Raw genomic sequence first — 72,089 nt, forward strand, 5'->3', positions numbered from 1 at the left:
TTAAACACTGCAGATATTTTTGGAAGAAAATTGTCAATTTCATGGGTAATTATAACACATGTAGGTAACGCTTTCTAATCTCAATGTAATTATATTTCATGCTTCAGAGAAAAACTTAATCATTGTAGATGTAAAATAAAGACTAACTTTTCACCCTCAGCAAGCACAATGCAGTACCTGAGGGATCATAGTAGATGTGTTTATCTTTGTGCAAGACCTTCAAAGTTCAAAAATGTCAAATCTGTGGTCAAAGAGATAGTTATTTAATATGTTTTTGTGAGAATAAAATATTGCCAGATTGAGTAGCTACTAAACAGCAACAAGAAAATGTTGCAGCCTATGAACAATTCTACCCACCCCTGAACACTCTCACCGACCCTTTTTTTAACCTTTTCTCCTGAATGTGGTTGGTTAAAGTTCTGCTTCATCTATTTACTCTCAAAGACCCCCAGTGGCACAGTGGTTGATAAATCTCGACTAGTAACCGAAATGTTGGTAGTTGGAACCCACCAGCAGCCCAACAGGAAAAGGATGTGACAGCCTGCTTCCATAAAGATTACAGCCTTGGAAACCCTACAGGGCAGTTCTTCTCTGTCCTAAAGGGTCACTCTGAGTCAGAGTCCACTCTGTGGCAATAGGTTTTGTTTTGTTGTTTTTATTTCCTCTCATGTGAGAATATTCCTTAGTCAACAGGAATGGCTGTGGAAAATGTGAGCAAAATTTTTCGTAACCGAATCATTTCTTTAAATTTCTATCATGTAATTTTCTTCTACCCTTCTTCATTATTTTTTCTCGTTTCCTTAAGCAGTAAGCAAACTAACTGTACGTGCTAGAGACCTGAAGGTATCTGCTTTAGCTGAGGAGGAATCTGTTAAATTTATTGGTGTTAATATGAAAATCGACAACAGCTATTGGTGATGATTTCAAAACATGATTGATATAATTGTTGTCACTGAACTATACACACATGTGAAAAATGTTGAAATGGCAAAAGTTATGTTACATATACATATACCTGCATATATATGTATATATATGCATATATTTACAACAATGAGGAATTTAAAAATGAACAAAAAGAATTAGAGTTAGGAAGGACACAAAGAAATAGAAGGTCTAAGTTTGGCAAACTAATAAGTAAAAGAGAATATTAAACATGTGACTATTGCCACATGCTGTCATTTGTTCAATAATAATTACAATTTTTGAGTAACAACTTAGTATCTGAAACATTATTCTAGGATTCTATTATTTATTGTCCTATTATCTGATTTTCTGAAGGTCACTGTTTATTAAATAACTATAATGCTGTCAGAAAGTGCTATTGGAACGCAAAGGTTGGAAACAAAGAGGAAGGGTCAAATATTTGGAAAACATGGCTTTGATGATAGAAATAATGCCAGAGATCACATGACAGATTTTTGCAAGAACAATGATTTATTCATTCAAATACCTTCTTTCAACAACATATGTGGATCTCGCCAGATGGAATACACAGGAATCATATCAACTACATCTGTGGAAAGAGATGATGGAAAAGCCCAATATCATCAGTTAAAACAAGACCAGAGACTGACTGCAGAACAGACCATCAATAGCTCATATGCTAGTTTAAGTTGAAGCTGAAGAAAATAAGAACAAGTCCACGAGAGCCAGAGTACAAACTTGAGTATATCTCACTTGAATTTAGAGTCCATCCTAAGAATAGATTTGACACAATGAATGCTAATGACCAAAGACCAGAAGAGTTGTGAAAGGACATCATATGTGAAGAAAGCAAGAGGTCATTAAAAAGACAAGAAAATAGAAAAGGCCAAAATGGATGTCAGAAGAGACTCTGAAAGTTGCTCTTGAAACTCAGATAGCTAAAACCAACAGAAGAAATGATGAAGTAAAAGAGCTGAATAAATTTCAAAGGGCTGCTGAAGAAGACAAAGTAAGGTACTATAATGATATGTGCAAAGACCTGGAGTTAGAAAACTGAAAGAGAAGAACATATTTGGCATTTCTCAAGCTGAAAGAATTCAAGAAAAAACTCAAGCCTTGGGTTGCAATATTGAAGGATTCTATGGGCAAAATACTGAATTATGCAGGAAGCATCAAAAGAAGATGGAAGGAATACACAGTGACAGTAGCAAAAAGAATTAGTTCATGTTCAGCCATTTCAGGAGACAGCAGATGATCAAGAACCTACAGTACTGAAGGAAGAAGTCCAAGCTGCAGTGCAGACATTGGCAAAAAGTCAGGCTCCAGGAATTGATGGAACATCAATTAAGATATTTCAACGAACAGATGCAGCACTGGAAGTGCTCATTCATCTATGTCAAGAAATTTGGAAGAGAGCTACCTGGCCAATAGACTAGAAGAGAACCATACTTGTGCCTATTCCAAGGAAAGGTGATCCAACCATTTAGAAATTATCTAACAATATCATTAATATCAGACACAAGCAAAATTTTCCTGAAGATCATTCAAAAGCAGTTGCAGCAATACAACAACAGGGAACTGCAAGAAATTCAAGTCAGATTCAGAAAAGTACATCAAAAGAGGGATATCGTTCCTGATGTCAGATGGATCCTGGCTGAAAGCAGAAAATATCAGAAAGATGTTTAATGACTATGGAAAGGCATTCAGCTGTGCAGATTGTAACAAATTATGGATATTCCAGAATACTTAGCTGTGCTCATGAGGAAAGTGTGCATAGATCAAGATGCAGTTGTTTTAACAGAACAAGAGGATACTGCATGCTTTAAAATCAGGAAAGGTGTGTCCAGTTTGTATCCCTCACCATACTTCTTCAATCTGTATATGCTGAGCAAATAATCCAAGAAGCTGGACTTGAGGAAGAATGTGGCATCAGGATTAGAGGAAAACTCATTAACAACCTGCGTTATACAGATAGCACAACCTTGCTTGCTGAAAGTGAAGAGGACTTGAAGCCCTTACCGATGAAGATCAAAGACCGCACCCTTTCAGTATGGATTACAACTCAACAAAATGAAAACAAAAGTCCTCACTACTGGACCAGTAAGCAACATCGTGATAAATGGAGAAAAGATTGAAGTTGTCAGGGATTTCATTTTACTTGGACCCACAATCAACATGGAAGCAGCATCAAGAAATCAAATGACATGTTGCAATGGGCAAGTCTGCTGCAAAAGAACTCTTTAAAGTGTTAAAAAGCAAAGATGTCACTTTAGGTACTAAGGTGCGCCTAACCCAAGTGATGATGTTTTCAAATGCCTCATATGCATGTGAAAACTGGACAATGAGTAAGGAAGAGGGAAGAAGAACTGATGCATTTGAATTATGATGCTGGCAAAGAATACTGAATATACCATGGGCTGCCAAAAGAACAAACAAATCTATCTTGGAAGATGTACAGCCAGAATGCTCCTTAGAAGCAAGAATGGAGAAACTATGTCTCACATATTTTGGACATGTTATCAGGAGAGACTATTCCCTGGAGAAGGACGTTATGCTTGGTAGAGGGTCAGCAAAAAAGGGGAAGACCCTCAACAAGATTAATTCACACAGTGGCTGCAACAATTGGCTCAAGCATAGCAATTTACTTGAGGATGGTGCAGGACCGGTCAGTGTTTCATTCTGTTATACACTGGATTGCTATGTGTTGGAAGTTATTTGACAGCACCTAATACAACAACAGGTTTGGCAAAGGAAAAGAGAAAGAGTTCCTCCTTTATGCTTCAAGCTTTTTTCTGTGAAGCTAACAGACAAAAGAGAATATGCTACTGTTACCACATGCAGTCATTTGTGTGATAATAATTACAACTTTTGAGGAAAAATATAATATTTGGAACATGCAACTAGGATCTTACTGTTATTGTCCCATTATCTGATTTTCTTAAGTTCACTGTTTATTAAATCAGTGTATAATGCTGTCAGTAAAGTCATATGATAACCTCCTCTGACAGTGTGTAAAATGTAGTGCTCAAGGACTTTGACGACAAGGCAAAGTATTTCTGCCTACACTTGGGACCCTACTTAGATAAGTCAGTTCTAAGCAATAAGGTTTTATTTTATTTTATTTTTTTATGTGAAACCGTGCTAATATTTCCATCAGGAGGTTGTGGGGAATTAAGTAGTTTATTAAAGCTTATAACTGAGTGTCTGAGATGTAATAAGGACACAATGTTGGCTTCTTATACATCAACTTCTGTCCCTGTTTTGATATAAGTATCTGACTTTTTTTAAATCTGTGTATTTAATTTTTATTCATTAATTTTTTTAATTGCAAAATGTACAAGGTATATTTAATACCAATAAGTCTGAGACCTTATCAGTATTCTCCTAATCATTAATCCTGAGACTTTGAATATTCACACATTTCTGAAACTAATTTGTCATTTCACTTCCTATTTCATTAAATAGCAATTACAGTAATAAAAAGACTTCAAATGCTGTATTGAGAAGACAAAGTAAAGTATTATAATGACATATGCAAAGATCTGGAGTTAGAAAACCAAAAGGGAAGAACATGCTTGGCATTTCTCAGACTGAAAAAAAAAAAAAAAAAATTCAAGCCTCAAGTTGTAATATTGAAGGGTTCTGTCTTAGTCGTATAGTGCTGCTATAACAGAAATACCACAAGTGGATGGCTTTAACAAAGAGAAATTCATTTAATCACAGTAAAGGAGGCTGAAAGTCAAAATTCAGGGCATGAGCTCCAGGAGAAGTCTTTCTCTCTTTGTTAGCCTTCTCATCAATCTTCCCCTGTACTAGGAGCTTCTCCACACAGGGACCCCAGGTCCAAAGGACGCCCTCTGGTCCCAACATTGTTTTCTTGGTGGTGTGAGGTCCCCTCTCTGCTCATTACCTTCTCTTTTTATCTCTTGACAGATAAAAGGTGTTGCAGGCCACTCCCCAGGGAAACTTCCTTTACACTGGCTCAGGGATGTGACCTGGGTACGAGTGTTACAATTCCACCCAAATCCTCTTCAACATAAAATTACAATCACAAAATGGAGAACAACCACACAATACTGGGAATCATGGCCTAACCAAGTTGACACATATTTATGGAGGACACAATTCAATGCATGACAGTTTCTATAGGGAAAATATTAAACAACACAGGAAGAATTAAAAAAAAAAAAATGCAAGGAATATGCAGAGTCACTGTACCACAAAGAATTGGATGATATTCATCCACTTCAGGAGGCAGCATATGATCAGGAAGCAATGGTACTGAAGGAAGAGGTCCAAGCTGCCCTGGAGGCACTGGTGAAAACCAAGGCTGCAGGAATCGACAGAACATCAATTGAGATATTTCAACAAATGGATGCAGTTGTAAAAGTGCTCACTCACCTATGCCAAGAAATTTGGACGACAGCCACCTGGCCAACCAACTGTAAGAGATCCATATTTGTGCCTATTCCTAAGAAAGGTGATCCAACCAAATACAGAAGTTATCAAACAATATCATTAATATCACACACAAGTAAAATATTGCTGAAGATTATTCAAAAGGAGCTGCAGCAGTACATCAACAGGGAACAGCCAGAAATTCAAGACAGATTCAGAACAGACATCATTGCTGATGTCAGATGCGTCCTGGCTGAAAGCAGAGAATGCCAGAAAGATGTTTACCTGTGTTTAATTGACTATGTGAAGGCATTTAACTGTATGGATCATAACAAATTATGGATAAAATTTTGACGAATGGAAATTCCAGAACACTTAATTGTGCTCGTGAGGAACCTGTACATAGATCAAGAGACAGTCCGTGGAATAGAACAAGGGGATACTGTGTGGTTTAAAGTCAGGAAAGGTTTGTGTTGGGGTTGTATCCTTTCACCATTCTTATTCAGTCTGTATGCAGAACAAATAATCTGAGAAGCCAGACTCTATGAAGAATGTGGTATCAGGATTGGAGGGAGACTCGTTAACAACCTGCATTATACAGATGACACAACCTTGCTCACTGAAAGTGAAGAGGAATGGAAGCACTTACTGATGAAGACTAAAGACCATATCCTTCACTATGAATTACACCTCAACATAAAGAAAACAAAAATCCCCATAACTGGACCAATAATCAACATCATGATAAACGGAGAAAAGATTAAAGTTATCAAGGATTTCATTTTACTTGGATCCACAATCAACAGCCATGTAAGCAGCAGTCAAGACGTCAAATGATGCATTGTATTGGGCAAATCTGCTGCAAAAGACATCCTTATTTAAAGTGTTAAAAACCAAAGATGTCACCTTGGAGACTAACGTGGCTTGACCCAAGCCATGGTATTTCCAATTGCCTAATATGCATGCCAAAGCTGGACATAGAATAAGGAAGATTGAAGAATTGATGCCTTTGAATTGTGGTGCTGGAGAAGAATATTGAATGTACCATGTACTGCCAAAAAATGAACAAATCTGTCTTGGAAAAAGTACACCAGAATGTTCTTTAGAAGCAAGGATGGAGAGACTATGTCTCACATATTTTGGACATATTATCAGGAGGAATCAGTCCCTGAAGAAGGATATCATGCTTAGTATATTAGAGGATTAGCAAAAAAAGAGGAAGACCCTCAAGGAGATGGATTGACACAGTGGCTCGAACAATGGACTCAAGCATAAAAAAATTGTGAGAATGTAGCAGGACTAGAAAGTATCTTGTTCTGTTGTACATAGGGTTGCTATGGGTTAGGACTGACTTGACAGCACCTGACAACAACAAGAGTAATAGTAATAACAATAAGCCATTGATGCTAAGTTGATTCTGACTCATAGTGACCCTATAGAACAATGTAGAATTGCCCTATAATAGGTGGTAAGTAAAATGGATATCAAGAAGAATTGTGCAGGGTATTGTTTATTACTTGCCTCCTAGAAAGGTACAAAGAAAATGATCAGCAGAATGCTACATCATCTATTTTATTTTATGTACATTTAACTACTGCAGCATCTCCAGAGAGTATTATATAAGGAGAGGTTTGTTAAAATAGCCTAGAAAGAGTGAACAAGATGATCTGACGAGTGTGATATTACCATTAGAAATAAATAATTTGGAATAATAAGGTAAAAAATGAAGTCTAACTGTTGGTACTTGTGTATTGGTCTTTGTTTAAAATATGGAAAGCTCTGAAGAGTTTCCCAGTAGTTCTTTTTTTTTAAAGAATTTAAATGATTATAAATTAGTTTAAATAGATAAAAGATAAAGACTTTTAGAGGTGAGAGGAGTTACAATATATTCCTTGTTTCCTGAAATGCTCTACAAATCGAGATGAAGAATAGAATTGGAAAAGAAAAAGCACATACCCTCGGTAGCAAAAATTAGTCTAGTGTCCCAGGTGGTGTACGTCTGAGTCCTGCAAAGGTCCTGTGTCAATGCATAAAAATTGAAAAAACAAACCCGTTGTCATTGATTCAATCCTGACTCATAGTGACCCCATAGGACAGAGTAGAAATTCACTGTGCAGTTTCTGAGGAATGGCTGGTGGGTTCAAACTGCTGACCTTTTGGTCAGCTGCCAAGCTCTTAACCACTGCACCACCAAGGCTCTGGGTCACTGTGTAGTTAACTCAAAATAGTGCTCCTCTGTTTTTTTTTTTTTTTTTGGATAGGTTTCTTGAAATAATAATGTATTTCTAATAACTCAATTGTACATCTACATACCTGCAAATTGTGTTCCGCAACTTCTAATTTATTACCGATTGATTCTTCATACTATTAATGAAAATGATTAAATATAAAAAAAAGTCATTAATAATTACGATTTTGTATTTCATCTCAAAATTTTTGTTAAGAATCAGTGAAAAGGGAGTGGAGCAAGATGGCGAAGTGAGTGAATGCTCCCATTTACGACCCCAGCAAATAATCCACTGAACAATTAATAAAAACAAGAACAAACTGAGGTCACAGAACTCTGGACAGCAGCTGAGGTGCCGGAGAGTCGAGGTGATTCCAGAAGTGGGAGAGAGGAGGAACAGAGAAGGCACAGAAGCAGGGAGAAACTATCTACTCTAATTGGGAGCACTAGCCCATTGCAGCTATTTTTGGATGTGGCTGGGCAACGCCTCAAACAAGAAACACAGAAAGGGAACTAATATGAGAAAGTTGTAGCTGAATTTTTTTAAGGCAATGCAAATTGGCCTTGGGAGTTTGCAGGCCACGCAGTTTGGAGGGGGTGAAAGGAAACCATGGTGCCACAGAAGAGTGATGTTGAATCTTGCTGAGGTCCAAGAATACAGGTGTTAGGACCAGAAAGAACTGCAAGAGCAACAGGGCAAGAGGAATATTTCAGACTGACAGGTGACACAAAGGGAAATAACTGTCTCCCTGCCCACAGTGGGACACCATGGGAGAGCTTGTGGAGGGGTGCCCGTGAGGGAAAGATATAGACAGCGCCCCCCTTCACCACAGGAAAGTAAAGCCCCACTACTATGTTAACATCTGAGAAGAACTGAATTCCCTCCTCTTTTGCACGTGTATTGAGTTCCAGAGATGCAGAACTCCTGAATCAGCACTGAAAAAAAACCTAAGGCTAAGAGTGCCCTCTAGTGCTTCTCAGGAGAAGATACCAAGCCTGCCACCACTGGGTTGATTCTGACTCATACTAACCCTGTGGCGTAGAGTGGAGCTGCCCTTTAGGGTTTCCAAGGCTGTGAGTCTTTGCAGAGGCAGGCTGCTGCATCTTCCTCCCATACAGCAGATGGTGAGTGGCAGACAGGCGCTTGGCTGCTGCACCACTAATGTGCCCAATCAGAAAGTTTTCCCACAAAAACCAGAATACAAAATTTAAAGAAAAAATAATAAAATAACAAAACAGCCCAAGTCCAACAACAACAACAAAAAAATAGCAAAAGACAAAATCCCAAGAGGACTAGTCAAAAGCAAAATATGAAGAGGAAATTTCTCCTACATAAATAAGCCAGCCTAATGCCAAGAATTGATAATTTTCAGACTATAGTGCTAAAAATGTTTAAAAAACCAAAAAGCACAAACTAGTAGAGATCAGGAAACAAACGGAGGAAAAAAACAAGAGACTAGACAAGGAAACTGAAAACATCAAAAAAGAAAATTACTGGAACTCAAGAATAAAGCAACTGAATTAGAAAAAGCAAGAGAAACACTCAACAATAATAATAAACAGACAGAAGATAGAATAAATGAACTAGAAGACAAAATACCTGAATTTATCAAGTCGAAAGGGAAACAAAAGACAAGAAGAAAGAAAAGTGAACAGGTCAGTGAGGAAATATGGAATTCAACTAAGAAATCTAACATTAGAATTATTGGAATCCAGAGAGCCATGACAACCATAAAGGCATAGAAGCAATTTTCCAAGAGAAAATCGGAGAGAAGTTCCCAAATTTGAACAGAGAACCAAGCCTGCAAATACATGAAGCTACATGAACTCTAATCAGAAGAGATACAAAAAGATCAACTCCACATACATCCTAATGAAATTCTTGAAAATCAAGGACAAAGAATTCTGAAAGCAGCCAGAGAAAAAAGCATTATAATATACCAAGGATCTTTCATAAAAATCAGTGCAGATTTTCCCCCAGAAACTATATAGGCCAGAAGACAATGGAGCAACATATATAAAACACTGAATGAAAATAATTGCCAACCAAGAATTCTTTACCCTGCAAAGTTGTTATTCAAAAACAAGGAGGAAAACAAAACATTCCAGAATAAACAGAAGCTTTATTGGAATTTTCCATGACCAGAACAGCTTTGCAGGTATTACTCAAGGGAGTCCTCCAAATGGAAAGGCAAGAGAATTATATAAATACTCATCTCTATACCCAAGGCAAAAAATAAATAAATAAGAGAGAAAGAGATCTTCAAAAGACTCAACAACATGGGCAATCATAAGGATCAAGAATATATTTTAAGGGAATAAACTGAATAATTAAATCCTGCAAATAATACAACTTTAAGATTGTAGGAAATAAGCACAAAGTAAACTTGTCAAATATATGCTGCATATTGATGTTAATGGAGACACAAAAACAGAAATGGGGGAGGAAGGATCATACCAGAAATAAATTTATTATGTTTAGGTTGTATGTTAACTGTTGTTCATATGTTAAACATTTTTTTCAATTGTAAGTTGCGTAATGTAATATATGTGGTAACCACTAAGAAATCACCAGGAAAAAAAAAATTTTTTTTCTGAAGAAAAAAAAGAAGAAAGCAAAAAGGCTCATCACAAGAAGGCAGCCAAATAAAAACAAAAACAGAAAAGTCAGAATAAAAAAAAATGCATAAAACACTCAAAAAACAAAAAGCAAAATGAGTGAGGTAGATACTTCGCTTTCTGTAAGAATGTTAAATGTAAATGGTATTAAAAACCCCATGGAAAAGTCAGAGAGTGGCAGGTTGGATTTATTAAAAAAAAAAAAAAAAAGATTCACCCTTTTGCTGTCTACATGAAACTCAACTTACAAACAGGGGTAAAAACAATCTGAAAATAAAAGGATGGAAAAAAATATCACATATAACCAGTAAGCAAAAAACAGGAGGAGTGGCCATACTGGTATCAGATAAATTAGATTTTTAATTAAAACCTATTACAAGATATAAAGAAGGATATTCCATAGTAACAAAAGGGTCAATTCAGCAAGAAGAAATAACAATGATAAATATATATGCACCTAATGGAAATGCACTAAAATATATGAAATAAAAAAAATTCATAAATACTGGTTAATATGAAAGCAGAGTCCTGGTGGAGGAGTAGTTATGAGCTTAGGCTGCTAACCAGAAGGCTGACAGTTCAAAGCCACCAGCTGCTCCTTGGAAACCATATGAGGCAGTTTTGCCCTGTAGGGTCACTATGAGTTGGAATTAACTTGACAGCAGCAGGTTTGAGGTTTTTGTTGTTGTTGTTAATTTGAAAGGAGAAATAGACAACAACAAAATAATATTAGGGGACTTCAACACATCATTTTTAATTTAGACTGGACATCTAAAGAGAAGATTACTGAGGACATTGAGAAATTAAATAAAACCATAAGCCAGCTGGACCTAATGGACACATATAGAACACTCCACCAAGCATCAGAACAATATACATTCTTCTGCAGCACACATGGATCATTTTCCATAATAGAATATATGCTAGGACACAAAATAAACCTTGACAAATTAAAACACTGAAATCATATAAACCATCTTCTCTGACCATAATGGTATGAATCTAGAAATTAAAAACAGGAAAAAATTGGAAAAATAAATAAATACACAGAAACCAAGTAATACTACTAAAAGATTGTTAGGTCATACAAGAAATCAAAAGTGATACAAAAAAATTCCTAGAATCAAACAAAAATGACAACACAACACATCAAACCTTTTTTTGTTGTCAGGTACCATCCAGTGGGGACCGACTCATAGAGACCCTATATACAACAGAATGGAACACTTCCAGTCCTGTGCCATTCTCACAATCATTGTTATTCTTGAGCCCATTGTTGCTGCTACTGTGTCAATACTTCTCTTTGAGAGTCTTCCTATTTTGCTGACCCTCTACTTTACAAGGATGATGTCCTTCTCCAGGGACTGACTGCTCCTCCTGATAACATGTCCAAAGTATATGAGACCAAGTGTCACCATCCTTGCTTCTGAGGAGCATTCTAGCTATACTTCTTCCAAGACAGATTTGTTCATTCTTTTGGCAATCCATCTTATATTCTGTATTCTTTGTCAACACTGCAACTCAAAGGCGTCAATTCTTTGGTCTTCCATATTCATTGCCCAGCTTTCACATACACATGAGGTGATTAAAAATGCCATGGCTTCGTTCAGGCACACTTTAGTCTTCAAGGTGACATCTTTACTTTTTAACGCTTTAAAGAGGTTTTTTGCCCAGTGCAATGTGTCCTTTGATTTCTGTTACTTCCATGGGTATTGATTGTGGATTCAAGTAAAATGAAATCCATGATGACTTCAGTCTTTTCTCCATTTATCATGTCGTTGCTTATTGATCGAGTTATGAGGATTTTTGTTTTCTTTATGTTGAGATATAATCGATACTGAAGGCTGTAGTTTTTGACCTTCATCAGTAAGTGCTTCAAGCCCTCTTCACTTTCAGCAAGCAAGGTTCTGTTGTCTACATAAGACAGGTTGTTAACGAGTCTTCCTCCAATCCTGATGCCCTGTTCTTCTTCATATAGATAGCCTAGCGTCTCAGATTATTTTCTCAGCATACAAATTGAATAAGTATAGTGAAAGGATACAACCGTGATGCACACCTTTCCTGAATTAAAACTTGCAGTATCCCACTGTTCTGTTCTAATGGCTGCTTCTTGATCTATGTACAGTTTCTTCATGAGTGCAATTAAGTGTTCTGGAATTTCCATTATTCACAAGGTTATCCACAAATTGTTATGACCCACACAATTGAATGCCTTTGCGTAGTCAGTAAAACACAAGTAAGCATCTGCCTGGTATTTTCTGCTTTCAGCCAGGATCCACATGACATCAGCAATGAAAACCCTGGTTCCACATCCTGTTCTGAATCCAGTTTCAATTTCTGGCAGTTCCCAGTCAATGAACTGCTGCTGCTGCTTTTGAATGATCTTCAGTAAATTTACTTGCATGTGATATTAATGATATTGTTTGATAATTTCCACATTGAGTTGGCTCTCCTTTCTTTGGAATAGGTGTAAATATGGATCTCTTCTTTTTGGTTGGTTAGGTGGCTGTCTTCCAAATTTCTTGGCAAGGGTGAGTGGGCACTTCTAGTGCTGTATCTGTTTGTTGAAACATCTCAGTTGATACTCTGTCAGTTCCCAGAGTCTTGTTTTTTTGCCAATGCATCAAGTGTGGCTTGGACCTCTTCCTTCAGTACCATTGGTTCCTGATCATATGCTATTTCCTGAAATGGATGAATGTCAACCAATTCTTTTTGGTACAGTGACTCTGTGTATTCCTTCCATCTTCTTTTGATGCTTTCTGTATCATTTGATATTTTTTTCCATAGAATCTTTCAATACTGCAACTTGAGGCTTGAATTTTCAGTTCTTTCAGCTTGAGAAATGCCAAACGTATTCTTCCCTTTTGGTTTTCTAATTCCAGATCTTTGCACATGTCATTCTATTACTTTATCTTTTCTTCTCAAGTCATCCTTTGAAATCTTCTGTTCAGCTCTTTTACTTCATCATTTCTTCCTTCTTCTTTGGCTCCTTGGCTTTCAAGAGCAAGTTTCAGAGCTTCTTCTGACATCCGTTTTGGTGTTTTCTTTCTTTCTTGTCTTTTTAATGACTTCTTGCTTTCTTCAGATATGATGTCCTTACACAACTAGTCTGGTCTTCAGTCATTACTGTTCAAAGAGCCAAATCTATTCTTGAGATGGTCTCTAAATTCAAATGGGATATACTCGAGGTCCTACTTTGGCTCTAAGGGACACAACAAAAGCAATACAGAGAGAGAAATTTGTAGCAAATATCCCTGCATTAAAAAAGAATAAATATCTAAATATACTAACTTCAACTGACAATTTGAACAAGTAGAAAAGGTAGAGAAAAAGAAGCCAAAAGCTACCAGAAAAAAAAAGGAAATATAAAGATCAGGAAAGAAATAAATGAAAGAGAAAAAAAAAATAGAAAGAATAAAAAAAAAACTAGAAGCTGATTTGTTCTTTGAAAGGATCAATTAAATAGATAAGCAGCTGACTAGACTGACAAATGAAAAAAAATATGAGAGCAGGCAATAACCAAATTAAGAAATGAAATTGTGACATTACAATAGGTCCAAAAGAAATAAAGAAGATCATAACTTATTACTATGAAAAAATTTTACTTCAACAACTTGAAAACCCAGTTGAAATGGACAAATTCCTAGAAACACACTACCTACCCAAACTAACACAAAGAGGTAAAAAATTTAAACACACCCATTACAAAAGAAGAGATTCAAGATGTCATCAAAAAACTGCAAACAACAACACCAACAAAAATAAAGTCCAGAAACAGATGGCTATAGTGGAGAATTCTACCAAACTTTCAGAGAAGAGTTGACACCAATCCTACTTAATCTTATCGAAAACATCGATGAGGGAGGAACACTACCAAACTCTTTCTATGAAGCCAGCATAACCCTGATACCTAAACCAGGGAAAGACAACATACAAGAAAAGAAAATACAGATCAATATCCCTTATGAACATAGATGTAGAAATTTTCAATAAAATTCTATTAACAGACTAAGCAACATATCAAAAAAATCAGGTACTGTGATTAAGTGGGATTGATACCAGGATTACAAGGATGGTTCAACGTTAGAAAATCAACCAAAGTAATCCACCCTATGAATAAAAGAAAGGAAAAGAACCACATGATCATATCAATTGATGCAGAAAAAGCATTCAACACAATTCAACACCTCTTCCTGATAAAAATTCTCAGCAAAATAGTAAGAGAAGAGAAATTTCTCAACATAAGCAGGACACACTTGCAAAAACAGCAGCTAACATTATATGCAACAGAGAAAGGCTCAGGGCCTTCCCCTTGAGAATGGGAATAAGGCAAAAATACCCATTATCTCTACTCTTATTCAACTTTATACTGGAAGTCCTAGCCAGAGTAATGAGACAAGAAAGAGAAATAAAAGATAACCCAAATCAGAAAGAAAGAAGTAAAACTATTTCTATTTGTAGATGACAAGATTCTATACACAGAAGCCCCTAAAGATTTCACAAGAAAAATATAACTAATAAAATAATTTAGCAACATTGCAGGATACAAGATCAACACACACATGAAAAAGTCAGTTTAGTCCCTTTATTTCTTTTTCAGAGTAGTCTTTGTTAGCGTAAAGAAAATAGTACCATTTATAATGCCCACCAAACCAACAAAATAACTAGGGATTAACCTAACCAGGAACATAAAAGACTTATACAATGAAAAGTATAAAGCACTACTACAAGAATCTAAAAGATACCTAAAAAAATGGAAAGACATTCTGTGCTCATGAACTAGAATTCTTAATTGCAGTAAAAATATCAATTATACCTAAAGACATCTACAGATACAATGCAATCCCAGTACAAGCACCAACAACATTCCTTACTGAAATGGAAAAAGTAATGACAACTATCTATGGAAAGGAAGGAAACCCTGAATACAGCAAAGCGATATTGAAGAAAAACAACACAGCAGGAGCCTCACACAAAGAGATATCAAAATATACTATACAGTCACTGTAATCAAAACAGCCACATATTGGTTCAGTGAGAGACACACAGACCAGTGAAACAGAATTGAGAACTCAGAAATAAACCTAGCCAGGGATGAAGCCAACATGGTGCTATAGACAGAAGCACCACACCAACCCTCCACAGCAAAGACCTGAAAAACTAAGTAAATCAGAGACAAACATCAATCCTTAAACCCTAAGAGTGAAATGAAGGGATAAAGAACCCAACCAAGTACCAAATGGAATAAGAAACTGACAGAGTACAGAGAACAAGGACAGATATGGAGTAGAGGTCCCCCATCAACTACCTAGGCTTGAATTAGCCACCTTGAACTCCTCAGCCACCAAGAACAGCAAACAGGGAGTACAGGAATGCAGATTCACGGAGCTCTCTGCATGAGACAGAACACCCAGTAACCAGCAATACACACTTTCCCACCCCTCACCCTTCTTCCCCTTGCATGACCACCACGGCTTTATGGTGGACTACGTGATCACTCCACCAGGGAGAGGCCGGTTCCTTGCCGCTCGGATTAGCCCCACCCCCACTGGCCAGCTCCTTCAGTGCCATTTTTTTCGTTGCTGTTTTTTGCTTTTTTTTCAGCTTCTTTTGGCTTTTTCTGTCTCTCTCACCTCTTTCCTTTGCTTTCTCTTGAACTCCTGGCTCCGTGTACAATCTTAGCTCCTTCTTGACAGATTGTGAAGTGCTGCTCATCTGGGGGACCACTTCCTGGGTCTGAGCCACCAGGCCAGTGGGTTCTCTGGCGGCATTTATTTGTTTCCTTTTTGTTTTTCTTTGTTTCTCAGTTTCTTAACTCTATCTACTTGCCTTCTTTTCCTGTCTCCTGAATATCTGGTGCTGTGTGCCATCACTGCTCCTTTCAGAAGTGCTGTGCAGCACCATTCAGCTTGGGAGCTACTTCCCCCAGTCCACACTGCCAAGCCAGTGGGCTTCCTGGAGGACTTTTTTTTTTCTTCTTTGGTTTCTTATATCTCTCTCTCATTCTTCCCTTCTTTTCTCCTGAACACCTGGCACTGTGTGCCATCTCTGCTACTCCTAGCAGGGCTGTGCAGTGCCACATGACTGGGGAGTCACTTCCTCTGTTTAATGCCAGCACACCAGTGGGCTCCCTCTGGACATTTTTTTTCTCTTCTTATCTCAGTTTCTTGTCTCCTCTACCTTCCTTCCTTACCCTTCTCCTGAACACCTGGCACTGTGTGCCATCTCTGCTTCTTCTTGATGGGCTGTGCAGTGCTGCTCACCTGGGGACCCACATGCAATTGGCTCCCTTGGGCATTTTTTTCCTTCTTTTTTTTTTTTTTTTCCTCAGTTGCTTGGTTTTTGCCTCTCTCTACCTCTCTTCCTTTCCTTCCTTCCATCCATCTGGCACTTCCCCCCCCCCTCAGTTTCTTTTCTCTCTCTATATTCCTTCCATTCCTTTCTCCCAACCACCTGGCCATGTGTGCCTTTCTCTCTCTCTGACTCTCCATCTGTTTTTTAAATCTAGTTTCTTATCTCTCTCTCTCATTTTTTCCTTTCTCCCACCCACCTAGTTGCATGTGCTGTGTCTTTTCCTTCTTGATGGGCTGTGCCTCACTGCCCATCTAAAAAAATCACTGGCACATAGCTTCTCCGGGACTATGCCACTTCAGTGGCTGTCTCCCTCAGTGCCTTTTTTTCTTTTGCTCCTCTTTCTCTTCTTTCCCACACCCATTTAGCTCACATATCACAACCTCCCCATCCCTCCTACCTATGTGCACTGTATGTTGAGCATCACACCTCTGACCAGCACAGGCATGGTCTACTGGAACCTGCCCTGCACTGACCCCAGGCACCACCCTTTTGGCCCCAGTAAATACCACAAATGACCAATTCCAGCCCCTCCCCCTCAGCTGTACTTACCCAGTTGCACCATAGCTGATTGACTCGCCCTGCCCATGGGACTAAGTGGTGAGAAGTATCATGCCCACAGAGGAGCAAACAACAAAGATTGCACAGCCTATCTGCTCAAAAAAACATTACCAAATAAAACAAAAAGAAGGACAAAACAAAACAAAAAATATATACTATCAGTAAATGAAGAAAATAATTCCTGAATGTCCTGAAGACAGCAGAAAATATCAAAACATAAAAAAAAAAAGGATGGTTCCAGTAGATACCCCAAATAAAACACCAGATAAACTTTCAGTAGAAGGAAATGCACTAGAACTACCTGACATGGAGTTCAAATCTCTAATATTTAGAGCTCTCCAGGAGCTGAAGCAAAAGTGAAAAAGAGGAAAAAATAGACAAAATCATGGAAAAGACAGACAAAACAATTTTAAAAATTCAGGAACATAATACAGGAACAAAATGTCAAAATAAATTCACAATTAGAAATCCAAAAGATGAACAATAAGATTTCAGAAATGGTCAGTGTCATAGAAGTTTTGAGGAGGAAGTTTGAAACAATGGAAGATGAGATCAGAGAAATTGAAGACAAATCCTTGGATACCATTTTGTTTGAGGAAAAATCAGAGAAAATAATGAAGAAAAATGAAGAAACCCTGAGAACTATGTGAGATACAATCAAATGCAAAGATTTGTGAGTAACTGGAGTTCCAGAACAGTGGGAGAAAACAGAAAACACAAGAGAATCACTGAAGAATTGCTGACAGAAAACTTTACTAATATCATGAAAGATGAAAAGTTGACCATCCAAGAAGCTGAACAAACATCATATAGGATAGACCCCAAGACATATCATAATCACACTCATTATAACTAAAGACAAAAGAATCCTGAGAGCAGCTTGAGAAAAACAAAAAGTCACATACAAAATGGAAACAATAAGACTAAGCTCTGATCACTCAGCAGAAACCATGCAGGCAAGAAGGCAATGGGATGATGTATATAAAACCATGAAGGAAAAAAAAAAAAAAAAAAATTGCCAAGCAATAATGATATATCCTGCAAAACTCTCACTCAAATATGTTGGTGAAATTAGAAGATTTCCAGATAAACAGAAATTAAGGGAATATGTAGAAACCAAACCTACAAGAAATACTAAAAGGGGTCCTTCAATTAGAGAACAAACAACATCAGATGACAGCCTAAATTTAGGATGCAAGTCTGCATCAGCTAGATACCAACCTAGTTAATGAACTCTCAAGGGTTAATCAAAACTAAAAGATTTGCAACAGGGAACCAGAGAGGTTAATCTGTAAATGACAACAACATCAGAACAATAAAAGAGAGAATAAACAGTGTAGGTAGAGAACTTTCAAATGGAGAGGAAGTCAAGGCAATACCAAGTAATAAAAGACTGGTTCAAACTTAGGAAGATAAGGGTAAATTTCAAGGTTGCCACAAAGAAAGTTAACAAACCTACTCATCAAAATAAAGAAGAAAAACATAGTCTCAGTAAACACAAAATCTACAAAAACAAAAGAAATGAATAAAAATCCACAAACAAAAGGAATTCAGCACAAGAGAGTAAAAGGAACAAAGAAAATGTCTGCACTACAAAATGACAGCAATAAACTCACATCTATCAATAATTACACTGAAGATAAATGGCCTAAACACACAAATAAAGAGACAAAGAGAGACAGAATGGATTAAAAAAAAAAAATCCATCAAATTGCTGTCTATAAGAGACACACCTTAGAAACAAAGACACAAATTTATTAAAAATCAAAGGACAGAAAAAAATATATCAAGCAAACAGCTACCAAAAAAAGAGCAGGAGTGGCAATACTAATCTCAGATAAAATAGACTTTAAAACAAAATCCACCATAAAAGGCAAAGAAAGGCATTATATAATGATTAAAGGGACAATTCGTCATGAAGAAATCACCATAATAAATATCTATGCACACAGTGACAGGTGTCCAAAGTACATAAAACAAGCTCTAAACAAAAATTGACAGTTTCACAATAATAGTAGGAGACTTGAACATACCACTCTCAGTAAAGGACAGAACACCTAGAAAGAAACTCAACAAAGATACAGATCTAAAGGACGCAATCAGTCAACTTGACCTCATAAACATGTATAGAACACTCCACCCAACAGCTGCAAAGTATACATTCTTTTCCTATGCACTTGGAAATTTCTCCAGAATAGACCACATCTTAGGCCACAAACGAACTCTCAACAAGATCCAAAATATTGAGATAATATAAAATATCTTCTTTGATCACAATGCCATCAAAGTAGAAATTAACAACAGGAAAAAAAAAAATCAAATACTTGGAAACTGAATAACACCCTGCATAAAAACCACTGGGTAATAGTAGAAATCAGACATGGAATAAAAAAAAATTCCTAGAATCAAACAAGAAAAAAACAAAACAAAACATATAATACCAGAACTCTTGAGAAACAGCAAAGGCAGTGCTCAGAGGTCATTTTATAGCAATAATTGCACATATAAAAAAGAAGAAAGGGACAAAAATCAAAATATACCTACACACTTGACAAATACAAAGAGAACAGCAAAAGAAGCCCACAGCCCACCAGCACTCCTTAAACAATTTCAGAATATAGAAAAAGAAGGAATCCTTCTGAATTAATTCTATGAAGCCAGAAGAACCCTGATATCAAAACCAGGAAAAGACACCTTTTCTTGATTTCTTATAATAGTGGTCTCATACAATATTTTTCTTTTTTGACTGACTAATTTCACTGAGCATAATGCCTTCCAGAGTCATCCATGTTGTGAGATGTTTCCTGGATTCATCATTGCTCTTTATCAATGCGTAGTATTCCATTGTCTGAATATACCGTAATTTGTTCATCCATTCTTCTATTGATGGGCGCCTAGGTTGTTTCCATCTTTTTGCTATTGTGGATAAGTGCCGCAGTGAATGTGGGTATGCATTTTTTCATGTGACAGCTCTTATTTCTCTAGGGCATATTCCAAAGAGTCGGATTGCTGGATCGTATCGTACTTACTATTTCTAGCTTCTTAAGGAAGCACCAAATTGATTTCCAAAGTGGTTGCACCATTTTACATTCCCACCAGCAGTGTATAAGTGTTCCAGTCTCTCTACAACCCCTCCAACATTTATTTTGTGTGTTTTGGATTAATGCCAGTCTTGTTGGGGTGAGATGGTTTCTCATTGTGGTTTTGATTTGAATTTCTCTAACAACTAATGATTGTGAGCATTTCCTCATTTATCTGTTGGCCACCCAAATGTCTTCTTTGGTGAAGTGCCTGTTCATATCCTGTGTCCACTTTTTATTTGGGTTATTTGTCTTTTTATTGTTGAGGTTTTGCAGTATCTTGTGCATTTTAGAGATTATACCCTGATTAGAGATGCCATAAGCAAAATTTTTTTCCCAGTCTATAGGTAGTCTCTTTACTCTTTTGGTGATGTCTTTTGATGAGCATAAGTGTTTGATTTTTTTTAGGAGCTCCCAGTTACCTACTTTCACCTCTGGTTTTTATGCACTGTTATGTTTTCTATTCTGTTTATGCCATGTATGAGGGCTCCTACCATTGTCTCTATTTTTCCTTCCATGATCTTTATTGTTCTAGATTTTATATTTAAGTCTTTGATCCATTTTGAGTTTTTTGTGCATGGTATGAGGCATGGGTCTTTTTTTTTTTTTTTTTTTTGCAGATGGATATCCAATTATGCCAGCACCATTTGTTAAACAGATTGTCTTTTCTCCATTTAAGAGACTTTGGACCTTTGTCAAATATCAGCTGCTTACAGGTGGGTGAATTTACATCTGGTTTCTCAATTCTGTTCCACTGGTCTATGTATCTGTTGTTTTACCAATACCAAGCTGTTTTGACTACTATGTGGGTACAATAGTTCTAAATCAGGTCATGTGTGGTCTCCAACTTTGTTCTTCGTCAGTAATGTTTTACTTATCTGGGGCCTCTTCCCTTTCCATATGAAGTTGGTGGTTTGTTTCTCCATCTCATTGAAAAAATGCCCTAGAAATTTGGATCAGGGTTGCATTGTATGTGTAGATTGCTTTGAGCAGGATAGACATTTTCACAATGTTGAGTCTTCTTATTCACGAGCAAGGTATGTTTTTCCACTTATGTAGGTCTCTTTTGGTTTCTTGCAATAGTGTCTTTAGTTTTCTTTGCAGAGGTCTTTTACATCTCTGGTTAGATTTATTCCTAAGTATTTTATCTTGTGTGGGCCATTGTAAATGGTATTGATTTGGTGATTTCTTCTTCAAGGCATTCTCTTTGCTGGTGTAGAGGAATCCAACTTCTTTTCGTATGTTCATCTTTTATCCTGATACTCTGCTGAAATCTTCTATTAGTTCTAGTAGTTTTCTTGTGGATTCTTTGGTGTTTTCTGTGTATAAGATCATATTATCTGCAAATAGGGACACTTTTACTTCTTCCTTACCAGTTTGGATGCTTTATTTATTTTTCAAGCCTTATGCTCTGGCTAGGACCTCCAGCATAATGTTGAATAAAAGGAGCATTCTTGTCTGATTCCCATTCTCAAGGGGAATGCTTTCAGACTGTCTCCATTTAGGATGATGTTGGCTGTTGGCTTTCTATAAATGCCCTTATTACGTTGAGGAATTTCCCTTCTATTCCTGTTTTGATGAGAGTTTTTAATCATGCATGAGCATTGGACTTTGTCAAATGCCTTTTCTGCATCAATCGGTAACATCATGTGTTTCTTTTATTTATGTGTTGGATTACATTGATTGTTTTTCTAATGTTGAACCATCTCTGCTTAACTGGTATGAATCTCACTTGTTCATGGTGAATGATTTTTTGATATGCTGTTGAATTCTATTGGCTACCATTTTGTTGAGAATTTTTGTATCTACGTTCATGAGGATATTGGTCTGTAATTGTCTTTTTGTGTGATGTCTTTACCTGGTTTTAGTGTCAGGGTTATGCTGGCTTCATATAATGAGCTTGGGAGTATTCCATCCTTTTCTATGCTCTGAAATACCCTTAGTTGTATTGGTGTTAATCCTTCTCTGAAAGCTTGGTAGAATTCTCCAGTGAAGCCCAACATCATTCTTAGTGGAGAGAGTATAAATACATTCCCCTTGAGAACAGGAACAAGACAAGGATGCCCTTTATCACCACTCCTATCAACATTGTGTTGAAAGTCCTAGCTGGAGCAATAAGACAAGGAAAATAAATAAAAGGCATCCAAGTTGGTAAGGAAGAAGTAAAATTGTCCCTATTTGGGAATGATACGTTACTATACATACAAAACCCAAAAGGTTCCGTGAGAAAACTACTGGAACTAATAGAAAGATTCAGCAGAGTAGGAGGTTAAAAGATAAACATAAAAAAATCAGTTGGGTTCTTATATACCAGTAAAGAGAACAACAAAAAGGAAATCAGGAAAACAATACCATTTATAATAACCCCTAAAAAATAAAATACTTGGGAATAAATCTAACCTGGAATGTAGAAGATGTATACAATGAAAATTGCAAAACACTACTGCTAGAATTCAAGAGAGATCTACATAAGTGGGAAAAACATACCATGCTTACGGATAGATATACTCAACAAGGTGAAAACGTCAATTTTACCCAAAGCAATCTACAAATACAATGCAATCTCAATCCAAATACAATAGCATTCTTTAAAGAGATGGAAAAACTAATCATTAACTTTAGATGGAAAAGAAAGAGTCCCCAGATAAGTAAAGCACTATTGAAGAAGAGTGAAACAGGAGGACTCACACTACATGACCTCAGAACCTACTATACAACTATGGTAGTCAAAACAGCCTTGTACTGGTACAATGGCAGATACATTGACTGATGGAACAGAATTGAGAACTGAGAGGTAAATCCATCCACCTATGGTCACCTGATTTTGATAATGGCCTAAAGCCCATCAAATGGGAAAAAGACAGTCTTTTCAACAAATGGTGCTAACAAAACTGGATGTCCACTTGCAAGAAAATGAAACAGGGCCCATACCTCACAGCACATGCAAAAACTAATTCAAAATGGATCAAAGACCTAAACATAAAACCAAAAACTATAACGATCATAGATGAAAATATAGGATCAACTCTAGAGGCCTTAATACATAGCAATAATAGGATACAAGCTATAACTAACAACATACAAACTCCAGAAGATAAGCTAGATAACTGGGATCTTCTAAAAATTAAATATTTATGCTCATCAGAAGACTTCACCAAGAGAGTGAAAAAAGAACCCTCAGACGGGAAAAATTTTTTCCCTATGGCAAATCTGACAAAGCTCTACTATCTAAAATGCACAGGAAAACCCAACACCTCTACAACAAAAAAGACAAACAACCCAATTAAAAATTTGGCAAAGGAAATGCACAGACACTTCACCAAAGAACATATTCAAGCTTCTGACAGACACATGAGGAAATGCTTGCAATCTCTAGCCATTAGAGAAATGCAAATCAAAACTACAAGGAGATACCATCTCACCCTGGCATTACTGGCACAAATCCAAAAAACAAAATAACAAATGTTGGAGAGGCTATGGGGAGATTGAAACTCTTTTGTGCTACTGGTGAGAATGCAACATGGTGCAACAAGTTTGGAAAATGATATGGTGTTTCCTTAGAAAGATAGAAATAGAAATACCATTAGATCCAGCAACCCCACTACTAGGTACCTAGCCTAGAGAAATAAGAGCCATCACATGAATAGACATATGCACAACCATGTTCATTGCAGCATTGTTCACAATAGCAAAAAGATGGAGATGCCCATGAATAGCTGAATGGATAAACAAACTATGGTACATACACAGGATGAAGTATTATGCAACAATAAAGAACAATGATGAATCTGTGAAGCATCGTACAACATGGATGAATTTGGAGGACATTATGCTGAGTGAAATAAGTCAATTACAAAAGTACTAATATCGTATAAGACCACTATTGTAAAAACTCATGAAAAGGTTTACACACAAGAAGAAACAATCTTTGATGGTTATGAGGGAGGGGAGGTGTGGAAATGGAAAAGCACTAAATAGACAATAAATAAGTGGTAACTTTGGCAAAGGGTAAGTCAGTGCACAATACTGGGGAAGCCAGCACAACTTGTCCAAGGCAAGATCAAGGATCAAGGAATCTCCACAGACACATGCAAACTCCCTGAGGGACCAAAATTGCTAGGCTGAGGGTCTCGAGGACAGTGGTCTTGGGGAACATCTAGCTCAATTGGTGTAACATAGTTTATAAAGAAGATGTTTTACATTCTACTTTGGTGAGCAGTGTCTGGGGTCTTAAATCTTGTCAGTAGCTATCTAAGATTCTCCACTGTTCTCACCCCGTCTGGAGCAGGGAGACTGAAGAAAAACAAAGAAACAAGGGAAAGATGAGCCCAAAGGACTAATGGACCACGAAGACTACCACAGTCTCCATCAGACTGAGTCCGGCACAACTAGATAACGGCCAGCTACCACTACTAACTGCCCTGACAGGGCTCACAATAGAAGGTTCCAGACAGAGCTAGAGAAAAATGTAGAATAAAATTCTAACTCACCAAAAAAGACCAGACTTACTGGCCTGACAGATACTGGAGAAGCCCTGACAGTATGGCCCCTGGACACTTTTAGCTAAGTAATTAAGTCACTCCTGAGGTTCACATTTCAGCCAAAGATTAGAGAGGCCCATAAGATAAAACGAGATACTAAAGGGGCACAACTGTTCCAGGGTAAGGACTAGAAGGCAGGAGAGCTGGTAATAGGAAACCCAGAAGGAGAGTGTTGACATGTTGTGAGATTGGTAACCAAAGTCAGAAAACAGTGTATGTACTAATTGTTTAATCAGAAGCTAGTTTGTTCTGCAAAACTTCATCTAAATTACAGTAAAAAAAATTCCCCCCCTAAAAAGAAAGAAGCCCAGCCATCTGTGGACAACTGATTTTTGACAAGGAGTTAAAGCCCATTATGTGGAGCAGAAACAGTTTTTTTAATAAGTGTATGCTGGCAAAACTGGATATCCACCTGCATAAAAATGAAGTAGGACCCATGGCTCACACCATACACAAAAACTAACTGAAAATGCATCAAAGACCTAAATGTTAAACTTAAAATAATAAAATTTCTGGAAGACAACGTGAGGAGAAAAATATGGGACCTAATCTTTTATAAAAATAGACCAAAAAATTACAACAAATGCAGGAATAGAAGACAAAATAGATAAAAGGGACCTCATTAAAATTAAAAACTTAAGCCCTTAATAAGACTTTCTTAAAGAGTAGATAGACAACCTACAGACTAGGAAAAAATATTCGGAAACAATTTATCTGATAAGGGTCTAATCTCTGAACTCTATATAAAACTACAACAAATTAACAACAAAAAGGCAGAAAACCCAACCACAAAATTGACAAAGGACGTGAAAAGAACCTTCACCTAAGAGGACATCCAAACAGCCAATAAACATATGGAAAGATGTTTATGACTATTAACAATTAAAGAGATGCAAATCAAAGCTGCAATGAGATACTTTCTTACCCCAGCTAAGATGGCACTTAAACATATGTATATTTATAACAACAAATGTTGGCAAGGATGTGCAGAGATTGAAACCCTTATTCATTCCTAGTAGGACTGTAAAATGGTATAACCACTATGGAAAACGATATGGCACTTTTTCGAAACAACTAGAAATGATGTTGTTGTTGTTAGGTGCTATGGATTATGTTCAGACTCATAACGACCATATGTACCCCAGAACAAAACCCTGGCAGGTCCTGCACCATCCTCACAATCTTTGTTATGCTTGAGCCTACTGTTGCAGCCACTGTGTTAAGCCATCCCTTTGAGAGTCTTCCTCTTTTTTGCTGTCTGTTTTAGCAAGCATTATATCCTTCTCCAGGCACTGGTCCCTTCTGATAATATATTCAATGTATGTGAGATAAAGTCTTGACATCCTCCCTTCTAAAGAGCATTCTGGCTGTATTTCTTGCAAGATAGATTTGTTGGTTCTTCAGGCAGTCCATGGTATATTCAATACTCTTTGCCAACACCATAATTCAAATGCATCAATCCTTCTTTGGTCTTTCTTATTTATTGTTCAGCTTTCACATGAGTATGAGGCAATTGAAAATATATCATGACTTGAATCAGAAAAACCTTAGTCCTCAAGGTGACATCTATGCTTTTTGGCATTTTAAAGAGTTCATTTGAAGCAGATTTGCACAATGCACTATGTCCTTTGATTCCTTAACTGCTGCTTCCGTAGGCTTTGACAGTGGGTACGAGTAAAATAAAATCCTTGGCAACTCCAATATTTTCTCCATTTATCATGATGATGGTTATTGGTCTAGTTGTGAGGATTTTCGAGTTTTTTTATGTTGAGGTGTAATCCACACTGAAGGCTGTAGTCTTTGATCTTCATCACTAAGTGCTTCAATAACTCTACTTTCAGCAAGCAGAGTCGTGTCATCTGCACGTCCAAGTTGTTAATGAGTCTTCTTCCAATCCTGATGCCTGTTCTTTTTCATATAGTCAAGCTTCTTGGATTATTTACTCAGCATACAGACTGAATAAGTATGATTAACGGAAACAACCCTGATATACACTTTTCCTGGTTTTAAAATTGTTCCAGATGAACAACTGACTCTTGGTCTATGTACAGGTTCTGCCTAAGCAAAATTAAATGCTTTCAAATTGTACTTGTTTATAATAATATCCACAATTTGTTATGATCCACACATTTGAATGCTTTTTCATAGTCAGTAAAAACAGATAAATGTCTTTCTGGTTTTCTCTGTTTTCAGCCAAGATCCATCTGACATTAGCAATGATATCCCTCCTTCCATGTCCTCTTTTAAATCCAGTTTAAATTTTTTGCAGTTTCCTGTCTGTGTACTTCTACAATCATTTTTTATTATCTTCAGCAAAATTTTATTTGTGTGATATTAATGATATTGTTTGATAATTTCCACATTTTTTTTTTAAATCACCTTCCCTTGGAATGGACACAAATATGGATTTCTTCCAGTCAGTTGGTTAGGTAGCAGTCCTATAAATTCCTTGGCATAGACTATTGAGTGCTTCCAGACTTGCATCTGTTTGTTGAAACATTTCAATTTGTATACTGTCAATAACTGGAGCCTTGTTTTTCACAATTCTCTTCAGTGCAACTTGGACTTCTTCCTTCCATACCATTGATTCTTGATTGAATGCTAACTTCTGAAGTGGTTGAACTTCAACCAATTCTTTGTGGTATGGTAAATCTGTGTAGTCCATCTTCGTCTGATGCTTCCTGTGTCATTCAATATTTTCCCCTTAGAATCCTTCAATACTTCAACTCAGGGTTTGAGTTTTTTGTTCAGTTTTTTCAGCTTGAGAAATGCTAAGCATGTACTTCCCTTTTGGCTTTCTAATTCAAGGCTTCGTGTATTTTTTTATAATATTTTAATTTGCTTTCCCAAGCTGCCCTTTTGAAATCTTCTGTTCAGCTCTTTTACTTCATTATTTCTTCCATTCATTGCATCTACTCTATGTTGGTCTTTTCTTCCTTTCCTGTCTTTTTAAAGATTTTTTTTTTCTTTTTTCTTCTTGCATGTAGTTCTTGCTGTCATCCCACAACTTGTTTGGTCTTTGGCCATTACTGTCCAATGTGTTAAATTTATTACCTAGATGGCCTTTAAATTCAGGTGGGATATGCTAAGGATTGTGCTTTGACTCTTGTGGATTTGTTTTAATTTTCTTCAGCAACAGTTGGAACTTGCAAAAGAGCAATTGATGGTCTGTTATGCAGCTGGCCCCTGGCCTTGTTCTAAGTTATGCTACTGGGTTTTTCCATTAGCTCTTTCCACATATATAATAGTTTTGATTCCTATGTATTCCATGTGGCCAGGTCCTAGTATATAGTCCTCATTTATGTTGTTGAAAAAAGGTATTTCCAATGAATCCAAAATTCTACCATGTGATCTTCAGAGTGATTTCTATTACTAAGGCCACATTTTCCAACTGCTGAATCTTCATTTGCAATTTTCACATTCCAGTCAGTAATTATCAGTGCATCCTGATTATATGTTTGATCAATTTCAGACTGTAGAAGTTGGTAAAATCTTTAATTTCCTCATCTTTGTCACTAGTTGTTGGTGCATATATTTGAATAATATTCATGTTAACTAGTCTTCTTTGTAAGCATATGGATATTATCCTATCACTGACAGTGTTGTTCTTCAGGCTAGATCTTGAAATGTTCTTTTTAACAATGAATGTAATGCCATTCCTCATCAATTTGTCATTCCTGGCATAGTAGACCATATGATTGTCTGGCTCAAAATAGCCAGTGTCAGTCCATTTCAGGTCACAAATGACCACGATAGCTATCTTCAAGTGTTCTGTTTCATTTTTGACAGTATCCAATGTTCATAGATTGATACTTTGTACATTCTTTTTCCAAGTATTAATGAATGTTTTCAGCAGATTATTTTCATTTTGAGTCATGCCATGTAAACAAATGAAGATCCCAAAAGCTTTATTCCATCCATGTCATGCAGGTAGACTTTACTTTGAGGAGGCCACTCTTCCCAGTTGTATTTTGAATACCTTCCAGTCTCAGGAGCTCATCTCCTGGTAGTATATCAGATTATGTTCTGCTGCTATTTGTATGCTTTTACTGGCCAGTTCTTTTAGAAGTAGATCACCCAGTACTTCCTAGTCTGTCTTTGTATGCAAAGTCCACTGAAACCTGTCCGCCATGATTGATCCTGCTGATATCTGAAATAGCGATGGCATTGCTTCCCGGGTCATGGCAATGTGCAAAACACCGCAGTATGACAAAATAACAGACATGTGGTAGAAACTAGAAATAGATATACCCTATGATCCAATAATCCCACTCCTAAGTTTTTTTTTTTTTTTAAGTATGTACTGTACCCATTGCCATTGAGTAGATTCTGATTCATAACTACCCCATAGGACAGAGTAGAGCTGCCCCATAGAGACTCTATGAAGCACCTGGTGGATTCAAACTGTTGACCTTTTGATTAGTTGCTGTAGCACTTAACCACTGCACCAACAGAATTTCCAATATATACCCTAAAAATAATGACAAGAACAGACATATGCACACTTATATTTATTGCTGCTTTATTTATGTCAGTAAATAAATGTAAACAACCCAAGTGCCCAATGACAGATGAAAGGATAAGCAAACTGTGGTACATATATACAATGGAATACCACACAACCATAAGGAATAAAGATGAGTTCACAAAGCATATTATAACATGGGTAGACATGGGGGGTATAATGCTAAGTGAAAAAAAGTCTTATATATAAGAACAAATATTGTATAACCACTCTTTCACGAGAAGACAAGAATAGGTATATAGACAGAGACAAATGTTCTTTGAAGTCTACCAAGGAGATGAGGGGGGACGGAAAAGTACCCTTTAGACACTTTTTTTTTTTGGTCATTGGGAAAGTAGCACTGAATGTGGACTTAGTGAGCACAGCACAAGCAAAGTAAAAATGAGTGTTTGAGCACAAATGGCTGAGCCTAAGCATATTGATACACAGGTAGGTACAGGTATATACATAGATGAGAGCAGATAGAAGTATCTATAAAAAAAAAAGAAAAGAAAAAATCTATAGGTACGTGTAAATACAAATTGTGCATGTTGGCACATGTATTCACTGAAGACATAAATAGATACTCCACAGGCATAACCAAATACTTTTGAAGATTGGTTTTATACAGGGTTTTGAACCAATTCATTCCAGCTTGAATCTGAATTTCCAGCTGAGAATTTGAATTTCTACCCCAGATACACTGAATCAAAATCTGCATTTTAACACATAAAAATGTTATGCATACTTATGAATCCCTTGGGGGTCTTGTTAAAATGTAGATCAATTTCATATTTTTTCATCACATCAAAGATTCTGCTTCTAGGTATGGCTAGTATTTGTCTCTCTCCAAAATCCACAGCTCCTTCCTACAGGATCAAAGCTTCTTTTCAGATTTATAATCCCTGATGGGGATGGAGTACCTAGTGAGCAGGTGAAAAACATGTGAAACTGTTCACTACAGATCAGTAAGCAAGTACAAGTAAGCCCATGTTTACCTCGCTTACTGGGTAATCTACCCCTGATATCTGGGTTGGAGATGAAAGTTCTCACAGGGGGTCAAACCAGAATGAACTAATTTGAAACTCTGTTTTTCTGGGTTTGAAAGCTTAGGGCCATAGTCTCATGGGACAACTCAGTCAATTGGCATAACATAGTTCATGAAAATCATGATCTGTAACTCTGGGGTCTTAAAAGTTTGTGAGCACCCATCTAAGACACAAGTATGGGTGTTTATTTGCTGGGGACAAAACAGTAAAAAGTAACCAAAAGCTCAGAAGAAGAAAGCATAAACAAGCCACAATGTTGTCTACACTGAGACCAGAAGAACTAGATGGTGCTTGGCTACCACCACTGACCTTTCTGCCCAGAATCACAATAGGTGGTCTCGTATAGATGGGGAGAAAAATATGGAGAAGAACTCAAATTCTTATTAAAAAGAAAAATTCAGAAAGACTGGAATAGTAGAGAACAGAGGACTCCCTCAGACTATCGCCCCAAGACACTCTTTAAACCTAGGACTGAGCCCATCCCCTGAGATAACCTTTTAGCAAAATAGAAGAGTGGCACATGCAATATAGGATATTACCTGTAAGACAGGTGCTCTATTTAAAAGTATGAGACCATAAGGTCAGCAATTACTCAAAAGCAAAGATGAGAAGATAAGGGGGCTGGGAAACTAAAGTACTAGAAATGGAACAAACAGAACACGAAGAGAATGTTGAGACGTTCTAATGTCACTGAATAATTTGTGTGGAAATTCTCAAACGGGAACCTAACTTGCTGTGTAAACCTTCACCAAAAACTCAATATTATTTAAAAGGAAAAAAGAAAAGAATCAGTAAAATTGGAGACACAGTATAAACCACTGGGAAATTACCAGAAGATACTCTTTAGCATTAATGATTTCTAAAATCTGAATGTTATTAACTGATGCGTCATAAATCTCCAGTGCCTAAAGCCCTGGAACTCTGCTTTACCCACTTATTTATTTTAGTACATGCACATAGTCAATGATCAATAAATGTGTGTTGAAAAATTTTATTTAAAGAAAAACCAGGAACAAAAGAGGAGAAATTTTGTAGTTGCCCAAAGGTTATCCCTTACCCAGTAAAATCCCTTAGAGTAATGCAAATATTGTGTTCCAGAGCTAAAATAACACCTTTAATGTTTTCATCCTTTAGGCATTGCACTAACAGGCAGCTGAGCAATAGTAAACTAATAATTTTAACTTAATATGAAAATGATTTGTACTGGGCATAATTAACAATAAAATTCTAGCTGTTCAGTGAGAATACATTTTAATAGATGAACTAAAAAATATATATTATTTTTAAATTGTGTCAAATGGTAAAATTAACTTTTGTTGACAGTGACGAACAGACCATTTCCAGGTTTTAAAGAGAGCGTAGGCATGGGACTATGTGGGCAACTCCTGTCTGGAGGCAAGATGAGAAGGCAGAAGGGGACAGGAGCTGGCTGAATGGACACAGGGAATACAGGGTAGAGAGGAGGAGTGTGCTGTCTCATTAGAGAGAGAGCAACTAGGAGTATATATATAAAAAAGGAGTATATAGCAAGGTGTATATAAGTTTTTGTGTGACAGACTGAATTGATCTGTAAACTTTCACTTAAAGTACAATAAAAAAAGACAGTGTAGAAATTATGCTCAGAAACATTTAATAGTTAAAACTATTTTCGTTTCCAACGGTTTCCTCCTCTACCTTGAAGTATGTTATGACTTCCCACAATAAATAGATTAATTAAAAAATATTTAATTGGAAAGTAGCTTTGTCTGTTCTCTTGTTGTGATCAAGGTTGAGATATATGAGCCAAAAGATCAAGAAAGCCTGGGTTGTTAGGTCATACAATGAAGAATAACTGTTCTGTCAGGTCATGTGGAGCTGCAGTGGTTTAGGGATCTTTGAATGAACACACACACACACACATACACACACACATACACACACTGAGAAATGTTATGGTATTGTTAGGGGCCATTGAGTTGGTTCTGACTCATAGCTACCCTATGTACAATACACCGAAACATGGCCTGGTCTTATACCATCCTCACAGTCATTGTTGTGTTTGAGCCCATTGTTTTAGCCACTGTGTCAACCCATCTCGTCAAGGGTCTTCCTCTTTTTTGCTGACACTCTACTATACCAAGCATGATATCCTTCTCCAGGGACTAGTCCGTCCTGATAACCTGTTGAAAGAACATGAGACGAAGTCTTGCCATCGTTGTTTCCAAGGCTCACTCTGGCAGTATTTCTCCCAAGACATACTTATTTTTTCTTCTGGCAGTCCAGGGTATATTCAGTATTCTTCTCCAACACCATAGCTCAAAGACATCAATCCTTCTTCAATCTTCCTTTTTCACTGTCCAGCTTTCTCATGGATATGAGACAATTGAAAATATCATGGCTTGGGTCAGGTGCACTTTAGTCATCAAAGTGGCATCACTGAGAGTAGGGACTCTTTATTAGTGAGGCATAATCAAGCTTACCCTGAGTAATACTCATACAAAGAAATGTTTCTTTTAGGACTGATTCTCTTTCCAAATGATTCATGTATATATATATATAATATTATGACTAAAAATAGCATTCTTTTTTTTTTTCCTGTTTTTTAGATCCTGCTATCATCCCATAGAAAACCCTGGTGGTAGAGTGGTTAAGTGCTACAGCTGCTAACCAAAAAGGTCAGCAGTTCGTATCTACCAGGTGCTCCTTGGAAACTCTGTGGGGCGGTTCTAGTTCTATTCTGTCCTATAGGGTTGCTATGAGTGGGAATCAACTTGACAGCAGCTGGTTTGGTTTGGTTTGGTTATCATCCCATAAGTGCCAAATATGTGAATTTTGGAAAAGAAAACATACGAATGGCTTCCATCAAGTCTACATATACGCATTTAGTGAGTAACTTCCTAGCACATTGAGTCACATTGGCATGCTTTTCTCAAGTGCACCTGGATATCTAACATATTTCCATGACCTGGCTTTTTTTCAGGGACTGGTGTGCAGTCATAAGGCTGGTGTTTACTCTTTCTCTTCATTAACAAGGCTGCATTGCCAGAATAATATCACTCACTATTTTAGACAATAATTGTATTGGCCCTCAGAGCTTATATTTCTGCATTTTGAAGTTTTGACCTTTTCATAAATTCTATTTAATTTTTTCTATCTTTAATTTGTCACTAATCTATATACACACACACAAATACACATGTGTTTATGCATGTTTATGTGTATCTGTGTTTGTCAAAAAATTTGGATTGTGTAAAAAAGTCAGATACAAAACATCACGAGTCAAAGCCAAAGTTATTGTTTAAAACTTTTCGTTACTACATTTGTTCTCCGAAATTTTTTTTTTTTTTTTGGATGCCATGTGTTTTCAGCATTGGAATGCATGCTCACTAATTGAGTATGTTTAAATTTTTGGTTGGTACATGGATTTTGAAAAAATATGATCTGTTAATATAAACCACCAATGATGCAAGTGGCACTCTGGTGCCACAGGTCTGTGGTATGACAATATACCAAACAAGGGCTAGATAAATAATTTATAGCAGACATCTTTCCATTAGGTTACATGAGGAACCCCTGGTTTTCCTAATATGATACAGAGAAACCAAAACAAACTCATTGGGGCTCCCTAACTATCACACAGGAAAGCTGTAATTATGCTTGCAAGCCTTAAGTCACAGAAATAAAGTGAAAAAAAGCAAAAGTTTACAAAACTAACACTCCAGGAAGCACCATCTACACCACAGTGAGACTCCACTCTGGTCTGCTGAGCTTCATGCATTTCAGAAGAGACCCACCCTGATGCTAAATGCATTAGAACAGGAACAAGGCTTTGCCTGTGAGGTCCAGAGGCATTAAAAAAAAAAAAAAAAAAAAAAGCCAGCATACCATTTATGCCAGTGGTAATAAAAGACTTAAATTTTTGCCCTAATTTAATGCCTTTGGTATGTATAGAAGCAATTCAGAAAAAAAAAAAGAAAACAAAACTTTGAATATCTCTAGATAATTACGAAAGGAAGAGTTTTTAAGGGCAGATGGAAATGCTTGAAAGGAAAAAAAAAATTTTTTTTTTTTCTTCTTTCTTTTAGCGATTGGAAAATACAAGCATCTTGTATTACATCTGCAAGCCATGTGGAAACTTCTAAATCAAGGATACTATAAAAAATATTTTTTTAAACAGCAAATTGTTTGTTGTGTATATGCTCAATTATCAGGAAAAAAAAATACCTAGAGAATTCTGGGAAATATATGGTTAATAATATCAATATTTTAGAATGTAGTAAAAAAAACTTTACATAAAAAGTTTATATATTTTAAATTATTGTACTTTGAAATTCTGTAAGAGTGTTCCTAAAAAAAATAAAAATAAACAATCACAAAAATAGATACTTTCTAATTGTAGGTTATTAGTTACTAATAGTTTCTAATTGTGTCTCATTTCCCTTTGGGAAGAGTAAAACCAGTTATTGAACAACAGAATTTTCCTTTGGATGTATTCCCATGCATTGCTAAAAATAGTCTTAGTTATTTAGGAAAAAAGTCTTTTTGATGAACCAGAAAGTAAATGAATAAACACAAAACAGAAAATCACCATTTTTTCAATTTAGTCAAAGTTTAGGTTGAAATGGGTACTATCAGGGACTAAGCCAATAAATAATATAGGGCAAACCCTGGTGGCGTAGTGGTTAAGTGTTACAGCTGCTAACCAAAGGGTCTGCAGTTCGAATCCACCAGGCACTTCTTGGAAACTCTATGGGGCAGTTCTACTCTGACTATAGGGTCACTAAGAGTTGGAATGGACTTGACGGCACTGGGTTTGGTTTGGTTTTGGTTTATAGCCAGAAAACTCAATGTAAATGAAAAGCATCCACCAGTTAAAGCTGGACTGTCAGAATTGATTCCTCTGTATCACCCCAAATTATGGGTTCCCAAAAAGATTCCAAGTTAGAGGAAATGAACAGAGGTTAACTCAGTAGATATACCACTTGTTGCTTGTCCATGCCCCCCCACCTTTGGTGGGGTTCCATATTAATGTCTACTCCTGTTGCTTCCTTATTTAATATAGATCTGGCATCCACTCTGCAAATGCTGTGGAGCAAGCAGTCTTTCTTTCATTAAGTGTCCTCTTTGCACTGATTTTCATACTCACAAAGATTCACAAAAAACAGTTTTTTTTTTTTTCTCACTTATGAATTTTTATAGAGTAAATCAAGAGTAGCACTTTCTCAGAAGGATATGATGACCATATATGTGCCGACTTATTACAGTTGTGGGCAAAAGGAAAACTATACCCCTGAACCGTTCCAATACTGAATATCCTTGTTGCCTTCATCTTTCTTTCCTCTCACTGAGTGTTTTTTTTATTGTTACTTTGTGAGGATCCAAGGTCTTGATCCTTGAGTTTCAAACCTGGAGAAAACATTCCCTTTCCTCTTTTTCTGTGAAGGGCTAGTGGGACCAAAATTGTCAGTATACTACCTGCCTTCTTTCTTCTTATGGATATAATATCTTGTGAACTTCAACTTCAGTATCACCCATGTTTTTCCTAACTTGTTAGATGACATGATCACATGATTCCTTATTTGAGGATTTCCCTGTGTTAACATAAGGCCTGCTTACCTAATACTGGCTAATTATGATGTTAACTTGATAATTGTTCAATTGTTATTATTGTTAGGTGCCATCAGGTCAGTTCTGACTCATAGTCACCCTACATACAACAGAGCACAACAATGCCGGGTCCAGCCCCATATTCAGAGTCGTTGTTATCCTTGAGCCCATTGTTGCAGCTACTGTGTCAATCCATCTTGTCGAGGGTCTTCCTCTTTTTCACTGACCCTCTACTTTATCAAGTATGATGTACTTCTCCAGGGACTGGTCCCTCCTGATAGCTTGTCCAAAGTACATGAAACCAAGACTCGCCATCCTTGCTTCTAAGCGGCATTCTGGCTGTACCTCCCCCAAAGGTGATTTATTCATTTTTCTGGCAGACCATGGTATATTCAATACTCTTTGCCAACACTATAATTCAGGACGCTAATTCTTCTTTGATCTTCCTTTTTCATGAATAAGTATTGTTAATTAGGTATAGGCAAAAACCAAAATGAAAAATTCAGAGATGAAGGATGAATAATCCTGTCGTTACTATTGGTGTACTTGTATGCCAGCCACTCTTTATGGCCCTGGAGCTCATAGATAGTATGTTATTCCAGCTCTCATACATTTAATGTCCACGTGGGTCTCTTTTGAAATGTGTGAAGCTCAGCAAACCAGAGTTGGAGCCTCATTGTCGTGTAAGTTGAGCATTCTATTAGGTGATGCTTTCTGGCGGTGCTAGTTTTGTAAACCTTTGCCTTCTTTTCCTTTATTTTTGTAAGATAAGGCTTGCAAACATAATTATGGCTCTCCTGTGTGATAGTTAGGGAGGCCTGTTGGGTTCGTTTTGATTTTTCTGTGGCATATTTGGAAAACCAGAGGTTCCCGATGAAACCTAATGGAAAAGTGTTCACAATAAATTACTTATCCAGCTTTCACTGGCATATTGTCATACCACAGATCTGTGGTGTCACAGTGCCTCTTGCTTTATTGGTGGCTTGTATTACCGGATCATATCTCAAAATCCGTAACTCATATCAAAAATTCTGAATTGTTCTTTGAATCAAAGTGTAATAATTTGTGAAAACACCTATCATCCAAAAATGTGTTAAAAAATAAAAGTTTAATAATGAAAGTATATGACAACTTCAAATATATATGCCAGACCTAATTCAGTTAGTAACAGTATGTGGAATATAGAAAATATTTGAACCTTGGCTTTATTCATTAATTCATTCTGTACCTTGACCCAGAACACTTAGACGAGTCTCTGGCCTCATGATCTAATTCTGAAATTTTAATGAGGAATAGAATGATGTCTTAAGACAATACAGTTAGAACCCAAGTCTTCCCCCTGCCAAAAAAAAAAAAAAAAAAAAAAAAAACCTTAAAAATAATAAAGCAAAGGAAAGGTGAATGAATTTATTGCTGTATTTATTTATTGTTATTGTTAAGGATTAGTAAAGCATAACGCCTGTTATGCACACTGACAACATCAGTTAAACCTAGAGGTCAGACTTACAAGGGAATTAAGTGCATTGACAAAGGTACTTGGGAAGTAAACCTCTGACTATAGTGAAGCGGTTTAGCTTTCAAAGCACATTCCACAAGCAGAAAAATCTACGATTGCTTTATAGAGTAGTTCAAACTGCTGAGGCAGCATTGTGAATTCAGTATAAAACTGAACAATATTTTATGAAACCAGACAGTACTGAATTGGTTGTTAACACAACTGGCCTCAGAAACAAAATACTAAAAACAAAAAAATTACTAAAAGCCTAAGAACTATGTCTGGGTTTTAAGAACTATGATGACTATAAGAAACCATAGCAAAAATAACTTTCAAAATGTATTCATTTTCATATACATAGTAAACCAAAAAAAAAAAAAAAAACCTAGTGCCATCGAGTCGATTCTGACTCATAGCGACCCTACATACATATATATATATTTACAATTTGGAAAACATAGTTATGTATATTTATCTGCCCATATGGTTCTCATTGGCTAATTTTCAGAAGTAGATCACCAGGCCTTTCTTCCTAGTCTATCTTCATCTCAAAACTCCCTTGAAATCTGTCCACCATGGACAACCCAACAGAGCATTGTCCAACTAGCTTCTTTGAACATGTCATCAGGAGGGATCAATCGCGGATGAGACTGTAGTTGAGATGGACAGGCACAATAGCCTCAACAATGGACTCAAACATACCGGGGATCATAAGGATGATGCAGGACCAGACAACATTTTATTCTGTTGTGTGTAGGCCTCCATGAGTTTGAGCGGACTCAAAGACAGCTATCTATCTATCGATCTATTCATCTATCTAGCTATTACTTTTTTCTGTATACCATAATTCTAATTTATTGGTCCTCACTTTGTGATGTGTATAAAAATCAACTCTAGATCGTGTTAAAATTTAGATTACGGATCTCACCATTAGAAATATTGATTAGTAGACCTGGGTGGAACCAAAGCTATTCATGTTTACTGATGCAAATCTGAAGCAGCTGGCCCTTACATCTAACTTTGAAAACTTCTACTAACCATTACAGGATGTGTCAAGGCAAGAGAAAGCAAAATTAAAAATGGATAAATCCATTATATATCTCTAAAATGCATTTTTTATAGGGCTTATATTAGGGGAAAAATTGACTCATTACAGAAATGTTCTAAGAAGCATGAATGAGAAAGATCGTAAGGTCAGTCCTCAGGTCAGTTGTGCATTACCTACACAAATCAGTATAAAGAATATTGATGTTAGAATATAAGAGATAATTTAAAACCTGAATTTCATTGATCAACAACACAAATCACAAGATAATTTAATACAGATAGAAGGGAAATGACATGCTGTGTTACCTATGTATTGTAATATGAGGCACACTTTATTTTATTACGGGAATTACTTTGCCTAGTTTTATTTTAATATATTTAGTTTCTGAAAGATTCTCAGTATTTAGCCAAGTCTAAGTAAGAAGAATGTTATATTTTTCAAAGTTGTCTTGAGGAAAAAAAAAACAGAAGTGCATTTGATATTTTGGCCATTCATATTGTACTTTGCCAAGGCTCAGACTGTGCTTTCAGTTTCCCCAATGTCCATTTTGAAATTACAGTGATGAAGGCATAAAGCAAATATTTTTCTTCTCATATGTGACACAGGAATGTGGATGATTATGTTTTGAACCCCCACTTCTCTCCATTCTCAATTCAAATAATAATGACAATAATAATTCAAAAGCATGGCTAAGAATTTACTCTGGGGGCAATTACTGTGCAACATGAATCATTTTATCTAACCCTTATGGCAGCCTTCTAAAATAGATACACTCATCATGATCATAACACAGATAAGAAAGCCGAGGCTTAGGTTGAATAAGCAACTTTCCCAAAGTCGAAGAGCTAGTTAGCCAGGTAGAAGGATCAGTGAGTGAAAAGGGAAGTGGAAAATACATCAAACACGAAGTCCTGACTTCTTTTCCTAACTACATTTGGTTCAAGCAAGAAATGCTTATTTTTAGAGCCTAGCATTTTAAGGCAGTATGCTTTACGGGGAGCCCTGGTGGTGCAGTGATTCAGAGCACAGCTGCTCCTCAAAAATCCAATGGGGGAGGCCTTATCTTCCTGTAGGGTCACTGTGACTTGATTGACTTACTTGCAACAGGATTTTATTGTTTTTGGTTTTATTCTTTATGGGGATGGGTTGGAGGGGATAGAAAGATGAAGAAGACACACGCTATTCCTTTAATGAACTCACCCTATAGTAGAAGAGAAAGACAAATAAACACACAATTCTGAATTCTAAATATACGTAAAATTAACATGACGTGTGGGTTCTATAATGGGTTTCTCGCATGCTACCTTTGACGGGACAGAAAACATTTTGCATATTTCTATCATTTGATCTGATTTGTGAAAAATGGAAAAATTGTTAAAGATAATCGGAAGAGCATTTCAGGGCTGAGGGAACAAAAAAGGCAAGTCTAAAATGACAGGGGCCTTTCACTAAACACTTAGGAAGTCCTAAGAGCAATGCTAAGAGTCATGAACTATCTCATTTAATTCTGAGGCCAGTATCATTCCCTAGCCAATTGAAACTTAGGATATTGAAATATAAAGAGGTTAAGTCATTTACCAAATGTCACCATGGAATAAATGATAGAATAGGAAATTGAAATTATGGATGTCTGACTTCTGCCATCAGGCTCTTAACAACAGTGTGACAATTATTCCCACCTGAAAACTTGGTTGATGTTTAGGGACCAGCAGGAGGGTATAATTAGATCACAGTGATTTTGAGGGACATAATGTGAAATGAGGCTGAAGAGTGAGATTAGGAAGAGATTGTGGATGGCCTAGGATGTCTTATTTCAGAGTTTGGAATCCATTCTCTAAGCAATCCTCAGTGACTGTTAAATATGAGGAGAGGAAGTGTAATGATCAGGTACATGTTTAAGAAGATAACTGTAGAGGCAGTATGGCATCAGCGGAAAATATTTTAGGCAGCCTGAGAGCTATGGAATACATAAAAATACTTTACATGTGAGTTGAGAGTATTGAATTACGATAGTAGAAAAATATTTCAAGAAACAAGAGCTGATTTAAAAGGCCTCATACGGTAGAATTGATAGGATTTGTAAAGCCCTTTGATACATAGAAAAAGATCGGACGGTAGCTGATTACATTACCAAAAGCTTATATGGGTTTCCTCTGTTATCTGAAAGTAGAGCTTTCCTCTGAAACCTTTCATTAACTGAAATGATGTAAAGCAAAAAAGCAATTACCATTAATTTCTATAGAAATAATTTTTGAGCATTCCCAGATCCAAAAAAAGAACCTACTAAATCATACCAAATAACACATAAAACCTAAAATAACATTAACATATAGTAAAAGAAGGAATTATGTGATAAATACATAGCCTGTATAAAGTAGAGATAATGTACGTACAATACAGTTCCTGGGGAAAGAGCCTGGTGAGGCCACTCACCCTGCTTGGGATGCCTGCTGCCTCTTTAACTGCTTGCTAAGCTGAACCCCTTATACAGATGAAGAAATTGAGGCAAAGAACAGAAAAACACAAAGTCTCCCAGCGAGTAAAAAGTAGAGTAAGATTTGAACGCAGCCAATGTGTACCTGGGTTTTCTTAGGAAGATTGTGACACATTCAACTGATGTTTGCAAGTCAGAGCAAACACTACATGGTTATGCACTGGAGAATACAATTCAAATGAAACATTCTACAACATTATCATGAGAGACACATTACCAACAGAGGCTGGCAAGAGGTCCTCAACAGGTAACTGTAATTTCTGTGAATTTACCAAGTGCAGTTTTAACCCTTAGTCTTCCAGGTAGGGAAACCCTGGTGGCATAGTGTTTAAGAGCTACAGCTGCTAACCAAGAGGTCAGAAGTCCAAATCCACAAGGCACTCCTTGGAAACTCTATAGGGCAGTTCTACTCTGTCCTATAGGGTTGCTATGAGTCAGAACTGACTCAACGGCAACGGGTTTGGTTTGGTTTCTTCCAGGCAGAGAAACTTGGTATTATCTATCTCCCCAAAGTAACAGGGTTTAAGAATTCTAATTCGTAATAACAAAGTTAACGAAACACCAAAACAAAAACCAAACCCGTTGCCATCAAGTTGATTCTCATTCATAGAGACCTTACAGGACAGAGTAGAACTGCTCCATAGAGTTTCCAAGGAGTGGCTGGTGAACTTGAATTGCTGACCTTTTGGTTAGCAGCCAAAAGCTTATCCACTGTGCTACCAGGGCTCAAAGCATACATCATACCACAATGACAATGTATTGGTGTGTAATAAGAAATATAACTTTGACAGAATCTGATCAGCCTCATCAGCATTCTCTCATTATACACAGACTTCATGGCAGACCAAATTATAATTGGTGAGCACGGAAATAGTGGAAAGTGATTTAACTGTATGGCTCATGAATTTAAAACCACTAGTTTCTGATAATGTAATTGGGAAATCTCCATTATAGGGATTTACCTACCAGAAAAATCTGATATTCAAATCTAGCCTGAGAAACATTATTTCCCCCTGAGAGTCTTTGACAGATTCCTGGGTGATGTAAAAGATCTAGTTTTGAATACTAACTTAGAAGTTGGCAGTTTGAACCCATCGAATGGTGCTGCAGAAGAAAGCTTTCGCAATCTGCTTCCATAAAGATTAGAGCCAAAGATAGTAGGTAAGTATTATCTTAGGCGACGGGAAGGGCAACACACAATACAGGGGAAGTCAGCACAACTGGACTAAACCAGAAGCTAAGAAGTTTCCTGGATATGGCCAAATACTTCGAGGGACAGAGTAGCAGGGGCAGGGGTCTGGGGACCATGGTTTCAGGGGACATCTAGGTCAGTGGGCATAATAAAGTTTATTAAGAAAACGTTCTGCATCCCACTTTGGTGAGTGGCATCTGGGGTCTTAAAATCTAAGATATATCAATTGGTCCCAACCCACCAGGAGCAAAGGAGAATGAAGAACACCAAAGACACAAGGAAAATATTAGCCCAAGAAACAGAAAGGGCCACATAAACCAGACTCCATAAGCCCGAGACTAGACGAACTAGATGATGCCCGGCTACCACCAATGACCGCCCTGACAGGGAACACAACAGAGAGTCCCTGATGAAGCAGGTGAAAGATGGGGTGCAGAACTTAAATTCTGGTAAAAAGACCAGACTTAATGGTCTGACTGAGACTGGAGAGACCCTGAAAAACATGGTTTCTGGACCCTCTGTTATCCCAGAACTGAAACCATTCCTGAAGCCAACTTTTCAGACGAAGGTTAGACTGGACTATAAGACATTAAATGATACTCCTGAAGAGAGTGCATCTTAGCTCAAGTAGAAACGTGAGACTAAATGAGCAGTTCCTGTCTGGAGGCAAAATGAGAAGGCAAAAAGGGTCAGGAGCTGGTTGAATGGACATGGGAAATTCGGGGTGGAGAAGAGGAGTGTGCTGTCACCTTACAGGAAGAGCAGCTAAGGTCATGTAACAATGTGTGCACAAATTTTTGTATGAGAAGCTAACTTGAACCATAAACATTCACTTAAAGCACAATAAATAAATAAATAAATAAATAAAAAGATTAGAGCCAAGAATGCTCTACGTAACAACTCTGCTCTGTAACATACAGTGTTGCCAAGAGTCGAAATCAACAGGTTTGGTTTTGGAGAATGTTTGGATGAGCAGTGAAAATGAGTGTACAGATGTAATGAGTTCAAGCGATTTCACAGTTGATCGTAAAAAAGGATATGACCACAAGATTGCAGCATTGAAAAAAAACTATTTATTGTGTGGTGGCACAGGTTAAGAGCATGGCTGTTAACCAAAAGGTTGACAGTTCAAATTTACCAGGTGCTCCTTGGAAACTCTATAGGGCAGTTCTACTGTGTCCTATAGGGTTGTTACGAGTGGAAAATTGACTAGAAACAAAAGGTTTGTTTGTTTGTTTGCTTTTGGTACACTAGCATTGAAGCCCAAGTTGCATAGTGGTTAAGAGCTTGTTGGCTAACCAAAAGTCAGCAGTTCAAATCCACCAGCTGCTCCTTGTAAATTATTTGGGATAGTTCTACTCTGTCCTATAGGGTCTCTATGAGTCAGAATCGATTCAATGGCAGAGTTTTTTACATACACATTGACACTACCATTGTTTTGTCAGTTTATCTTACATTGGTGGCACACTTATGGCTATAATGCTGGAAGCTATGCCACCTGTATTGCAAATACCAGCAGGGTTGCCCATGGCAAACAGGTTTCAGCAAAGCTTCCAGACTAAGACTAGGAAGAAGGACCCGGCAATGTAGAACTAGAAAAAAAAAAAAAAAAAATCCAGTAAAAACCTTGTGAATAACAGTGGAACATTGCCTGATATAGTGCCAGAAGGTGAACTCCTGAAGTTGGAAGGCATTCAAAATATGACTGGTAGAGAGCTGCCTCCTGAAAGTACAGTCAGCTTTAATGATGAGGATGGGGTAAAGCTTTTTGGACCTTTGTTTGCTGATGTGCACAACTTAAATGAGAGAAAATGGCTGCAAACATCCATTAACAATTGGAATATCCTTGTACCAAAAAAGGAAAATTGGAAAGTGAAAAAATGAATCTTACAAAGTTATATATCTTAGTGAGCAGGCATTGATGAAAAACAAAGCTACAGTAATGGGCGGAATAACAATTGAGATGTTTCAACAAACAAATGCAGCACTTGAGGTGCTAACTTGTATACTCTAAGAAATTTGGAAGAGAGCTACCGGGCCAACTGACTAGAAGATATCCATATTTATGCCCATTCCAAAGAAAGGTGATCCAACAGAATGCAGAAATTATCAAACAATATCGTTAATATCACACACAAGTAAAATTTTGCTGAAGATCATTCAAAAGGGATTGCAGCAATACATGGACAAAGAACTGCAAGAAATTCAAGCCAAATTCAGAAGAAGACATGGAAGGAGGGATATCATTGCTGATGTCAGATGGATCCCGGCTGAAAACAGAGAATACCAGAAAGATGCTTACCTATCTTTTACTGACTATGCAAAGGCATTCATAACATATTATGGATAACATTGTGAGGAATGGGAATTCCTGAACACTTTATTGTGCTTGTGAGGAACCCGTGCAGAGACCAAGAAGCAGTGGTTTGAACAGACGGATACTGCAGGGTTTAAAGTCAGGAAAGCTGTGTGTCGGGTTGTATCCTTTCCTTTCACCATACTTATTCAATCTGTACACTAAGTAAATAATCTGAGAAGCTGGACTATATGAAGAAGAACAAGGCATCAGGACTGGAGGAAGACTCATGAACAACCTGCGATATACAGATGACACAACCTTGCTTGCTGAAAGTGAAGAGGACTTGAAGCACTTACTGATGAAAATCAAGTCTATAGCCTTCAGTCTGGATTACAACTTAACATAAAGAAAACAAAAATTCTCACAATTAGACCAATAAGCAACATCATAGTAAATAGAGAAAATATTGAAATTGTCAAGGATTTCATTTTACTTGGACATACAATCAACACCCATGGAAGCACCAGTCAAGAAATCAAAGAGGCATTGCATTGGGCAAATCTGCTGTAAAAGGCCTCTTTAAATTATTAAAAAGCAAATATGTCACTTTGAGGACTAAGGTGTGCCTGACCCAAGCCAGGGTATATTCGATTGCCTCAAACGTACAGGAGAGTTGAACAACAAATAAGAAAGCTCAAAGAATTGATGCCTTCAAATTATGGTGTTGGAGAAGAATATTGAATATACAGTGGACTTCCAGAAGAACCAACAAGTCTGTCTTGGAATAAGTACAGCCAGAATGCTGCTTAGAAGTGAAGATGGTGAGGCTTCATCTCAAAAACTTTGGACATGTTATCAAGAGGAACCAATTCCTGGAGAAGGACATTGTGCTTGGTAAAGTAGAGGGTCAGTGAAAAAGAGAAAGAACCTCAATAAGATGGATTGACACAGTGGCTGCAACAGTAGGCTCAAGCGTAACAAGCATTTTAAGGATGGCACAGAACTGGGTAGTGTTTTGTTCTGTTGTACATAAGGTTGCTATGAGTAGGAATAGGCTCAATGGCACCTAGCAACGATGGTGAACTGAAATGGACTGATATTGGCCATTTTGAATCCAACAACAATATGCTATATTATGCTGGGAATGGGTTGGGTTATGCTGGGAATGACAAATTGAAGAGAAGTGGAGTCACATTCATTGTTAAAAAGAACATTTCTCAAGATAAATCCTGAAGTACATCGGCTACCAGTGATAGGATAATATTCATATGCCTACAAGGAAGACAAGTTAATGTATTACTCAAATTTATGCACCAACCTCTAATGCCAAAGATGAAGAAATTAAAGATTTTTACAAAGTTCTGCAATCTGAAATTGATCAATCCTACAGTCAAACAGGCATTGGTAATTACTTGTGATTGAAATTTTGAAAGTTGGGAAACAAAGAAGAAGGATCTGTAATTGGAAAATATGGCCTTGGTGATAGAGAAAAGGCTCCAGAGGCCACATGATGGAATTTTGCAAGACCAATGACTGCTTAATGGCAAATGAGTTTTTCAACTGCATAAAAGGCAATTATATATGTAGACCTCACCGGATGGAATACACAGGAATCGAATCAACTACATCTGTGGAGAGAAGATGGAGAAGCTCAATAGCATCAGTCAGAACAAGGCCAGGGGTCAACTGCAGATCAGAGCATCAATTGGTCTTATGCAAGTTCAAGTTGAAGCTGAAGAAAACTAAAACAAGGCCATGAGAGCCAAAACATGACCTTGAGTATATCACACCTGAATTTAGAGACCATCTCAAGAATAGATATGAAACATTGTATACTAATGATCAAAGACTAGATGAGTTGTAGAATGACATCAAATATACCATACATGAAGAAAGCAAAAGGTCATTAAAAATACAGGAAAGAAAGAAAAGACCAAAATGGATGTCAGAAGAGACTCTGAAACTTGTTCTTGAACATAGAGTAGCTAAAGCAAAAGTAAGAAATGAAGAATAAAGAGCTGAACAGAAGATTTTAAAGGGCAGATCTAAAAGGCAAAGTAAAACATTATAATAAAATGTGCAAAGTCCTTGAGAAGAACTCTTTTGGCATTTCTCAAGCTGAAAAAATTCAAGCCTTGAGTTGCAATATTGAAGGTTTTTATGGGTAAGATAGTGAACAACACAGGAAGCATCAAAAGAAGATGGAAAGAATACACAGTCACCGTACCCAAAAAAATTGGTCGGCATTGAACCATTTCAGGCGGTAGCATATGATCAAGAAACAATGGTATTGAAGGAAGAAGTCCAAGCTTCACTGAAGGCATTGGCAAAAAACAAGGATCCAGGAATTGACGAAAACAGATTGAGATGTTTCAACAAACAGACGCATTGCTGGATGTGCTCACTAATCTATGCCAAGAAATATGGAAGACAGCTACCTGGCCAACCGATTGGAAGAGATCCATATTTGTGCCCATTCCATAGACTGGTGATCCAACAGAATGTGGAAATTATTGAGCAATATCATTAATATCACACAAGTAAAATTTTGCTGAAAATCATTCAAAAATGGTTGCAGCAGTACATCGACTGGGGACTGCCAGGAATTTAGCCAGGATTCAAAAAAGGATGTGGAATGATGTCAGGTGAATCTTGGCTAAAATCAGAGAATACCAGAAAGATCTTTACCTGTGCTTTATTGACTATGCAATGGCATTCTACTGTGTAGACCATAACAAATCATGGATAATATTGAGAAGAATGGGAATTCCCGATTGCTTAAAAAAAAAAAAAGTACATAGAGCAAGAGGTAATGGTTTGAACATAGGTATACTAGCCAAAAACCAAACCCAGTGCCATCGAGTCGATTCTGACTCAGTATCCTGCATGGTTTAAAGTCAAGAAAGGTGTGTGTCAGGGCTGTATCCTCTCACCATACTTATTCAATCTGCATGAAATTCTTCATATGCTGGACTATATGAAGAACAGTGTGTCAGAAGTGGAAGAAGACTCATTAGCAATCTGCATTATGCAGATGACACAACCTTGCTTGCCGGAAGTGAAGAGAACTTGAAGCACTTGCTGATGAAGAACAAAGACTACAGCCTCCAATACGGATTACAACTTAACATAAAAAAAACAAAAATCCTCACAACTGGCCCAATAAACAACATCATGATAACCAGAAAAAATATTGACGTTGTCAAGAATTTCATTTTGCTTGGATCCACAGCCAACACCCATGGAAACAGCAGTCAAGAACTCAAACATGTATTGCATTTGGCAAATCAGTTGCAAAAGACCTCTTTAAAATGTTAAAAAGTAAAAATGTCACTTTAAGGGCTAAAGTGTGCCTGACCCACGGCATGGTATTTTCAATAACCTCATAATGCATGTGAGAACAGCACAGTGAATAAAGAAGACCAAAGAAGAATTGATGAATTTGAATTATGGTGTTAGAGAAGAAAATTAAATGTACAGTGGACTGTCAGAAGAACCAACAAGTCTGTCTTGGACGAAGTACAGTCAGAACGCTCCTTAGAACCCAGGATTGCAAGACTTCATCTCTGGTAGTTTGGGCATGCATGTTATCAGGAGAGATCAATCCCTGGAGAAGGACATCACGCTTGGTAAAGTAGGAACCAAAACCAAACCAAACCCGTTGCTGTCAATTCCAACTCATAGTGATCCTATAATACAGACTAAAACTGACCCAAAGGGTTTCCAAGGAGTGGCTGGTGAACTCGAAGTGCTGTCCTTTTGGTTAGCAGCTGGACTCTTAACCGCTATGCCACCAGGGTTTCCTGGTAAAGTAGAGGATCAGTAAAAAAGAGGAAGACCCTCAATGAGACAGATTGACACAGTAGGTGTAGCAATGAGCTCAAAAATAGCAGTAATTGTGAGAATGACTCAGAACCAGGCATTGTTTCGTTCTGTTATACATAGGGTCACTACGATTCTGCAGGGAATCATTGGCACCTAACAACAACACACATTGACAGGTTTTGCATACAGGGGCAGTCCCTCATAGCATGAGACCTTCCAAAGGCAAATTGCAGTGGAGCCTAGACTATAAGGCAAGGGAAACAAAGGAACTCCTGCTGGTGGGAGGAAGTGGACAGGGGTCTTTGTGTTACAATGAGGTCCCTTGTGTGATTTTGTGCCCTTGGTTTTTGCCTTCGGGAATACTACCCCTTAGGAGTTGTTACTTTTGCCCTTGGTTTTTAGAAATTGACCTCAAAGGATTCCCCAAGATGTTCTTCATCTCCGGTGGTTTGTTACTTTCACAGGGTTTGGCTAAGGAGGCCTGCTGAGTAGTTCAAGAGGAGTCCACCTGGAAACTGCCAAAGAGCACATAATCTGACTTATACATAAAGGAGTCAAACACAGAGCTTTTTGGGGGGACTTCTTTCCTGAAAGCTGAGATGAATGGCATGTCCGATGGAATCCTGATGTCAGAAATCCTCCCAGACCTGGTAAAAGAGCTATATAACACACCCAGACCTGTGTTTTGATAGTGTCCTAGAAGTTACAGAGATGACTAGCAGGCCCAGACGGTGGCAGCAGAGTGTAAAGGTCGAATCCTAGCCAAGAGTTGTGATACTCAGAGGGCTGTGGACACTAGAGCTGGTGGACGGAGTATGGACTTGTAAGGCGGCAGTGACTACAGTGGTTGCAGCCGCTGTAATAGCGCTAGTGGCAGGTGGAGCTGAGCCAGCCTGTAGCAGAAGCATAGTGTGCTGGAGGGCAGAGAAATAGCTCACATGGGGCTGCATGGACAGGGAGCCACCCAGAGCTTGGGTGCTCCAAGCAAGTAGCCACAGAGTTGGTTGGGGGGAGGCAGATCCCAGAGCCAGGGCAGGGGTTCGCCCTGAACAGGGAGTGCTGGAGATCAATCCAGCTTCCAAGGACTGTCTTGACGCTGACCTAGAGCTGGGGACAGTATAGAGCAACTAGGGTTGCCCCAAAGCTGGGGCCATCTGAGAATTGGCTTGGAGCCTTTTCTGGCTGAAGAATTTCCTGGCTGACAAAGGGAGAGACATGCTCTCTGCTTCAGGGGCTTTTCAGACTGTACTCTCTTCCTGAATTATAACCTGAGTTGTATCCTGATGATCCTGACATTATACCTGAGTTGCATCCCAAATAGTATCCTGTTACTTCTGTGTTGTTACCCTAATAACCACATAATCAAGATTATACTCTTGGTTCTGTGTAACCATTGGAATCAATTATCAAACCCAGCAGAGAAACAGAGAGTGCTGTGCGGAGTAAGGCTGATGTCAGAAATAAAGAAGTGACTTGCATTTCATAGGAACCAACTTTCTGCTGATTCTTATTAGCGAAGTTATGAGACAAGTGGTAGTGGTTATCCCAAAGATTATTGTTACAGTCTCGCAGGCCTTATATGTCTAGATAATGCCACTCAGAAGTAAGATGGGGAGACTCTGGGTCAGAGAGCTCTGAAAGGCAGAAGCGACTTGGGATATCTTATCAATTGCCAGCAAAAGTTGAGCACAGTTTTGCAGAGTATGCAAAGCAGTCAAATTCTAAATGGATAGAAATTTGCTTATTGGGTTATTTTTAAAACAATTGGATATGTAAAAATTTGAATTTGGTGACCTCAGGCTTTTTTGCTAATGGATCGTATTTTGCTAGGAAGAAATAAACAACCTGGGGCCAATACACAGTGGCTATCTTTGACTCATTTATATAACAACAGGTGACTCTCCTATCTTTACTGAGCAACACAATCCATAATGACTCATGTGTGTTTATAGTTGTATACTTATGCTTACTCCTTTGCCATTGAGTCAATTCCGACTCACAGCGACCCTATAGGACAGAGTAGGACTGCCCCATAGGATTTCCAAGGAGCAGCTGGTAGATTTGAACTGCTGACCTTTTGGTAAGCAGCTGTAGCTTTTAACCACTGCACCACCAGGGTTTCCGTTGTATACTTACATACTTAAATGTAATTATATGTAGTGTATGTACTACATGTATACATACTATAATACATACTCACATAGTCATTTACATTACAAATGGTCCTCTTCTTTTGTGTGTGCGTGTGTGTGTGTGTGTGTGTGTGTGACCGTGACCTAAGTCTCTATTCTTTTCCAGTATGTGTGATTTAAGGCTTAGAATTAAGTTCTCTATCTAGTTCCCTCATTTCCACCGACTTGTTGGATGAAGTCACCTTTCATTCCTCCTAAGAGGCACTGATTATGCTTAGGTCCACCTTAAAAGACTCATGGCAACAGGGTAACCTTAGAGATGTTGATACTCAAGTGTTGAGGGAATTTCCATCTAGAGGAGTCAACCAGAGGTTTTGGAATTTAAAAATGGAGCTCAAGCACAATGAGGATGTTATTAAGAATATTCAAAATAGTTGGGAGGAAATTATAAGGATAACAGCTCTCATAACTCCCACATCAAATACGCCTTATAGATGACTTTTTAATATTGCTAACAATTTTATGTGGCTGGAAACAAGGCTTTAATTTTTACATACTAGAAGTCTGTAATTACTGAGCTAAATCCAAACCCCAAGTCTTTTAGCTCCACAGCATGCACTCCATCCAGCTAAAGCATCAGACACAGGGAAAGGAGCTCTTTCTTTTCTCTTTGAGTCACCAGGATTCCTGAGTCGTTAATTCTTTCCTGATATAGTACAGCGGCACGAATGAGAAAGAGCACCTGTTCTCACGACCTCGTTCTTCACAATTATGCTTAAAAGCATACAGCAATACATTTACCTATTTTATGAATCAGGAAAACTTGAATTAGGGAAAAAAACTCAACACCCTCATGTCTAAATGAACCTGAGTTTCAACAGTCACAAATGGACAATTTCTTCCCTTTGCCTAAAGGTTTTCATTCTAACATTTTTTAAAAATATAAGAGAAAAACAAACAGAAAAAAACACATCTCTGGAAAATCTTGCCTTACTGAGAGGGGGGTGCAACGAGAGCCAGTTAATGTGTTACAACAGCAGCTCCAGGGAGCTATGGCCATATGTGATGCTTATCATTGTCCTTTTCTTTAGGACAATGCCTATAAAGAGAGGAATGTCATGCCTAATATTCAAGATACTTTATATGTTAACAACATTATTAAATAAAAGAAAGGTGTATGATGAAATTAAAACTTTACTATATGTTTTGAAAGATCCAGCACTCTGGCTAATTCCTGATGGAGCACATTAGCATTTAACGCATTCTAACTTCGGTGATTTGCTCAGTGGCTGTTATTTAGTGGGACAAATGTATTTTATGCCTCGTAATGGAAATCAATTACATAATTACGTGTGGTCTGGGATTAATCATTCCACTATACACCTGGGTAGGCACAGTGTTTAGGCTGTTAGGAGGCAAATTACAGCCAAGGCAAAATAATCACAGATAAACATTTCTCTTTCAACAAATGTTAGTTTTATTATTCTACATAATCAACTTACTGTTTCCTCATTTATGATTCATAACTTTGTTGGAGTTGAGAAAAGAACAAACCACTAACATTTGCAATTTTTAAAAAGTGTAATGCATACTTTTATTGCCAAACTTCTTACCCAGAGGTTATTTAAAAAGATGAAAAACTGGTGTTTGAAGGTTGGAATAAATTGATTTTCTGAAACTACTTTCATAGAGATTATTACTATTTATTTTCTACTTTCTAATCAATTATTAATTTGTTAAGTGATAAGCTCAATTCAGACTAAATATCCAGTCTTTAGACAACATTATGTATTTCTGTTGAGTGGATCCAATGGTACATTATTCAATAAGCTACCATTAGTATTATATCACCTACTTGAATGAGGTGAACAAATGCTAACTCTATTTCAACGCATACTCGAAAATTTATACTCTGAGTTGTGCATGTTAGTGAATGGTTCAAGATATACTTGCATTCCAAAAGCATTTGCGATTATCTTAATAGGTCCTATTGCTTTAAATCTATAAGGAATGCAAATAACTGATAATTCTGCACTCATTAAGGAAATCTCCAGTGACTTACTTCAGTTAAATGTTCCAACAGGCAGGTTTAGGACTTCTTTTGGGATTGATAAAGTTTCAAAAGTCTGTAAATTAACGTTCTGCAGAGTGATATCAAATATGCATAATGAAACCCTAGATGTAAATTAAAAAGATTTATATGGCTGCATTCTGCTTACGTTATTCAATAGCAATGCCTCACAGGTTTTTATGAAGCAAATAAAATGTCCTTTTTCTTGAATTTTATTTTAAATGGTCACTGTGGATTCATTCTTACATTACTTGGTTCACCCATTATAGAATGAACTGTCGGTTTAAATCTATAATTCATTCTAGGGGTTTATCGCATGATACAGTCAAATTATATGGTACTCCATGCATATTACTGCAAAGAAGTGGTCTAAAGATATATGAATGGCTCAAGCAGATTCAGAGATAAATGTACACCATTTATATTAATGGCTTTTCAAAATATTATCTATGAACTATGAAATGATACTCCAACAATTTCCCTGGTTTCTTAGACTTTTTGATGCTGTTCCTTGCTATATTAACTCTACAATTTGAAGATGGTTATTACCACATTATAAGTTTGATGAGAAACATTAACATCTATTAAATATATTAATTCAGTATACATACAGAACATTCATCCCAACATATAATTCTGTTGATACATTAGGGCTCATATTGAATATATGAGCCTAGCTTCTTAAAGATATACATTATTTTATAAAACAGTCAAGCAACAAAATAGTATCTGAATCTTTGGATCATACTCTGCAGTTAGACTAAAAACATTTGAAAAGGAGAACAAAGCCAAATGGAATTTGGCTTCTATTTAAAGAAACTATTCTTAGAGCCTGTGATTAAAATGTGCTATAGAATTTGGAAACCCTGGTGGCATAGTGGTTAAGAGCTACGGCTGCTAATCTAAAGCTTGGCAGTTCGAATCCAGCAGGTGCTCCTTGGAAACCCTATTGGGCAATTTTGCTCTGTCCTATAAGGTCACTATGGGTCAAAATCTACTCCAGGGCAGTGGGTTTGGTTTTTGGTTTATAGAATTTGAAAAAAACAAAACAAAAAAAATGGGCAGTAGGTTAGGAGAGTGGTCCAGGAGAATTAAGGCTAATGTTAAAGACTAAAACAAAAGATTTTTAATGAGTTTAAAAGCTATGCTTGTGTCTGCACGCATCAGAAGACAAATGCTATGCTCAACCTAAGGAGATTAAATCACTTCTAACCAAAAATTAACTCTTATCGCACAAATTAGAAACCAGCTTTGTCTTAATGTCGATTTCATTCCAAAATTATCTGGGCATAGGTATCATGTCACAGATAATTTCATACTGAATATTTTAATCAAAGAGAAGTTTAATGAAGACTGAAAATTCATAAAAGTGAATTAATAGCAAATTGTTCACATGCTTCATTTATACTCCTCTAAAGATTGACATGTTTTCCATTTAAATTTTTGTCCTTATATGGAAAATATTGTTCCTTCAATACATTGTAAATATTATGTGTTTGCTCGTATTTTGAAGGAAGATTTTCATTAGTGTGGCAAAAAGGGATGACTAGGGAAGACTGGAAACCCTGGTGGCATAGTGGGTAAGTGCTATGGGTACTAACCAAAATGTCAGCAGTTCGAATTCCCCAGACGCTCCTTGGAAACTCTATGGGGCAGTTCTACTCTGTCCTATAGGGTCGCTATGAATCAAAATTGACTGAAGGCAGTGGATTAGGTTAGGTTGGGTTGGGGGAGATTAGTCCCCAATGTCATATTTGAAGCACCCCTCCCTCAAAACTCTTCCATATAAATGCCAAAATCTCAGAAAGATCAGTGGCAGAGACAAGTTCCTCAGCTTATTCAAATAGCATAAGGTCATTACTGATGTCATGATTTCTTGTTTAAAACTTTAGTTTAATTTTTTTAATAAAGGTATTCTTTCTTAATATTTTATCCAAAGAGTTTAGTTTAAATTGAAAGTTACATGATTAGTATAATAGGAGAAATATAGCTTAAGCTTTTTGTTTTATATCTCCCCTTGGAAACCCTGGTGGCATAGTGGTTAAGTGCTAGGCTGCTAACCACAAGGCTGGCAGTTTGAATGCACCAGGTGCGCCTTGGAAACTCTAAGGGGCAGTTCTACTCTGTCCTATAAGATTGCTATGAGTTGGAGGTTTTTTTTTTTTCTTGTTCTAGCAGGAGATATCAATGTTTATCTTTAAAAACTACTCTAAGACCAAGGTCACAGGGACGTTGTACCCTCATAGTCATACAGCTATTTTTTACTGAGGTTCAAATAATTCAGTCCAATGAATCTCTGGATACTTTCTAGAGCAATGAGAAGATAGTTTCACCTGTTTTCTTATGATTCTTCAACTTGTGAGGACTTTAGAGTGGGAAATTCTGTAGCCATATTGAAAGACAAAGACAGGGAGATCAAAGAAAATAAGATCATTATATGTTTTTAATCCATTTGTGACTGAAACTACTGTTACTCCTAATCTTTTCAGTTACTTGAAGCCACTAAATCTCCCTTTTTGCTAAAAGAATTTGGCTTGGTTTGTCTCTCACATACAACTCAAGTAATCCAGATAGAGTATATATACTTTGAAAGAACAGAGTGAGGAGAAAAGGGAAAAGTCCTTAACTGTTAGGACTTAACTGTAATATTTTGAAGAAAATTAATTTTACTCTGAGTCTCAACTACTTCCTCTACAAAATGAATATAATTATACAGAATTATTTTAAGATGTAAATAAAGTGTGTGTAAACTATAAAATTCCATAAAATATGCAATATTACTGCTATATATAATAATACGTAATACTGCAAGAAACAGTTTGAGATTTTGTTTACTTTTTATTCAAAAAAAAGAATTTTAAATCATGCATTTAATTCTTGCTTGTAATTTCCATACTTTAAACAGTAATTCAATAAAAAATTACTTAGAAGTATACCAAAGAATCTGTAAAGGAAAATAAATGGATGGATGAGTAAGATTCATAAACCCTTGTAGTATATGACTAAATTGTCAATTAAAAATGTAATGATGAAAAATCTAAGTGAAGTGGACTACAAACTTTATTTTAGTAAATAACATAATGGAATTTTTCCTAAATTGTGTTCCAATATTAAACATGCTTCTCCAGATATTTTCTATAGATAAAATTGCATGTATCTATAAAGCATCTCGAAAACCCTGGTGGTGTAGCGGTTAAGTGCTATGGCTGCTAACAAAAATGTTGGCAGTTCAAATCTACCAAGTGCTCCTTGGAAACTCTATGAGGCAGTTCTACTCTGTCCTATATGGTTGCTATGAGTTGGAATCGATTTGATGGCAATGGGTTTGTTTTTTTTGGTTTATAAAGCATCTCACTGTTTTGTGATATGGTTTTTAAGAAAGGTCCTCCAGTTTAAAAAATCTGCTCAAGTGTGTTAAAACTAGTATTTTTCCAAATGTATGTGATCATGAATATTGTTATACACTTAATATATTGTATCATCCTTTAAACCTATAGAACTATGTTAAGTGGAACACAGTTGCAATCCATAGCAGATATATTTTTAACTATTTCATCTGAAGTATTTTGTAAACCCTTGTAAATAAAGTTGCTGTTACTTTAGTTTCGGTCCTTACTTTGACTCTTGTGTGGGTTCTCACATACAATTATTTAAGCTTCCTGACAGTCAGCTGCCTCATTTGTAAAAAGTAAGAATAGAAACTAACTTAAATAGTGGCTGAGTTATCTGGAGATCATGTAATCTAACGTAATTGACTAGTAGCTCCTGGATTATCTAGGACATAGTAGTTACATCACAACTCTTTTTTTTTTTTTCAAAGAATGTTCGGCTACATATCCACCTAGATAGTGTTGCCATATAAACGACAATTAATTTTTAAAGGATATGGAAACCCTGGTGATGTAGCGGTTAAGTGCTACAGTTGCTAACCAAAGGGTTGGCAGTTAGAATCCACTAGGTGCTTCTTGGGAACTGTATGGGGCAGTTCTACTTTGTCTTGTAGGGTCTTTATGAATTGGAATCGGGCTTGGGCTTGGGCTTGGGCATAGTGAATAGAGTACATAAGGTGGGAATACTGGTTCTGATACTAATCTGTAATGTGACCTCTATCACCTCTTTGACTTTGTGGCCTATTTCTATTGCTTTGCTGCCTCTGTTCCAGCCAAAACCGGCTTTCTTGGTGGAATGGAATGGGAACCCATCAAGAACACTTTTGCTTTAGGGATTTCAGCTGAACTTTTCCATTTGCTTAGACCAGGCATCAGCATACTTTTTCTGCTCTAGGTGAGGTAATTGTTTTTAGCTTTGTAAGCCATATAGTCTCTGTAGCAACTCTCTCACAAAAGCAGCCATAGTCAATATGTAACAATAGAGGTAACTGTGTTTCAATAAAGCTTTATTTACAAAACGGGTGTCAGGTGGCTGGGTTTGTTCCAGAGACCATGGCTTTTCAACCACTGGCTTAGACTGCTCCCCTTCCAAATGTCTGCTTCATTTACTCCCACACATCTTTTAAGTCTTTGTTGAAATGGCACCTTCTTACATTTGTCTAACCAGACCACCATATTTACAATTGCAAACGTCTCCATCTCTCACCAAGACTCTTTTTCTTATCTGTTTAAGTTTTTTCCGTAGCAATTATCACTTGGAATAGACTATATAATTTATTTATGTTGTGTCTCCCACCCACTAGAATTACCCACGAGGTTTAGAATTATTTTCTGTTTTATTGAATGATATTTATCTGCTGTCAAGTGCAGTATCTTGTACAAAGTAGGTGTTCAATGAATAGTCATCCAACTTTTCAGAGTCTGATATGAATCGAAATTAAGAAGCAATTAACACTATGTAGGTAATATATTGAGAAAGACAAAAGGGGGAGGGATGATTTAGAACAAATTAGTCTAGTATACCGTGCTTATCTAAAGCTTTTTGGGTGACAAAAATCAGAATTGGTATCTACTCTAGTCTTTGTTTTAGCAGTCAAACTCTGTGATGCATGCTACTTCTCCCTATCTGTTAAATAGTGATTCTCAGTGGAAATCTGTAATCATTCAGTCTTAAGAATCTTAAATATTCTAAATTCTCCTTTACTGATAGATCTGTCCTCAAGATGTTGTTTGACAGAGAGACCGATGTGCTAAGAATGAATGACTTTTCAATGCATGCCACAAGTTGTCAAGAACTAGTAAAGAAAGTACAAGAGGAGTCATTTTTAGAACACATTTCCGAAGTAAGAAAAAGTCACAGTGGCAAGATTTTTTGTTCTGATAATGATATCCCAGCCAAGGCTCAGTCTACTGGTATGGATCATTACAGCGTGCAACGAATCTGGATTTGGCAGTGTTTTGTTCTGCTGTACATAGAGTCACCACGAGTTGAAACCGACTTGAGGGCACCTAACAACAACATATAGATTTAGTGTTTTTCTCTTGTAAACAACAAAAAAAAAAGCTCATTGCCTTCAAGTCGATTCTGACTCATAGTGACCCTATAGAATGTCAGTTTTGAAAGTGTATTAGCAGCAACAATAACTTAATAATTTCATTACTATTAATTTAATGGTGTACTAGCCACTTTGTACTCCTCCGAACCTCGTAGGTAGTATGTTATTCCGGCTCTAACGCCATTTAGCGTCAAAATGGGTCCCTTTTGAAATGCATGAAGCTCAGCCAACCAGAGTTGGAGCCTCACTGTTGTGTAGGTGGAGCGTTCTATTAGGTGATGCTTGAGTCGGAATCGACCTGACAGCAGCGGGTTTGGTTTTTTTTTTTTTTGGTTTTCCTGAATATGTTAGTTTTTTAAACTTTTGCCTTTTCTTTATGTCTGTGAGATAAGGCTTGTTAGGCTAATTATGGCTTTCCTGTGTGATAATTAGGGAGCACTAGTGGGTTTGTTTTGGTTTTTCTGTGTCGTATTTGGAAAACCAGAAGTTCCCCATGTAACCTAATGGAAATGTGTCCTGAATAAATTACTTATCTAACTCTCATTGGTATATTGTCATACCACATATTTGTGTGAGGAACTTTTAAATTTTGAGGTGTCAGTAGGTCTAATTGGGGAGATTTCAGGGCTAAAATTAAGCCCTCCCTTCAAAAATTAAATTGAGGGTTTTACTTCTACGCTCCTGAAAACCATTCAGTTTGCGTTAAAGTTTGCTGTTTGAAAAACAAAGCTCAGCCATGCTTGTTCATTAAGAGCATTCCGACAACTGGACTTAGAAAAAGCTTCATTGAGTTGTTAAATTAGAGCCTATAGATAAACAGGTGGGTTTATCTACTTTAAAAAGTACCCTAGCAATTATCCCGGAAAGCCTGGTGGCATAGTGGTTAAGTGCTACGGCTGCTAACCAAGAGGTCAGCAGTTCAAATCCACCAGGTACTCCTTGGAAACTCTATGGGGCAGTTCTACTCTGTCTTATAGGGTTGCTATGAATAGAAATCGACCCGACGACCCTAGGTTTGGTTTTTGGTTTTGGGTAGCAAGCACCTAGGCATTAACTATTTTCTCTCAGCTAAATAAGCAGAGTTTATTTACACTTTCCTAAGGTTTTAAGGGTCAGTTCTGTACCCAAAGATTCTAATTGAATTGGCCCAGCTGCAAATATATCACTAGCTTCTGTATCACTAAACTTTCATGTCCAAATTGTTTATACTTTTCATTTTAGAAATACTGCCCTAGTTAAATTGTATCAAATATGAGAGATTTGTGTTAGACTAGAATATAATGTAAAGAAAGTTTAACAGTCACTTGCCACCCTTGTAAATCTCACCTCCTTTCCTGCCATTGCTTTGATGTGAAGTTATTATCTATACTCACCCTACTTGTTAAATATCTCTTTGTTTTGCGTAAGACAGCATACCATTACAGCCAAACTGAACTCATGCTCTCCTGCGGTTCATTCCTTCCTTCAATAATTTTATTTGTTTAAAAATCAAATTAGAGTGTCATTTCAGTGACTTCAAGAGGACAGATTGGTGGCACCACAGTGCCACTCACCTTATTGGTGGCTTGATTTACCAGATCCTATTTCTTAAACACTCTCATTTAGTAAACATGCATTCCAATACTGAGAACACATGCTGTTATGGATTGCATTGTCCTCCAAAAATATCTGTCAACTTGGCTAGGCCATGATTCCCAGTATTATGTGACTGTCTACCATTTTGTCACCTGATGTGATTCCCCTATGTGTTGTAAATCCTGTCTCTATGATATTAATGAGGCAGAATTAGAGGTAGTTATGTTAATGAGGCAGGACTCAATCTACAAGATTAGATTGTGCTTTAAGTCAATCTCTTTTAGATATAAAAGACAGAAGCAAGCAGAGAGAGAGGGGGACCTCATATGACCAAGAAAGCAGTGCGGGGAGCAGAGCACATCCTTTGAATCTGGGGTTCCTGTGCTGAGAAGCTTCTAGACCAAGGGAAGATTGGTGACAAGGCCCTTCCTCTGAGGCAACAGAGAGAGGGAGCCTTCACTTGAATATGGCACCCTGAATTCGGACTACTAAACTACTGGACTGTGAGAGAATAAACTTCTGTTTGTTAAAGCCATCCACTTGCGGTATTTCTGCTATAGCTGTACTGGATAATTAAGACAAATGCCATCAAAAAATGCTTTAAAAAATAAGAATTTCATAATGAAAGGGTTAACATCCATGAATTTCAGTCTGGCATCATGAAGCCCATAAAATTTCTGAAACTCTGTAACTGCTGAGCCAGCTTGAGTCCTCAAACTCTACTGCAATCTCAGGTGGAGTAAAAAAACTGTGACACCAGCCCATGAAAAATATGATTCATTTGAATACATTTTGAGTGAACTCTCACTTCCCTTTCTTAGCAAGTCACCTGACAAATATAGTTCTTTATCTAAGAGGAAAAAAATACATTAATTATGGCTAGAAACGTTCAAAGTGGATCACCACAGGTAATAAACTTTGTTTTATGAAGAAATAACAGTATTGTGTTAAGTAATTAAAAGGAACATTAGTGTTTGAGGCAAAATTCATGTCCAGTGTGATCTTTATTAAAATCCAAATATGTTATCAGATTTTAAAATAAAGTGTTGTATTAATAACAAACTAAAACTGAAATCCTCTAGTAAAAGAGGGAAATAATTAAAATGAGAAGAATTGCATATTTGGAGCATCTATTATTAGTTTTCATTATTTATGAAAAAAAAGTACTAAAAGTAAGTAGATTGAATTGACCACAAGAATCTTCTGTTCTCATATTTGAACAACTATGACTTTTCAAATTTTCAAGTAATTTTAAGTATTTATTTACTCAAAGTATTAATATTGACCGTTCCCATTTTTCCCACTTAATTCTATTTTAAATAATGTAGTAAAATTTGAAAAAAACATTTTTTCACCTACTGAACTCAGAACAAATTAATAATTCATATGTTCAAAAGTTAATGAGCTACATATGATGCAGAAAATGGAAACTGTGGAGTGAAAAGGGCAGACAGTAAACATAGTTTTGAATTGAAATCTGCTGGAAGACATACTGGCAGTGCCCATATAGTTCGACTCCACTGAACAGAATACAGGTAGTCCCTGACTTACTGCATATTTAGTTATGAGGAACCACATTTATGACCTTTTTTTTTAAACATCAGCAAATTACGAGCTGCAACATTGTACATAGTACAGATTACTAAAGATAAGATTCCCAACATTTAGGAAACAGGCTTGTTTTGGAAAAGGATGCCAGCACGGACGTATATTCACAAAGAATGGAGTCTGTCTTAGTCAACCAGCGCTGCCATAACAGAAATACCACAAGTATTCGGTCTGGCTTTAACGAAGAGAAGTTTCTTTTCTCACGGTCTAGTAGCTTACAAGTCCAAATTCATGACGTCAGCTCCAGGGGAAGGCTTTCTCTCTTTGTCGGCTCTGGAAGAAGGTCCTTATCCTCAAACTTCCCCTGGTCAAGGACATGCTCTACTCCCGGTGCTGCTTTCTTGGTGGTATGAGGTCTCCAACTCCCTGCTTGCTTCCCTTTCCTTGTATCTCTTGAGAGATAAAAGTTGGGTCAGGCCACACCCCAGGGAAACTCCCTTTACCTTGGATCAGGGACGTGACCTGAGTAAGGGTGGTGTTACAATTCATTCTCTTAACATAAAATTACAATTACAAAATGTAGGACTACCACACAATACTGGGAATCATGGCCTAACCAAGTTGACACATATTTTTGGGGGGACATAATTCAGACAGAGTCAATGCCTGGTTTCAAATCATTCAAAGACAGAATCATGCTACTGCTTGGAGGAAATGCTGCTGGATTTAAATTAAAACCTTTTTTTGTAAACCCCAGAACACTGAAAAACACAGACCAAAATAAGCTGCCAGTCTACTATGGGAGTAACTCCAAGGCCTGGATGATGATTATATTATCCAAAAACCAGCTTTTAAATTTTTCATTACAGAAGTTTGAAAAGAGTATTCCTTTCAAAATTCTACTTACCCAGGATGTCCTCCTCACATCAGCCAGTGCCATCGAGTCGATCCCAACTCATAGCGACCCTATAGGACTAAATCAAGATATGAAAGATGTGAACAGCTTTGATTCTACCTATGGACCAAAGTGCAATTGCCACCTTCAAGTCAAACTACCTACAGACTATGTTTGCTCAGGCAATAGCTGCAACCAATGGATGTACAGCAACATTACACAATTTCTGGAAGGATTATAATATTCTGCAGTGTGTCTGAAACATCGCATCTTCCTGGGAGGATGTTATAGGAAAATGCATGTGTTGGATACAGAAAAAAACTGGGGAATTATGTGAACATGCTCCAAGGATTTGATTGGTATAATATGATGGAAAAGATTAGTGGAAAAACCGTCCATATGGCAAGAACACTGAATTTAGAATGTAATATTGCCCATATGGAACAGTTCATAGATCATGAAGAAGGAGAATTGGCAGATTAGGATTTAATGAATTGTGAAGAGAAAAGAAATGCTGAAGAAGAAAGAATAATGAAGAAGAAGAAGGAGAGAAGTAGTCAAAAAAAATTTTACAGTGAAAGGATTAGTTGGAGTTTTTTCTAAACTAAATCAAGAACTTCATTTGCTTGACAACATGGACTTAAATGCTGATCACTTTACCAAAGTTGATAGGCTGATTTGGGAAGCAGTGAGATGTTACCATAAAATATACGAAGAAAAAAAGTGAAGGACCATGAAGACAACGCTCCCTAATTTTCTGACTAGGAATGCCATCCCCATTGCCATGGATAATTCAGATGATTCAGAACCCTCCACAAGTGGAGTTATTACCACAGCTGACAAAATGTCAACATCATCCAATTCTTCATAGATGGAGTAAATTTTTGATTAATGTATTTTTTATGCATGTGTGTATTGAAGTATATCCATAAGTTCATATGTAATATTTTCCACCCCCAAAGACAAATACAGATTGGATTTGTAAAGACACCAAATAAAAGGCAATTATAATGAAAACTAAAAAAAAAAAAATTGAGGCATTTGAGTAATGTCAGAACAAACTTACAACAGAGTCATTGGAATGAAACCCCATCCTAAGTATCTGTATCAGGATTCATCCAGATGTCTAAAGCCCAAGTATTTAGATAACAAATGGAAATTTTCTATTTTACTCATTTTTAACATTTAAATCAACCTTGCTATTCAATATATGTTCTACTAGAAAGATCATCTATGAAATATCATCCATGTGGACTCACTTACATAGAGAAACAAATAATGCAAAGACATTTCAATTTCCTCTTCTCTTAGATCTTGCGTTTGGCTGTTAACTACACATGATTATTTAAAATAATTAAATTAAAACTTATATGCCATAACTCTTTTAGTAACACACACACATACACTCACACATACTTGCCCAGGCATACCTGTGAAACTCTGAGTTATTTTGAAGAAATGTAAATGTGCCAACTTTTTCACTATAAGTTCTTTCAAAAAAAACCAAAAACCAAACCCAGCACCATCGAGTTGATTCCGACTCCTAGCAACCCTATAGGACAGAGTAGACCTGCCCCATAGAGTTTCCAAGGAGCACCTGGTGGATTCGAACTGCCTACCCTTTGGTTAGCAGCCGTAGCACTTAACCACTACACCACCAGGGTTTCCTAAATTCTTCCAGTGAAATTTCTTTATATATTCTGCACAATCAACTTCATATATTCCTAAGAGTTCACTTCTTTAACACCATAACATTAACAGCATGTTTTAAAACACTATTCAAGAGAATGCTACCATTCATATCGGTTCTTTTGAAGGACAGAATTGTAATTCTTGCTACACAGTGATAATAATCTAGCTTTTTTATGAAGACAGATCTTAACTGAATTAAATTTAAATTTAAATTGGAAAGAGATTTTTACATTATCGCATCAAGAATTCATTCAATTTAGGCTAGTGCCAGATGTGTAATTTTCCTCATTTATTTTGAGGATACACATTTTCTTAAGAATATTTCTAAGCTCTGTGATAATAGTAACATAATATTTTAATCTCATTGTCAGTGGCAAATACTGAGTTTAGCTAAATATAATTTTGATTCTGCAGTCATAGCACACATTTACCAAACGATAACAAACCAATTTCATTTATTGGAATTAAATTTCTGTCATGATTATGAATCTATATGGAGGAACAGAGAATAGTTTAAGTGGTTATGCAGAGAGTATTTTATGTGAAAAATGTATACATTTACTATGACTCATTGACCCTTTTCTAATACATTCAACTTAATTTTAAGCATTTTTTTGTGTGTGTGTTTGTGTGTCATGGAAAATTTGAAATGCAAAGAGCTATAACAAAGCATGTCTGGATACTTAATATGCAGTTTATCTGTCATGAACAAAGAATATTATACTATGGAGAAATCAAAATTACTTATATATTGGTTTTGTTTTTGGGAATTAAAAAAAATTATTGCACTTTAGATGAAGGTTTGCAGAACAAATTAGTTTCTCATTAAACAACAATGCATTGTTTTGTGGCATTGGTTGCCAATCCCATGACATGTCACCACTCTCCCCTTCTCGACCCTAGGTTCCCTATTACCAGCTTTCCTGCCCCCTCCTGCCTTCTCATCTCTGCCCCTGGGCTGATGTGCCCATTTAGTCTCATTTTGTTTTATGGACCCATCTAATCTTTGGCTGAAGGATGAACCTCAGGAATGACTTCAGTACTGAGTTAAAAGGGTGACAGGGGCCCATTCTCTCAGGGTGTCTCCAGTCTCTGTCAGACTAATAAGTCTGGTCTTTTTTTTGTGTGTGATGTGAATTAGAATTTTGTTATCCATTTTTCTCCAGCTCTGTCCAGGACACTCTATTGTGATCCCTGTCAGAGCAGTTGGTGGTGGTAGCTAGGTACCATTTAACTGTACTGGACTCAGCCTGGTGTAAACTCTAGTAGTTGTGGTCCATTAGCACTTTGGACTTATCTTTCCCTTGTGTCCTTGGTTTTCTTCATTCTCCTTCGTTCCAGAAGTGGTGGAACCAGTGGAGTATCTTAGATGACCACTCACGAGTTTTTCTAACATCCCAGACACCACTCACCAAAGTCAGATGTAGAACATTTTCTTTATAAAAAATGTTATGCCAATTGAGCTAGATATTTCCTGAGGCTGTAGTCCCCAGCCCTCAGGCAAGTAATACTTGGGAATATTTTTGTGAACACAAAGACAATCTTTCTTAGAATATATCCATTGGCCTTCTCCTGAGCACTTAAGTACTAAATGGGTGCCATGGATTTTGCAAATGTTAGTGTCTAAATGGATAATAAACATATGAAAAGATACTAAACATCATCGGTTACTGTATATGTGTGTATATATGCATATATTTGTATACATATATATTTGCATATATTATTTGTATGCATATATATTTGCATATACACACACATGAAGTATTTTTCTGATATGTGCAAAAAAAAAGCTTCCTTTATTATTTTGGTGCAATGGGATTTTTCATGTTCTGCTGACTTGCTTAGTGCCTGTTATCCCTTCTTTCCCTCCAATTTATCCCATTTGTAATAGAAATGTCTGGCTTGTGTTTATTTCACCATTGTACTTTGGAAACAGGTAACTTGTATTCTAGATTTCACAGATGAAGAGGAATTTTTGGATTTTTGAATTTGAGTTTCTTTAAGACTTTTGTTATGATATGATGGGGTGAATATGTTTTACATGTGTCAAGGACATGAATTTTTGAGTGCCAAATGGTGGAATATCATGGAGTGAATTGTGTCCCCCCAAAATATCTGTCAACTTGGCTAGGGCTTGATTCCCTGTATTGTGTGATTTACTACCATTTTGTCATCTGATGTGATTTCTCTATGTGTTGTAAATCCTATCACTATGATGCAATGAGATGGATTAGTGCCAGGTGTACTGACGAGATCTATAAGATTAGACAGTGTCATAAGCCAATCCCTTTTGAGATATAAAAGAGAGAAGCAAGCAGAGAGACATGGGGACCTCCTACCACCAAGAAAGCAGTGCCAGAAGCAGAATGCGTCCTTTGCATCTGAGGTTCCTGCACTGAGATGCTCCCAGACCAAAGGAAGACTGATGCAAGGACCCTTCCAGAGCCAACAGGGAGAGAAAAAGCCTTCCCCTGGAGCTGACGCCCTGAATTTGGACTTATAGCCTACTAGATTGTGAGAAAATAAATTTGTCTTTGTTAAAGCTATCCACTTGTGGTATTTCCGTTACAGCAGTACGAGGTGACTAAAATAGGGACTCAAGGTTGTTTAGGATTTAGAGTACAGCCCGTGTATATATACATAAACAAAGTTTATGCACACACTTCAATTATCATTTACTCTTGTCTCTATCTTATTCCCTCTCTTCCACATTTATACAAGATTAGACACTTCAGTGACGTGAGTTTCATTAAGCACAGGTATGTCTTTCATCTAGGGGATGCCTAGAGTATAAGACTTTTCAATAAGCCAATGATAATTGTTTAAGGCAACGGTTTATAGATTATCAAACCCAAACTATACCCTACCTAAAATGCACATGCCTGAGAACTTGCCCATAGGAGAGAGGTCCTGGCCTCTCTACTAGATGCACAATCTTCCTCTCCACTTCCCGTTTCACAACTGCACTACCCCACCATGTAGAAGAAAGATTTATATCTCTCAACTAAATGAATTTTATCATGATATGTTGTTCTAAGGTCCTAAAGAAATCATTTAAAAATACAATATTAATGTCAGTGAAGACTGCTTTATTAAAGGAACACAAAAATTCAGAAGGATTTTGCACCATTTGTATTTCTGTGAACTAAACTGCTTAACAACTTACATGCAAAATCTGGGCAATGAATAAGGAAGACCAAAGAAGAATTGATCCCTTTGAATTGTGGTGTTGGTGAAGAATATAGAATATACCATGGACTGCCAAAAGAACGAACAAATCTATCTTGGAAGAAGTACAACAAAAATGCTCCTTAGAAGCAAGGATAGTGAGACTGCATCTCACATACCTTGGGCATGTTATCAGCCGGGATCAGTTCCTGGAGAAGGACATCATGCTTGATAAGTTACAGGGCAAGCGAAAAAGAGGAAGACCCTCCATGAGATGGATTCACACAGTGGCTTCAACAATGGGCTTAGGAATAACAAAGATTGTGAGGATGGCACGGGACCTGGCTGTGTTTCATTCTGTTGTGTATCGGGTCTCTGTGAGTCAGAAATGACTCAATGGCACCTACCAACAACAACAACAATTTTCCAATGGAAAGTAAGGCAGATGTTTTACTTGCTTGGGAACAAAAAATGCCATTTACAACTGGGTTATACACCAAAAATTTTCAATAAGTTGAATGAGCTAAACTTCATCCACAATCTATTAATGAAAAATTATTAAAAATATGTAATTAGATAAATATATTCTATAAAAAGCACTATACTGAAAAAGAGTATAAAATAACAATATTTTTATTTCCATTGCATATTCAGTTAACACTATGCCTCTAATTTATAGGGTAATAAGTCGTCATTTGATATAATGTTTAGGTACATGTCTTTTTAAATATACTTTCAAAACATGAGGATGTAAATGGTTTGGTAATAAATTCTTTAGAAATTTAGAGAAATTACATTTATTTTTATTAAAAGAACTTGAACACTATTATTAAAATACTTTCTATTATGTTTTATATAATTTTGAGTAATTAAAATGTTTGAAAGGCTCGATTAACAAATACCATAGCAAGGCACCATCAGTCCCAGTCTACTTAATTGTGTTAACAAGATTCTCAATCTTCGTATCCCCAAACACCAAAATATAAACAGAATTGTTGATAAAACTTTCCCATTCTAACCATATATAATAGTCATTCACATGTATAAACTAAATAAATAAATGTGAATATACTACTTACATTTCTCTAATACCTGCCATTGTTGTTAGGTGTCATAGAGTCAGTTCTCCTTAGAGCAACCCTATGTACAACAGAACGAAGCACTGCCTGGTCCTGAGCCATCCTAACAATCCTTGCTGTGTTTGAGCCCATTGTTGCTACCACTGTATCGATCCAACTCATTGAGGGTCTTCCTCTTTTTCAGTGACCCTCTACTTTACCAAGCATAATGTCCTTCTCCAGAGACTGGAACCTCCTGATAACATGTTCAAAGTATGTGAGGAAAAGTCTCCCTATCCTTGTTTCCAAGGAGCGTTCTGGCTGTACTTCTTCCAAGATAGATTTGTTTGCTCTTCTGGCAGTCCATGGTATATTCAATACTCTTTGCCAACAACGTATGTTAAAGACATCAATTCTTCTTGAGTCTTCCTTATTCATTGTCCAGCTTTTGCATGCATATGAAGAGATTGAAAATACCACGAGTTGGGGCAGGTGCACTTTAGTCCTCAAGGTGACATCTTTGCTTTTTAACACTTTAAAGATGTCTTTTGTAGCAGATTTGCCCAGTGTAACATATATTGATTTCTTCACTGCTGCTCCCATAGGTGTTGATTATGAATCCAAGTAAAATGAAATCCTTTACAACTTCAATCTTTTCTCCATTTAACATGATGTTGCTGACTGGTCCAGTTGTGAGGATTTTTGTTTTCTTACATTGAGGTATAATCCATACTGAAGGCTGAGGTCTTTCATCTTCATCAGTAAGTGCTTCAAGTCTTCTTCATTTTCAGCAAGCAAGATTGTCTCATCTGCATAACACAGGTTGTTTGATGAGTCTTCCTCCTATCCTGATACCCTGTTCTTCTTCATGTAGTCCGTCTTCTTGGGTTATTTGCTCAGCATACTATAAGTATGGTGAAAGGATACAACCCTGACGAGCACGTTTCCAAATTTAAACCATACAGTATGTCCTCTTGTTCTGTTTAAACGACTGCCTCTTGATCTAATGTACAGGTTCCTGATGAGCATAATTAAGTGTTCTGAAATACCCATTCCTCTCAATGTTAACCATAATTTGTTATGATCCACATAGTCAAATGCCTTTGCACAGTCAATAAAACACAGGTAAACATCCTTCTAGTATTTTCTTCTTTAAGATGACAATAGACCAAAAAAAAAAAAAAGGCTTAAAGGAATGCTGAGGAATGGAAGGTTTATGAGAACTTTCAAAGCTCTGGCATCTTTCTGGGATTTTGAAATGTCTTACACATGCATCAAGCTGTGTGCATGCTAGGGAAGACCGGAGAAGGAGTTAAGCTCCCACTTTTGGAAAACCTTGAGACTTTGCATAACCAGGAAGTGAAGGCAAACACAGGTTTGTAAACTGCATAGCTCAATGTCAAAGGCATGCCGCAAAACACACACACAGAGTCCTTTTATCAAAGACTGGAAGATTTATTGATTTTAGACATTTAAGGAAATCACTGTATAATCATAAAAAACCTGACCTGTTGCCATAGAGTTGATCCTGACTCATAGCAACCCTATAGGAGCCTAATCATTAGTTGATCATAAAGCTGAGTAGAGACTTCAGTGACACACTTGAAAAACAATACAGATTTACAGAATTATTTAAGAAATGACAGTATACAACAACTACAACAAAAATAAATACTGGGGAGAGGGAGATTCTGATTTCCAGATTTCCCATATTATATTATATTATATTATATTATATTATATTATATTATATTATATTATATTATATTATATTATATTATATTATATTATATTATATTATATTATATTATATTATATTATATTATATTATATTATATTATATTATATTATATTATATTATATTATATTATATTATATTATATTATATTATATTATATTATATTATATTATATTATATTATATTATATTATATTATATTATATTATATTATATTATATTATATTATATTATATTATATTATATTATATTATAATTTTAAATATCCAGTTTTCACAAAAACTTACACGGCATGCAAGGAACAAAAAAGTATGGCTTATAGAGAGAGACTTGCAATCACTGGAGCCTGTCCCCAAGGAGGTCCAAAAATTGGTCTTCTAGCTAAAACATTAAATAAGCTATTTTTTTATGAGCTAAAGAAAGATATGAGAACAACATCTTCCCAGAGAATATCAATGGTGTCGAGTTGATTCCCACACATACAGACTTCATGTGACAGAAAAGAACTGCACCAAAGTTTTCTAGGTTGTAATAGTTAAGGGAGCAGATTGCTAGGTGTTTCTCCTGCAGAGCTGCTGGATAGGTTTGAGCTGCTACCCTTTTGGTTAGCAGCCAAATCCTTAACAGTTAAGCCACAAACAGGAAACCTGAAGAAATTCTGGATAGAAAAGTACAATAACTAACTGAAATGAAACATTTGCTTCAGGCATTCAAGTATAAATCTGAACAAGCAAAAGAAATACTCAGGGAACTTGAAAATAAGTAAATGGAGATTTATGCAATCTTAGAATCAGGAAAAAAAAAAAAAAAAAGGAATATCATCAAGCATGCCAATAAACACATAATAGGAGTCCCAGAAAAAGAGAAGAGAGAGAAAGAGGAAGAAATAATATTTTATGAAATAATGACTGAAGACTTCCAATACATGATAAAAGGCATTAATGTAGATATCCAAGAAGCTCAAGGATACCAACTATGAAAAAAAAAAAGATACACACCTTAACACACCATAGGCAAATTGTTGCAAGTCATAAACAAATGGAAACTCTTAGAAGCATAAAAAAAGCGTGAATCATTGTGTACAAGAAATCCTAGATAAGATTAATGGCTCATCAGAAACCATGGAAGTGAGAAATCAGTGGGATGACATATTCATTGTTCTGGGAAAAACAAGTAAACAAACAAAAAACTGTCAAAGAAGAATCCTATTACAACTAGCAAAACTACCCTTCAAAAATGGAGAATTTCTAAGACATGCCAAGATAAACAAATAATGACAGTTTGTCACTAGATCACCCAATCTGATTTAAAAGGCAACTTCATGAAGTAATAGTTAAAAATCTATGTCAGTGAATCTCTAGCCAAGGTCTGAGGTCACCAAGAATGACATTAATTTCACATAAACACTGGTTGGGGCAATTCTTTAGTCACATAGAGACAGAGCAAAGTTGCTTCAATAAACAGTAATTTTATTCCTGACAGGTACCACAGCAGCCAGTGGGGGAAAAGGATGGGCTTTTCAACAAAATTTTCAACAAATAACTTTTCCATTCATATGGAAAAAAATAAATCTTGACTCCTATCTCACACCATACACAAAAATTAGTTTTAGATGGGTCATAGGCCTAAACATAAAATCTTGAACTATAAAGTTGATAGAGAAATCATAGGAGAATATTTTTTATGACTTGGAGATTGCCTAAGGTTTCTTAGATCATTAAAAGCAAAACCGATGGGGTGGCAGGTGGCGGGGGGAGCTGGGAGTGGGTGGAGAATCAGACCTTATGAAGGTGAAAACAAACAAAAAATTGCTCCTCAAAATGAAGAGGCAAGAAATAGATTTGGATAAAATATTTTCAGAACATATTTATGACTGATATCCAAGACAAAAAATAATCTCAACAAATCAAATATAAAAAAGATCAACAACCCATTAAAACTAGGCAGATTACTTGAACTGGTTATATCACAAAAAAGACACACAAATGGCAACTAAGCACATAAAAAAAGTGTTCAACACCTTTAGTTATAAGAAAAAATGCAAATCAAAAGCCTAATAAGACACTGTTACAAACTACTATAAGGTCTAAAATTCAAATGTCTGACCACTTCAAATAATGGCCAACTTGAGGAACAACTGGAATTGCTGGTGGCAATGTGAAATGGCACAACCAGTTTGGATAAAGTTCTGTATGTTCTTCATTGTACCGTGCTGCCATAATTTCTCTTCTGGGTTTTACGGAGGAGAAATGAAATCAGCGTTCACAAAGTTACTTATATAAGAACGTTTACAGACATTCAACTTATGTTGTTGTTATTGTTATTTTTAGGTGAATTTATTTATAATAGACAAATATTTGATAACCAAGCTATCCTTCAAATAGCAAATGGCTCAATAAACTATGGTACGATTCAGTCATGAAAAGAATTGTTGATGTGCATAATGATAGAGATGAAAATAGAAACAGTGGCATCACTAGGGTTGGTGTCGCCCAGTGTGGTAACTCATGATGTCATCACACCCTCCACCCTGAGGACCTCCTTCTGCACTAGATCATACAGAATCCT

Source organism: Loxodonta africana, chromosome 5 (genome assembly GCF_030014295.1).
Source record: "Loxodonta africana isolate mLoxAfr1 chromosome 5, mLoxAfr1.hap2, whole genome shotgun sequence".
Lineage (NCBI taxonomy): Eukaryota > Metazoa > Chordata > Mammalia > Proboscidea > Elephantidae > Loxodonta > Loxodonta africana.